We start from the raw sequence: 72089 nt of genomic DNA on the forward strand, positions 1-72089 counted from the left end.
CATAATCAGAGACAAAGTATACTTAGTTTTATTTTGGCTGCCTTTTTTGTTGTGTACTTTTGCACTGGCGTTTACAATTGCAAAAAAGTGTCTCTGTATTCATTCGTGTCACTCAATCTGTAATTTATTTAACTCCGTTTTTGACTGGTACGATGGCCACCTTGTCACTGTTCTGCCTGAGATGTTTAACTTGTCACATATTTTTTGTATCATTGAGCATTTAGCTTTTTTCCTTTTGTTTGTTTCATAAGCTTTATTGAGTACAGATGCTAAAAGAGTAAATAAAAAATACTAGAAGTTCCTTAACTCCATAAAATTGAGTAATTATTGTGAGCTGTGCATCTGTATGTGTGCATTACCTGCATAACTCAGGTAAATCTCTTTTGGATAATTTCTGTATTTACTTATTTACTTAAATTTATTTCATTTCTAGTCAAAATGGCCTTTAAGTACATGTGGTTCATTTTTTTAAAGATATATTTCTGAGGAGATCAAAAATAAGACTATGCACTTGCATAAGGAAGGGGCGAAATCAAAGGAAAAGAAGTGGGGGAAAACAGGAGATTCCATTGGAGATATTATTAAAACAGAAAATGGGACTCCTAACAACCATGCAAGACCTGGTAGACCACCAAACCTCTACCCCTTAGATAAACAGTACTTAAAGCTTTCGTCTTTGAGAAAGAGGAGAAAATCAATCTCCACTCTTACTTCAGATCTGAAAAAATCCACAGGTGTTTGTGTCCATCCTTCCACTGTGAGAAGACAATCTAATACTTGGACCCGATCCTAATTCTTATTTTGGTGGTTGAAATCTTCCCCTATGAAATGGGACCCTCAAATAAAGAAGAACATTGCTTCATTAACAGGCTACTAGTACTGCTCTGTAGATGACCCTGCCAGTCTGTGGTGACAGCAGAGGAGGGTGAAGTTCAGCTCAAAGTTCACTGCTGAAGTTTGGTTAACTTTAGGGCATCGCATGCCTTCAAAGGGGCGGAAGTGATGTTTATTATCGTCCACCCCTATTCTTTCATGATATGAAGCTGAAGTCAGTTCTGACACCTGAGGTGGCCGAATGTAACAGCTGTACCATTTAAGGTGGAACAGGAAATTTAGCTTGCTAGCTGGCTACTGAGACATTAGCATGCTACGATTTTTTTTTTATGCTTCTTATGAGGAAAAGGACCATAATACTTTGATAAACTAAGATAATACTATGGTTATTGTATTTTTAGCTCACGTTTATGCGTTTCTTTGGCCATCTTGCTGTTTTTTCTTTTTTCCTTATAGCATTCTGGAGTGAGCCTCTTTTTGAATGGTCATGCAGCCCTAACACTTCGCCCTACCCGCCTAACTCAACAAAAATCAGGACACCCTACCCCTAGGCGTGAACACACAAAACAGAGGGGTAAGGGCTAAGTATTAGGGGCAAGGGGTAAAACGAGATTGGGCCTTAGTCTGAAAGGATGTGGAGCTTACTGAGAAAAGGAAATGGCTAACAGTATGATGAAAAATGATCAACTTCTACTTCATGACTGATTTGACTAGAAGTTCTATAAATGAAGGGTGGTCTCTGACTGGCAAAGTACCGTATATCTTTTCAGAACACTTCATGGTAGGACTGTGCAATCATTTTTGAAATAGATGTCTCCTCATCAACCCCATAATTGTACTTTCCCATACCTCTGTCATGATAATGGAACTGCTTTTAGATTTTAAAAGCCAAAATACAGGCTCCACATCATCTGCTTCCACCAGAGTAGCGGTTCGGAATCCTTTTGGGAGATTATGGATAATTACAGATCAGAAAGCTGATACACAGACTCTTTCTGTCTATACTTTGAGTAATTATTAGCTGTGTTTGGCATAATGAATCTTTCATTCCCTGCAAATAACATAACATAATACAGCAAAATATGGCAAGCACGTCATCCTCTGCATTCTTTTATTTGCAAAAAAAAATCTCTAATAAGTGAAATGAATGGACTGAAAAAGGGACCAGAAGTCAAATGGGTGGAGAAGAGACTCATTGTATTATCCAAGGCTGTAATTTTGAGGTTTTAACAGGACGTCTGGCTGTTGCACCTGTTGGCAAAGACATTGGTTTGTCATGCTGTCACATTTTATTCAGTTTAGCTAGGTTTACAATGTTAGTGACCATGTACATGAAACATTCATCTCCGAGACCAGAATTACTATGTCCATCTGCGTCTGTCTGTGAACAGGACTTTTTTTTTATCTGTTCACATTAAAAACATCTGTTTTTAACATCTGTTTTTAGTTACTAAGTATGAGTAGCGCTGCAATGTTTTGGATGATATTTGTTACATTTTTGGCTGCGTTTCATACAGTTGGTTGAGGCACAGTGTTGCCTTCCTGTTGATACCAGGTCCTGAGAAACACAGTAGCAGTCAACAGTTTCAAGGTTCAGTATAACCAGTAAACAAATTTTCTTCTGGATTAACCATGCTGTTAGGCCTGTATTCACATTTCAAAAACACCATTAATATCCATAGACACAGCTTTGAGATAATGGTTATTTTCTCACTGATTAAGAACATTAGTGGTAATGTACAACTACCGGAGCCCTGATTTGCCTCTATTTGAGTGGCTAATGAAGGAATCAGGCAGAAGAGCGTCTCTCACTATGATTGAGGAAGTCCTCTGGAGGGCTCGAAACGCCCCCCACCCCCCAATCAGCAGGTTGTGCATTATAGTAAAATGAGCCTTGCTCCAGCATTCGGTTAAGCTTTAGCTAATAACCTTCCATTTGAATAGAATTGACAGGAGTACAAAGCAGAGAAAGTTCAAAACACTATTAGGGACTGGAAGTGCTTTAACATTGCTATAAAAGAACTGCAAGTGAAAAACAACACATGAAAATTGCGCAGGATATTTTTACCCACAGCTCTTATGAAAAAATCTCTCTCTGTTTCTTGATGGTGCTTATTTGTTTCATATAAAAAGTCTGCAGTGATTGTGTTCATGTATGTTTTACTTCATTTACATTTTTAAGTTCAGCTGTATTATGGTGCGTGTCGCCATACAGTAAATCCAATGCTCTCTCTGAATGTAAGGCTGTTGTTGTTTTGGAAGCAGGGCCCAAGTATCTCTAACAGTTCGCTCTCTTGTAGCTGTGGCTGTGTTTAGCTGCTCTACCCTTGCCCTGAATCTTTCCACCCAGACAGATGCCACACACGATCAGCTGAAGTTGGGCAGAGGCACATTTGCCTGCCAAAGGAAACCTTGAACAGTATTCATTTATGGTTGAAGCCGTAATAAATGACAGAGCTCATCTTTTTGGCTCCTTTTCAGTGTGTGTTTATCTCTTTGTGGGGACTAAATGTCTCTAGAACATGAACACTTTGATACTCTGGGGGGCATTTGGCTGGTACCAAGAAGGAAAATATGTTTTTTGATTGTTTGTGTCTTTGCATCCAAAACTGCAGCTGAAAGATTTGAGTTTAAGGGTAGAGTTGCACACATGGGTAGAGCAGCATCCCTCATAAGGCAAATAGCAATGAATACAATTCTATGTATTTATGTGAGTAGGTTATATTTATTTCAGATTCAGTGTATGTATTCATTTCTTTGTGGGTACCCTATAGATATCTATAGAATAACAGTAATCATTCTTGGTCCTGGAGTGCCACTTGCTTGCTGGTTGTAGTGTTCATGTCATACTTGTGAACGTCCAGTTACACCAAAGTTCTCGCTTACAAAGGTGAGATTAAATATATGGCAACAAATGTCACCTTTAAATGCTTAACTTTTAATATTAGTCCAGGGAAGTAATAAAATAAGACACATTCAATATATTTTGATGAACAGTTTTATTGTGTTTTAAAACTGTGTTTTAAACAGAACTGAGACACTACTTCTCCCCCAAGTACTCCAGTATCACAAAACATTGCTTCAAGCCTGAGTTATCACCACGCTAGTATCAGTCATCAGGTGTCAGTTGACAGGTGTCATTCATCACTTGTCAGGTCTTGGTTATCAAATAGCAATCATCAGTTGTAAGGTATCAATTGTGAGCCACCAGGTATGTAGCAGTGGTCAGTTGTCATATATCAGCTGTCAGTCATCAGGTAGTAGTTGTCAATTATCAGTCATCAGCTGTCAGGTATCAGTTGTCAGGTAGCAGTCGTCAATTGTCAGTAGCAGTTGTCAAATAGCAGCCGCCAGTCGTCTGGTATCAGTCATCAGTTGTGAGGTATCAGTTGTCAGGTAGCAGTCGTCAATTGTCAGTAGCAGTTGTCAAATAGCAGCCGCCAGTCATCTGGTATCAGTCATCAGTTGTGAGGTATCAGTTGTCAGTTCTTGGGTATCAGTTGTCAAAGTTGTCATCAGTGATGAGGTGTCAGTTGTCAAGTATCAGTCGTCAGTTTTTGGTCGCCAGCTGTCAGGTAGCAGTTGTCAGTTGTTAAGTATCAGTCATCAGATGTCAGTTCTCAGGTCGTTAGTCATCAGATGTCAGGTATAAGTCATCAGTTGTCAGTTTCATGAATTTATAAATATTAACTGAAAGGATCCAGAAAACTTATTGTGAAATGAAAAGAGGATGGGTCTGATTTATGAGACATTAATTGCTTGTGCGTAAATAAATATTTATCAAGCTCAAATTACATTCATCATTACATCTGTAATCATGTCAAGTTATTCCCAAAGAATATATTTCATTTATACACACACACACACACATATATATATATATATATATATATATATATGTATATATATATATATATATATATATATATATATATATATGTATATATATATGTGTGTGTGTATATCTATCTAGCTATCTATCTATCTATCTATCTATCTATCTATATATAGATAGATAGATATTGGTTATATTTAGTAATGAAACATCCTTTCTCAATAAACATCCTCAACAGTTCTGTGTAGAAACAGAAGCTTGGGAAAAGTGTCTAGCTAACACTTCAGTAGGAATAAGTGATGTAATTTGAGCTAGCTAGCTAACTTGATTAATAGTTTGTTAATAGTCATCAAACTTCAAATGGAAAATCCTCTCTCCTTTTTTCATTTCACTTTTTTTTTTATATAATTTATTTTACATTATTATTATCATTATCATTTATTATTCTTATTATTATTATTATTATTATTAGATACCTGAAACTGATGATTGATACCTGTTGAATGACAACTGATACCTGACACCTGACAACTGATGACTGTTAACTAAGGACTGATGCCTGTTACCCAAGGACTCATGACCGTTAACTAAGGACTGACTAATGTTAACTACGGACTGACACCTGACATCTGACGGCTGTTAACTAAGGACTGACAACTGTTAAGTAAGGAGTGACACCTGACAACCGACGACTGTTTACTAAGGACTGACTACTGTTAACTACAGACTGACACCTGACATCTGACGACTGTTAACTAAGGACTGACGCCTGACAACCGACGACTGTTAACTAAGGACTGATGCCTGACAATTGATGACTGTTAACTAAGGACTGACAACTGTTAAGTAAGGACTGACATCTGACGACTGTTAACTAAGGACTGACACCTGACATCTGACGACTGTTAACTAAAGACTGACGCCTGACAACTGATGACTGTTAACTAAGGACTAACAACTGTTAAGTAAGGACTGACACCTGACAACTGACAACTGTTAACTAAGGACTGACACCTGACAACTGACGACTGTTAACTAAGGACTGACACCTGACACCTGTTAACTAAGGACCGACACTTGAAAACTGATGACTGTTAACTAAGGACCGACACCTGACAACTGACGGCTGTTAACTAAGGACCGACACCTGAAAACTGACGACTGTTAACTAATGACTGACAACTGTTAACTAAGGACTGATACCTGACAACTGACAACTGTTAACTAACGACTGACACCTGATAACTAGTGACTGTTAACTAAGGACTGATACCTGACAACTGACGACTGTTAACTAAGGACCGACACCTGACAACTGACGACTGTTAACTAAGTACTGACACCTGACATCTAGCGACTGTTAGCTAAGGACTGACAACTGTTAATTAAGGACTGACACCTGACAACTGACAACTGTTAACTAAGGACTGACAACTGACAACTGTTAACTAAGGACTGACACCTGACAACTGACAACTGTTAACTAAGGACTGACACCAGACAACTGAAAACTGTTAACTAAGGACTGACACTTGACAACTGATGACTGTTAACTAAGAACTGACAGCTGTTAACTAAGGACTGACACCTGACAACTGACGACTGTTAACTAAGGACTGACACCTGACAACTGATAAGTGACGATGGATTGCAATTACTATCATTTGTTGAGTTACATAGCATTCTGTAGCACAGCATTGCGCTCCTTAGCCTCATTGACTTTTATGTTTTTGTCTGTGAGTGTTTTCTCACTACACTACCCAGAATGGATTAGGTAAATACATCATGCAGCCCTTGGGAATTTTTACAGTGCTCAGCAAAATGCTTGCCAGTGATCTAGATGCTAATTAACATGGTGCTTTCTAAGCTCCATTGATGCAGCACTAACATCTATTGGTTGTGAAACCATTTTTGGAATGAATACATTTGAAGATTTAGCTACTCAGATAGCAAGTCGATGGCGGACTGCTGTTGGTGCACTGATGGCAAAGCTGGTGGCCCACTGACTTTTTGCTCAGCAGCTCACTGATGGAGAAGCAGAGTATTAGACAAAATGCTACTTTTCATCTGTCATTTTACACTCACAGTCCAGTTTACTTATTTTACTGCATTCATTTCTTTTGTTATTTTGTACATTAGTTTAGTAAATAATGTTAATTTATCATAGACCCAGCAACATTTTCAACAAAATGCTTGTATATTACGCCTAAGTAATTCTTTACCTTTTTTCTTTTAGCTATTTGTAATATTTGACTTGGTTTATTTTCCAAAATGAAAGGCTATGTGCATTTTGTGAGTTCAGACCATGCCTTCAACATGTGGTGGTAGTATGAGGGCAAACTGAGGGAGGAGGAGAACTCTGAGAACTTGGGCTGGAGTCCTGGGAAGCTTCTGCCTGTATCTAGAAGGCTAGACTCCGTCATAGCTGCAGTAGGACTCTGATGTTGGACTGAGGACCAGGGAGGAGATGAGGTGGCGGTGGGGACAGCGAACACTTTGTCACGGGAATGGAAAGGGAGGATGTGAATTTATAGAACATTAGACTGGAAAGAGGTTTCAGCCATGCCCCTCCCCCAAACACCAACTGTAACAACTACATTTATAATCTCTATGAGGAGATTAAAAACCAGTTAGACCTGTGAGTGGGGTACTGACTTTATCAAGCCAGTGAACTGATATATGCTTGCTATCTGGGTATCTGAGTAAGTATGTATGTAAGTAAGTAGGTAAGTAAATAAATAAATAAATGGTGAATGGGTCATTCTACAGAAACGTCCACTTTTCTATCTATCCATAGGTGTGACTGGTGTTACCGATCCTCATTGGTGTTACACAAAAGAAAGGCAACACCAGAGACAGTAACACCAGTGACACTTCAAGGAAACATGCCTTTAACAAAATAACTGCTGTGCAGAGCATCAAATCCCATTGTCAGTCATCGAATATCCACTAAAATATGTAATTTAATCCATGTGTATTCTATTTTTGCCCAGTTACCTAAGAATAAAGTAGGTCACACCGGTGACGTCACCTAAAAGCTTCATATGAAATCATCAGCTAAATGAGAAAATTTCTGATTCCTGAAAAGACACCGTGGACTTGCCATGTGCTTTTTTCAGAAAATAGTTAAAAGGAAGTCAAGTGATGCCATCATTGTGATTTTATTTCAAAATAAGAGATTTTTTTTTTGGTTTTGTGGTGACATAACTTTCATTCTATATTTTATAATATACATGTGGCATTTGGCAATGTTTTCTTTGTAATTTAATTGATATAATTTATAGTCATGTATAGAATATTGCAGTTAAAATTGCAGAAACACTTCAAAATATGACACCCTTTTCACGACTGTGAGCACGAGCGCTTCTGTGGTGCTTGGAATTCTAGATAATTGATTTAAAAACCAGCACTGCTAAATTGAGGCTCAAGAAGGCGTAACTGTCAAAATAACTTAGTTTTATTTTCTAATTAAAAATAAATTGTAACCCCTAACATGTTGTTTTAAGTGTGATGTATATCATCTATATCTTCTATAATGACCCAAATAAATAAACAAGGAGCGAGCAAGCCCACCCTCGAGTCTCCACCCCAAAGCAGTTGTAGTCTATTAAATTAAAGACTTCCACCTTCAGGACACGTCATCAGAAAGGGCTGTTCCTAGACTTTAAACCCGAAAATCTCAGTTTAGGAGAACCTGCAGCATTGCTGAAAGAATCACTGGGGATGTTTCCACCGGATGTGGGGATGGTTATGTTTTTAATTTTGTCCGAAGTGTCTCTCTAATCCAGAAGCGCGTCCCACGCGCGCAGCTGCGCCTCAGCCTTTGGAAAGCCATCATTCCTGTGAATCATCGTGCTTATTCCAGTCCATCTTTCTTATGAATTACAAGCCTCAACCGACATACGTCAGGTCCATAGTGTTAGTCCGGCTTCCACTTGTCATCCCGCTGTGTCGCCTCTAATCCGCTTATGCACACAGCCTGTGGGCGGAGCTAAAGCGCCCTCGAGCCCAGCCCGCCTCCGACACTCCAGCGCTCGAGCGTGTTATTTAGCGTGCAGCAATGCGAAGAGTGGCCGAGGACAAGGCGAAAGACGCGCGCGATGTGACTCGTTTTGTCAGTGCAGCCGCGTGCTAGCTACCCGAGTGTGTGCGCGCGCAAAGGAAAAGCCCGATGTAGGGGCGGACATGCGCGGGCTCAGGTGTCCCGGCTTCACGGCGGCGCTGCTCCTGCTCGCGCTCACCCAGCTCGGCGCAGGTAAGTAGGTGAAAGCCCCCCTCCCCGCTCGCGCATGCTGCAGTTTGGTCAACTCTAAAGTCTGCCCCGCGAGCCCCCCTGACCGCCGTAAACGTGAGAGCTCGCGTTTCGTGGTTCGAACAGTCGCTCGCGGACTCTGGACCGTCTTTGCGCAACGGAACGAGCGCATTATGTAATGAGCTTTGATAGAGCGTCAGAAGTCAGAAGATCAGACGGGATGCGCTTTCCTCCCTCTGCTGTGCGCGAACTTTGCCAGGTTATAGGGTCCTGACAGAGCGCTGGATGTCCAAAAGTGTCCAGGCACACTTTCCAGGTCACTTTAAAGTCATTGCTGGACGAGTGTGCTAACCTTAGAAAAGCACTGCGAAAAGATTGGGAGCAGGGTCTAAGGTCAGCATTCCCAATGCCAAGTGTCTGCTAGAGGGGTATGAAGCCCCCCCCAACGTTGGGCTGTGGAGCAGTGAAACTACGTTCTCTGGAGTGATGGAACGTACCTTTGGGGTGAGTTGGAGTGATCCAGAGCTGATCATCCAACATCATCACCTGACTCTACTAATGTTCTTTTGGGAGAAGGCAGTCAAATCCTCGCAGCAACGTCCCAACATCTAGTTTAAATCCTTCCCAGAGGAGTAGAGGCTGTTACTGCAGTGAAAGGGGGACAAATTCTCTATTAATACGCTTGATTTCAGAAGAAATGCTGCATGAGCAGGTGTCTGCAAACTTTTGGATAGTATAATTATCATCATTAGCCAAGTTTTTATTGCCATCATGTAATCAGATATTTGTTTTGTCACATTTATAGTCAAATATGCTTCTATAATATTTTCTGTAATACTTTAAAAACCGCATGGGGGCAAAATTCTTGGCAAAGGATGCAATTTGCTTATTTTGTGTTAAACTACACAATCAGAACTACAAACAGCTTTTTATTAACAAATAGGAACTTTATTCTTATTTCATATCTCATTGTATTTGTATGAATGTCTGTACTTAATCATGACCTTGGGCTTGTTGGGATGAATCCTTTGTCATGCGTGGTGTGTGAAGTTTGCATTTTCCTCTTGATGCACTTGAAAATCCTGTTTGTCATTTGAGGGTCCAAACAGATTTCTCCAAACGTTTACCACCATAAGGGGCTGGCATTAATGGGTTAGGAAGAAGAAAGCGGTCCTGATTTAAAGCCCAAGTGTTGTTCCTACTGTACTGAGTAAATGTCTCAAGTATGTGGCTTTTGCTTTTGAGTTTTTTTCTGTTTTCCAGTTAGTTTTCTAATGAATGCGCACCACTGGATTGAACCCAGAGATTGATATTGAGTCCCTATCGCCACAGGGATGTGTGAAAAGTGTGTTGTGCACTTCCTTTCCAAGCATTAGATGTTCCAAAAACATTAGATCGTAAATATAGATCAGGAGAACCCTGCAGTGGCCACAGCTCTGGACACAGATTAAGACTAGTTAATTTTCCACAGAGAATCCTGATTAAGTCTAAAAAGTTACAATAAAGTGTTCATAAAATCATTGAGAGTAAAACTCAAAGACTTCATACTGCAGCTTTTAAAAGTCTCATTCTCCAAAACAAACTCCCAGTAGAACAGCTGGTCTTTTTAGGGTTGGGCGATATAGCAAAGACACAACATCATGATATTTCCACCATTCACAATAAATATCACAATATGTAGTTTTTCTGAGGTTTGATATGCTTGAACAGAGAAAAGAACCAGTAGTGTTATATATAAAAATACGATCAAACATTATCAATACATTTCTTTGCATTAAACCTTTCACATACTGTGCTGCAAGTGTAATTAAGTCAGAACTTAATTATGCTCTTTTGGTAATAAAACATCCAGTTGGTCATTGCACTTTAAGTAATGATGATATCCTCAGTTTGCTCAGGGCATATGGTGACTTACTGTGATGTAATTTATAACAGTAGCCCTAAATATTGCCATATTGCTCAATATTATCAGTTTTTCCCATCATGATGTTTAAAAGTAGATCTTTCAGCTTGATTGCACCCAGTCACCAAACACCAAAGCAGATCATTCATTACTTTTAATTGACATTTGTTCTGTTGTTGACTGGTGCGTGCATGTGGAGCCCTGTTTCTGCAGGACAACATGCTCCCAAAACCTCCTTTTTAAGGTTTTAAAGATGTCAATGGAGATACTGCTTTGTTGTTTTGAACATTCCTGGTTGTGGTTGTTTTTTTGGAGCCCATCCTGAAGTTAACATGAGTACCTTAATCTCAGTGAGGCTGGAAATGTAAACAGAAAAAATTCTGTGGCTTAACTGACTGATCATTGTGAAAGTTTTTGAAACACAATTAGTTAACTGGAACTGTGAGAAGCTTGAAGCCAGTTGGTAAATGTTTGTTGTCATGGACACTATAAGAAGCTTGCAGTTTTCCCCGAAGCTTCTGTTTCTCAAGCTGAACTCGGACCCACCAACAATTATTGCAAAATTTGTAGAAGTTTATTCAGGAGTTGCTACAGCTGACAGTCGCAAGGACATACCCAGGGGAACCCAGCATATGGATGTTTATCATGTTCCCTGCTTGTGAACTTTGACATTGTCCTGCAGTGGCCACGGCACGTTTTTTGGCAGTTTTTCTTTGGTAAAAAGTTCACCGCGCTGGACTTGCACACATGAAACATGAGTGAATAGGATTGTGTATTAAAAATTAAATGAATACATTTGTTTTGACTAACATATTGCTTAACTGACTTTGTGAGATGAGACCAACTGTGCTGCATCTGTGCAGTGTTTGTCTTATCTCATTTGCCCATTTTGAGTCCATCCGGAGAAGTAATTTATTTCAGAGGTGTGAAACGTTGGCATGGAGACATCAAAGACCCCAGTGCTTTATGGTCTCGCCTTGGCAGAAAAACCTGCTCAGTTGAAATGAATGATAGACTAAACTTTAGCCTTGCTGTGTTATGAGCTTCAGTGTGAAACGGAACAGAAAGTGTATGCTGATCCTCTGGTTTCTGGAAGAACTAGCAAACAGCTTATGATGTTGGTTTGGAGAAGCATACTTCACATAGCACTGCTAAATTTATGAGCTTAACTCTGCAAGTAAAAATTTCACAGGAAAAGCAATTTCAGCCAGGCAGTTGGACTGTATTTGATGTAAAATACCTCTTCATGGTGTAGGGAAAAGTGGCAGGGCACTCTGCCTTCTGCAGTACACAATGGAAAATCAATCTGGAAAATCACATCGGTAACAAACGTATGAGAAAATGAAATGCCAAGATTTGAAGGATTCCATTTTGTCTATTTCAGCATTTACTCCAGGTCATTAACAAATAAAGAAGCTCATGTGGACATGAGCTTACTTCCAATGTCATTGCATTGACTTAAGCTAAGAGGACAGCTAAGAGAACTTTAGAACTACCGTACAATGAGGCAAACTAGTGTACTGCTATTTCAGAATCGGTTCTTTGGCAATACAAACATTTTTAAGTAGAGGTCCTGCCAGGTACTGACACTTCATGGAATTCTACTGCTTTAAAGCATCACTGCAGTGCATAATGCCTGTAACAGCTGCTTCAGCTTCTACAGTAGATCATTTTTGCTATTTCTTAGATCTGTGCAGAATGAATGGAGTCACAAGCCACTTGAACATGGATCTCGTTAAGTGGCTGAGTTTTTTACATTGATGCAGCCAGGCAATATCAGTGACTGACAAGTGGAACCATCTATCGATACTTTGCCCATGTATACATCCTTTCATAGACCTATCATTTGGAGATCCTGAGTATGATTCCTGGTGGTGCTACAGCCACACAGCCATCAGTGACCAGAGGTCCAGAACTGCATAATTAGTCATTAGGATGGTTGTTCTTCTCCTTAAATCACTCTGTGTGGAAGTAGCCAACATGGTCGTCCGTCTATGTGATGTAACGAACGTGAATATGCTGGAGTGACCAGCTAAACCAGAACTAGATCAGCATAGACCAGCTTAAACCAGCATGACATGCTTGGACTGTTTTTTTCAGCAGGGAACACCAACCTTTAGGCTAACTACCCATGGTAAGCTTTAGCAAGTTTATTACTTTAACAGTAAGCAATTTATAGGCTGTGAACAAGTGATTTATTATACAGCTCTCGCTTTCCTGCCAACATAATTCTAAAGACGGTCACTTGGTGATGGCTAAGGGGTGAGATCAGACAATGGTATATTGTATGTGATCTCTTAAGCCTATCATGTAATCAAGCTAATTATAGAATGGTGGCAAATGTTTCCAGTCTACCTCATTATAGTGTACAGTGCAGCTTGCTAGCATTTTAAACTCAACATTCAGCATCCTATCAAACACTGCACTGGTCCAATTTGCATGTTTTGACAAAAAACAGAATAATGTTTGGTTGATGGAAATTTTTGGCAACGTTCTGTACAGCTTATCCCACCCTGCGACAGTTGTGAAGAATCAGTAAGATGTTTTGAGTGGAACATGGATTGGTCAGTTGAACCTAAGTGAGCCTGCGGATATTGAGACTAGCACTAGCAATCGGATTTCTGTCCCACTGTATTTGGCTGGACAGACTGGTGTCCATTACCTTGTTGATGCTTTTCTCCAGCCATTCAAACATTGAGCAAGCCACTTTCCCACCCTCCTGCCTTAGTCTAACATGGCTGATCCTGCCCTTTGACCCTTTATCTTACAGACTGAGTTGAACTATGTAAAACTAGAGATACACAAAATATTCCAGTGATTTTGGGAGGAGAAAAACGGTGTGAATGATTAAAAAAAAACCCACATTATTCTTCTGGGACATGACACCTTCTCAGAAAGGGGAGCTAGGCCAGTATGGCGACGGCCTTTGAAAGCAGGACAGGTATACTGAGAGCAGCTTGAGATTAGCATGGTGTTAGCTTAAGCAGCATTACACAGCTTTCCCCTGCAGTCTAAGAGCATGGACACAGTTGCATAACCTGAAAAAAGCTCCACTCAAGGAGCTATTGGCCACTGGATAGCTAGAGAAAATAGAAGTTAAAAGGATTATTGCTGTCTTTGTGTCTATTTCTGACTGTTAGTAGTGGTGCAACATAAGGACAATGAAAGGCCATTTTTAAGAAAATATGGCTTGTCTGCAGCAGTGTGCTGTGGGTGTTGTTCATTTTAGTTGTTCATTTTAGTTCATTTAATATAGATTTTGGTCTAAGTCATCATAATGCCTGGATTGAAAATTCAAGAAGATCAGGTTCCCAAACAGTTAGAGAGAAAGTTTGTTTTGGCTCTGAAAACTGATTGGAAAACTCAAATTACAGCTGATATTCTGAAAGCAAAACTAGCATTAAATCAGAGGTAATGAGAGCTCTGTCAGTGATGCACAAACATCGTATGATGATTTTAGTTCAATAATCCTTTTGGAAAATCAGGTCAAGTGCTGTAGTATTAGTCAGAACTCTCTGCTGCAATGGTAATCAAAGGACACACTGTGTACCCAGGTGTTCGTCTTTAGTGGAGAATAATGGATAAAGATTTCTGGAGGGAACATTCAATGAAAGGTTTCCACTTGTCCATTTTTTTCCCAAAATGTTGGAAGTTGTCTAAATAAGACTGTGAAAGGTTGAATAAAAGCTGGAATTCATCCATTTGTATAGCATAAATAGAATAGCATGCATTTAGTAAGCCTGCCTATGTGACCCACAGCAACTGTGCGAATATTCATAGCTTTAAAATCTTAAATGTATTAAAATGGTGTTTAACAAAGAAAACATTTCACATTCTAGTAATAAATGGATGCTACACATTCATATTATTGCATGAGTATATGGTTTTAGTAGTGGTGGCAAAGATATTAATGTGTTCATTATTCATTCCACTGATGTTTTGTTTTTCATTGCCGTTAAAACCATCCACTAGGACTGTAGACCTCTAATTCAAATACTGCTTTTGAATGGTAAGTTTTTGGTAATTTAATATGAATGGTGTGTTATTTCCAACTACTGCCTCTGTGATGTTTTTATTGTTAAAGTTCGTCGGGACTGAAATATCGTGTACAAGCAAAACCCAATGACAATATCAGGAATATCAGTATTGTTAGCACTGGAGGACACCTTCAGCTGGCTACACTAGGCAGTGCTTGCAGGAGTCCTGTGGATAAATCAATATGTAACAATGTTTAACAAAATCGATCAAAATGGAAAACTTCAGTTCCCCTTTAAAGAGAACAGGGTTTCGTGAGGCTGAGAGGGCTACACTCACGGCAGAGTTGAAACATGCAGACACTGTTGCTCTTACTGGACGCTGGTGATGACAAATGAAAGTTGTTTATACCCTGTTGTCCTATTCACCCTGCGTTCATGTGATTTTCATATTCAGATTCATGTGAATGCTGTGTTCGGCGATGATGAAAATGATATTGAATTGCTAAAAGTAATAAATACGTTGTGACCTATACTCTGAAGCTTATTTTGTCCACACGTGCAGCTATAACAAAATACAATGCTTTTAAAGGTAAAAAGTGACTGCAGTTAACGTGAAATAATGTGATTAATCTTTATGATGTATTTTAATTGTTTGACAGCCCTAGATTTTAGTGATTAGTTCTTAACATTCAAAAATGTAACATAGGTATTGACTCTGATTACACATAGCAATGACCGATTACTTTTTAACGCTGTTTAGAAAGGCCTAGCTATTTCTGAATATCTGAATGGTTGAATATCTCCTCCCTTATATGCGTCCATATATTTTCTTTCAGCCCTTAAGTGTGTGTGTCAGCTGTGTGCGAATCACACCTGTGAGACGGAGGCTGAGGGAGCGTGCTGGAATTCAGTGATGCTGATCAATGGGAAAGAGGAGGCTGTGAAGTCTTGCCTCTCTGCCAGTGAGCTGAAGGGCCAAGTGTTCTGCTACAGCTCAAGAAACGTCTCCAAACGCAACTGCTGCTTCACCGACTTCTGCAACAATGAGACCCTTCACCTTCACCCAGGTACCATACCGCTTGATCTTGTGTCAGAAATAAATGTATTATTTTTGTGTCACTTAAAGTGAGTTTGGCGAAAAATCACATTTACACAATTTCACTTTACTGCAGAAGTAGCCTGTAAGCTAAGATAGGTTTGGTGTCCAAAATATTGCACTGGAGCTATGAGGTTAAAGTAGTTAGCAAACAATGGCAGCAGTTAGAAGCATGCTGTGTTTTGCAGCATGCTATGTTAGAATTTGGTGGGTCTTTTATTGCTTAATGTGGGCAAAATCCACCTTCTAGGGCAGGAAAGGGCCACGACTGACATGTGAGCTGACCAGTTATAAACCATTGTTTTGATATGATGTGTAATGGCAGATAATTGTCAAAACATTAACAAAAATAGATCTACATGAACCAAAGTAGTATGAGTTTACACGCTTAAACAAAAGACCTGCATGAAACAAACAAAAAACCTCACATTCCTATATCTGAATTGATGTCAGTATTACATGTAGCAAGTGCTCAGCTTGGTAAAATGCTTGCTTGACAGGATGTGGTGTCCTCTTTCCTATTTCACTGTAAACAATAGAAGCAGCAGTACCATTTAAAGGGGGATTTTCCTCTGTGTTTGTGTGTGTGTGTTCACAAATGTGGTCTCAGACTGTTACCCTGCTAGACTACAGAGGCATTGATCCTTCTCAGTTGCGCTGTGACATAATATCCTGGCGGGGTTACGAGCAGGCAGGCAGTGCAATCTCCCACCCAAGGGTTATTAATACCTTACCATGGCCTAGCGGGGGAGTGCACAGCCTCTGGACCAAGTGCATGCCTAGCTGGTACATCATACTGGGGAGGACAGGCTGGAGCTAAAGCACTAGATCCAATGCTTTTAAAACTCTCATATACCAATAATTAATGATAGAGTGATTATAGCTGAATCCCACAGAGCCTTATAGGGAGATTGTGTTGGAGCAGATAATCAAACATAGCCTCTAAAGCATTTAATCAGACCCTAGTCAAACATACTGGTATTATTATTTGTGGTCTTGGACTTCTACTCTGGTTAATGTGTTCAAAGCTTAGTGGTTAGTTTATCACTGTTCATAGACTGGACAGTATATTAAGATGACATATGGATTTTTTGGGGTGTACTGCTTTTGTTGGTTGTGATTTGTGGACAAGTGTACAAATAATTTGTTTGACAGGCAGATAAAGACTTGTTTAGCTTAATTTAACTTCTTGTTCTTGGGCTGTTGCTGTCAGTTATTATATGAGTTGAATAACAGTACTGTGTAAAAGTCAGAGACCACATTTCAGTCGTTTAATTTCCAGTCAAAACCACCATCAAGTATACAAGTTGTGCATTTTCAGGAGATATTTTTGTGGAGATAAAATGGAAGATAATTCAGTTGCAGAAGGAAGGACAAATGACAATAAGAGAAAAAAAAGGTTTTCAAATCTGCAGATTTTTACCAGGGGCTCTTAACAACTGTGCATGACCTGGTAGACCACTACATGGTCAAGCCAACACTGTGAGTCTAAAAGGATGTGTAGCTATCAAGAAGCCCCTATTGAGAAAAGCTTATTAGGCTAAAAAACAGAGAATCTAGTGTTCTCAGAACAATAAAGTCCAGACCTCAGCATCATGAATGTGGTTAAGATTACTTGGATCATGCAAAGCAGAAAATGCAACCAATTACTAAGACTGAACTTTGGAGGTGTGGAAAAATATTCCTGCAGATTTCTTTGAAAAGCTGAAAACAAGTCTCCTGAGAAGAATGGAAGCTGTATTACAGGGAAAGGATGAATACATTAAATTCTGAAAAAAATTCATGTTAAACTGAATTGTTAAGGCTTTAGTGTAATTATCTATTTAAAATGTTATCTGTTTTTTCCCAAATTCAGAAAAAAAAATCAACTTATACTGGACCAGAAATTCTATAAATGAAGCGTGAGCTTTGACATTTGCACAGCACTGTGTCTGCTGATTATTTTGATTATTAATTATGTAATTAGATTTTTAAAAAATATAAAAACAGTAAAATAAATGTAACTAAACATTATCAAATCATATGTAGTTTTCCAAAGATTGCATAATACCTTATTGCCAAAAAAAAAAGGTTTAAAATTACTTAATCAAAAGAATATAAAACATTTTCTTCATTTTAATTAATGATTAAAATGAAGAAATGAATTTGTTCAGCTTGAATTCATGTTATGTCAAAGTGTCGGAGTCCCCGTAGTGCAGAACAGGAGCCACCACTGGAACGTTGGCTGTATTTAGTGCCATTTGATTTTCACCTCAAATCTAATGTAGACAAAATGTCATGGCCTGACTTTCCAGGCTTATGGGGTTGAGGCTCCAGAGATAATCATTTTGATTTATTACAGTTTGGATTAGATGTATGCTGCTAATCCTGAGGACTAACTGAACACTGTACACTTTTCTCTGGTGGGTTCTGGCATTATGATATTGCAGATGGTGAGATGATGACATTGTTCTGTGACCCCTGTGAACTTGTTTTACTTTAGCTTTATAACACAACACACAAACTCATGAACATCATGTACAGTGACTGTGCACTGAGAACAAATATACATGATGACAACATCGCTTAGTTGTGGCAGTTATGAATCACCTCATCTTTCATATTGTAATATTTTATTGTGAGACTGCTGGAGTATGCTGACTTGGCATATACAGTACCAGTCAAAGTTTGGACACAATCATAAAACTTTTCTGAGTTTTAGAATAATAGTGGAGACAAAACTGTCTTCTGTTTTTGATTCTTCCAAGATGGCCTTGCTGTAAATTCTTTGGCTTGTGAAAACTAGTTGGTGTATGAGCACTACGTTTTGTTTTTTTTTGCTTTAGAATTAAATTCTTCCATAAACAATACCCTCAATATTTCATCGTGATTTTTACAGATTTTCAACTCCTTTACCATCATCAGTGTTGCATATCAAAACACAGGATACATGTAGGTTCACTTGTTGTATTTGCATTATAGACATTGTGACCCCTGGTTCCTATCACTCCCAGTGTAAAGAAATCCCAGTGGGTACAATTGTCTATAATGCAGCATTTTACATTACAACACTCTGGATGACTTTGTTTACCACCCTGTGACTGTACAGAACATTAGAAATAAATCAGTGTAATTCAGTGCCAACTACAAGCCTTTAGCTCAGTTTCTTTAAGATGCTTTCAGCCAATTCTCTCCAAACATTTGACTGGTACTGTATTATTGTCTCCATCAAAAGTTCTTTATAGTCTAGAATGTGGCAGGATTTGTGTACAGTTTGTCTCCACAACTGCCTTTTTGAGTGCTGACCCAGGTTCTAAGGAAAGAAGTGGAGAAAGCTTAAATTTCCTCTATATATCTCCTTCAGGATGTGTTTGAGGATCCTTCAGTGTGTCCTTTGTGGAAGAGAATTACATCTTCAAGTAATAGCATGACTAATGCATATGAAAATCACCCAGCTTCCTTTTAAAGAACAAAAAAACTATGGTCCTGATAGCAACAATGAGATGCAATATGTAGAGCATTCCACCAAATTAGTTTAAAATGTGGTCCCACATTAAAACAAATATTTATTTATTTATCTATTTGTTATATAATGAAGTATTCAGATATTTACAAGGATTACATTGTGATCTGTTTAAACCCAAGACATTAATTGGGATAGTAATAATATAAATACACTACATTGCCAAAATCACACATCCAAATCATTTAATTCAGGTGTTCCAATCACTTCCATGGCCAAGCCATGCAACAAGTCCAGTCATGAAATTTCCTCACTACTAAATATTCCAAAGTCAACTGTCAGTATTACAACAAAGTGGAAGGGATTGGGAATGACGGCAACTCGGCCATGAAGTGGTAGGCCACGTAAAATGACAGAGCGGGGTCAGAGGATGCTGAGGTTCATAGTGCGCAGAGGTCGCTAACTTTCTGCAGAGTCAATCACTACAGACCTCCAAACTTTATGTGTAGAGAGCTTCATGGAAGCTTTGGAAGCATGGAAGTTTCTAAGGCTGAGCAGCTGCATCACCAAGCACAATGCCAAGCACCGAATGCAATGGTGTAAATCGCCACCACTGGACTCTAGAGCAGTGGAGACATGTTCTCTGGAGTGAGGAATCAAGTTTCTCCATCGGCCAATCCAATGGATGAGTCTAAGTTTGGTGCTTACAAGGAAAACGGTACTTGTCTGACTGTATTGTGCTAAGTGTAAAGTTTGGTGGAGGGGGGATTAGTATGGTGTGGGGTTATTTTTCAGGAGTTGGGCTAGGCTCCTAAATACCAGTGAAAGGAACTTTTAATGCTTCAGCAGATTGAGAGATTTTGGACAATTTCATGCTCCCAACTTTGTGGGAACAGTTTGGGAAAGGCCCATTCCTGTTCCAATATGACTGCACACCAGTGCACAAAGCAACGTCCATAAAGACATGGATGAGCAAGTTTGGTGTGGAAGAACGTGACTGGCCTGCACAGAGTCCTGACCTCAACCTGATAGAACACCTTTGGGATGAATTACAGTGGAGATGGCAAGCCAGGCCTTCTCATCCAACATCACTGTCTGACTTCAAAAATTTGCTTTTGGAAGAATGTTCAAAAACCTTTGTGGAAAGCCTTCCCAGAAGAGTTGAAGCTTTTATAGCTTCAAAGGTTGAGCCAGCATCATATTAAACCCTAAAGATTAAGAATGGGGTCTCACTCAATTTCATGTGCTTGTAAGGGCAGCAAATACTTTTGGCAATATAGTGTATATACAAAATCATATTACTTTTATGGGAGATGTCTGTCTCAAACCTTAAATTTCCACTTGTGAAAATAATAAATTTTTTGTCAATATTTTAAAAAGAAGCCGAAAGATTTTTAGATTTAAGAGCAGGAAGCAAGACTGCATCCCTGTCCCTCATGGCCACATGGTGACCACTTAGATCCCATTGTTTTAAAATACATGTGTCCTAAACCTGAACATCATTGTGTAACTTTAAGAATTATCACTACTGAAACACAGATTTTCTGCAATTAAGCAAACCTTTTTGAGTGTAAATACAAATCTCATAATTTTATGTGTACAGTTGTTCAAAGCTGTGCTTACTAGTCCTAGTCATGTGCTGGCTAGTGTGTTATTTTTATTTTTATTTTTTTGGATTTTCTCCCCAATTTAGTCGTCTCCAATTAAACCTGCTAGTTAGGACTCCACCAATCATACGATACTACCAGCGCTAGGAGGGTAACACAGGCTTCCTCTGAGACCTGTGAAGCCAGCTGCCTCATCTTTTGGAACTGCCGCTCACACAGCATCACTGGACGGCTGAGCACACTTGGAAGAAAGCACCAACCGTCAGATCTGTTATGCCAGCTAACAGACGCCTGCACTGACTAGTGTCACGTTGAATGATGGGGGGAGAAGAGCAGGCCATCCTACCCACCCAAAGAGAGTAAGGCCAAATGTGCTCTCTTGGACTCTTGGCCATGGATCGCTGTGGCATCACCATGGATTGAACTAGGAAAACTCGGGAGCTAGTCTGGATAGTGTTTTTGGGTTATGCTCAAAAGTAGCTGAAATTGTCACTGATAAAGTTTCAGAGGCATAATTATTATATTGGTAATGACAAAATGTAATATTCAGTCATAATCATAATTTAATGAAATACGCATATTTAAGGTATAGGGTCAAAAGGATTTTAGTCTGAAGTCAAAAATCTTTGGTTTTCAACTAAAGTAGCTGGACTTTGTGGGTTGGATTACTTTTTGTGTCTCTTCTGAAGAGCGCTCCTGTTTGATGGTAAGCCAGGTTAAATTTAGATCACTTGTTGGTGAGCAGGATGTGCCAGTAGTTGCGTTGGTACCTCGTTACCTCCTTTGACCTTGCTAAACCTCTTTGTTGTTTTCTAAACTTTAATGAAGGTGACCAGGAGAGGGGGTGAGTAAAAGTTAGAGGGACTTTCTCTATCTTATATCTGCCTCTTACCACCCCCACACCCAAGTGTCAGCTGTCAGCTAGTATAATAAGCAACACAACTTGACATCCTGAGCTTGATCCTCCATGATGGAAAGTATGATATCATGTAGAGACTCTTCTTATAGATTGGTATTGTGAAAACTGTTTTCAGCAGTTGTTGCTGGAGTATTTCACTGGGCCAGAGGCCTAGAGCATGGGGACTGGGGTAAGACAGCATTGGTGGAGTCAAATGCCAGTCTTCCATATAACATGTGTACAGATGCACACATTTGAGCAAATTAAACATGCTTTTATCAACACCATGAAACATTTCTGATTTTGGAAAGTAGTTTTTTAGACATACTCACTTCAGGCTTCATTAAGACCTTAAAGAATAAGTTTGGCAAAGAATCAGTTTTACACCAATGTCCCTTTACTCCAAATCAGCCAAGACAAGTTTAGTGTCTGAACTTTTTCTTTGCTTTTGCGCTGGAGATACGAGGCTTAGGTAGCTAAAACACTTCATCAATTAGCCTTGTCTAAATTGCATGCCAAAACCATCCCACACTTGCCTCAAACCATGTTGAGCTTCCCCAATAGACTTGCTGATGCAGTTTCTTACACTGTATGACATACTAGTATCTAAAAAGGGCAAAAATATGTTTCAGGGCTAAAAACAACTTCTCCTTGTTAGCCACATTAGCTTTGGACCTCCAGTGCAAAACCAAAAGAAGCCAACAACAAACCAAATGTGTTTTGGCTGTTCAGACACATTTGGGGTAAGGGGAAAACTGTCTGTTTGAATTTTGTCTGAACTGTTCCTATGATCAAGTAATGTTTTCTCGCACGGCACTGTAGTTATGGGACAATGGATCTAATGCTTTTTTTCCAGAAGGTGAGAATATTTCAGTGCATGATGGTAGTTTTTGTACATAGACAGTTTTCTCAATAGAGTATTTCCTACTCTTATGAGTTTGCATCCTTTAGTAACGTTTAAGTGAGGTGCAAGACCCCCAAAAGAAAATGATCTATAATATCCTGTTCTGCTTTGATAGATTTTTGTCTGTGGGTGTCCAGCGCCCGTGACTGAAGAACTTCACTTTCTATTTGGTGGCACCTTTCTGCGTCAGAGCTGTAATGTCTGTTACCATGGTTACCGTTGCCAGGGCTTGTTTACTGAAGCAGAAAAGGGGGGAGAAACGTGTGAGCACAAAAGAAAACATTAAGATTAAGCTTCTTTATTAAATACTGCTGATGCAGATTAAAGGGGAGCACTGAGCTGCGTTACTCACGAAATGGCCAGGCTTCTAAAATATGGCACAGCTGGACCAAAAGCTTCATATTGGACTTTACAGTGGATCCACCTAAACAGCTACAGGATGGAGCTGCTGTTTAAACGAACTTCAGAAGGCCAGTCAGCAGCTGCTGTAAGCCCTGATGGGTGGTGAAGTAAGTTTTTAAGTGACTAATTCTCGAAAGGCAGTCCCAGGGATTACCAACATTGTTAATAAGAAACCTGCTTAGACCCGCATGAAATCTAGGCTGGTCTAAGCTGGTTAATGCAGATCTGGTGCATGCTCATGCTGGTTGGCCAGTTTACCATCATCCAAAGCACAACATATTCTGGTTTTGGTGATGTTTTTGAAGCAGGGAAGCCACACTGAAACTTCAGCAAAATGACAAAAGTTGATTTAGTTATAATGGTTGGGGTCTATTAACTGAACCACAACTGTAATCATTAAATTGTGAGTAACAGAACAGTATTAAATAAATTAAATAAAGCTTTGATTGAAAGCCTGAAGTTAGACATGGTATATGTGGTATATATCACTGCTGTCTGAACCTTGTTTCCATTTACATTGTGTATAAATTTCATGATGAATGAAGTAAAAGAAATGGCCTAGAATTACTTGGAAAAACATCAGGTTCCATTGATTTACATTAAAAGTAAAGTGTTTTTCTTCTGTAAAGTTACCATTTTGGAGATACAAGGTTTTGTTCTGACAGCAGTATGATACATCTGGGCAGTGTATTTTTATCAGTTATTGTCATTGTACTTTGCAGAAAAGAACAACATGCCGCAAAGCCCTCTAATAAGTCAAAAACAAAAGATTTTATTTTGCATTGTGACCATTCGCAATGACCATTAAATGTTCCACATGAGTTCCTGTGGCCTTTCAGTGCTTTCACATGATCCAGCAAATGTGCATATCTTTGATCAAAATAATGTCTAAATTGCTGGCCAATTTTTAACCATGCTATGTTAAAGGTTCACCAGTGTGTTCTCAACTGCAAGGCATATTGCAGTTGACCATTTGCAAAATTCTAAAATAGTCCCTTCTCCTTAGTTATTGTTGTACATCTGTGATTAAGGATGGCTTAACACAGTGAAACTTCCATGTGACTTTAGTTTTTTTGGTAGTTACCTAAACCATGACAAGAAATAAACCACGTTTCTTAAAGCTGACGTTTCTGTAACCAGCCTGCTAATGCCTGTTAAAATGGCTGCTTATGTTTATTCTTCTTTGGTAGCCTACTGTTATCATGTTATACAAATCTATTATTTTCTCCTATCTTGACACCTGCTAATTTCACACAGAGCTGAGATTCCTTGGGATCCAAAGAGTGAAAATGATTACAGTAGATGTGCTTCTCGATGAGCTTTTAGGATTGGATTGCAACAAGTAGAACCGTAATAACTACTTAAACATCCATTTTCAAAGGGCTTGACATAAACAAAATAGATGTAAAATGTCAACAACTAGTTTAAAACACTATATAGAAAGATAAACAATGACAAGTGCTTAAAAATTGATACAAAGACAATAATCATCCAAATGAGCAAATGTAAATGTAATGTCACAGATTTAAGTTTACTTTGATTGTTTTGATTGATTTGCATTGCTTCATGTAACTGTAAAGTTGCACGGAAAGTATGTTGCATGCAACTTACAATATGCATGAACGTTTCAATATGTAAAGCCAACCTACAGGGTGTATACAGTTTTTAAACAGTGGAATAAAATGAAATCATGTAGACGTTCAGCATTAAAGGGCCTAACACATCTTCACCATTTCTTAGTCTAATTCCGGCTAATTAACAGTTGTTTTTCCTTTGACCGATGGAGGAAGGAACATTTAGGGACGATTGTAACTGGCTGAGTGGTAGGTCAATCATATTCTTGCAAAGGTCATTTGCATATGTGATAGTAACATAAGTGCAGTATAACATTGTGTTCTATATCTGTGTCACAGTTCTAAATGGTTGCAACACTGAGCAGCAAACTTAAGAACATTATATTTAGTTCACAGACTCAGGTCATGCGCAGTAGGCCTTTATTAATCCTATAATCTGAGCATCTGCTTATCGCTATACAACAAAAGAAACTGGTACAATAACAAAATAACAGTGCAGATTGACCAGAATTGCATTTTCAGCTTCTGTCTGTCAGATAAAATATCCCCCCATTCTGTTATTTCAGTTTGACAGTCTCCTCACACACAGATGTGTTTTCAGGCACAAACACTGTGTTGCTGTAGTACTTCAGTAATGCTGTGTCTGCTTATCTTGGGACTGTTTTTGAGAAGTGCTTGTGTTGCCATGCTACTGTGTCCAGGCTGAACCCTCTGCCAGACTGAATTCTGGGAGAAAGGAGAGGGAAATGTGTTTTGAAATACTTGCCTCTGTCTTTCGTTGGTGACCCTGTGCAGATGCAGCAAGAGTGGGGCCCGCGGGGAGAGGGACACACCAGGGTCCGGTTTAGACCAGCTTAGCCTTTTTGCTCCGAAAACACTGCAGTGCTGAAATGCAGATTTTTACGACTCTGTTTATTAGGGATGTTAAAGTGCATTAGTCTGAATGTGGTAATTTCGTTCTATCGATTTTAGAAACAGTGAAAACATAGCAATAGCGTGCTTACGGTTCACTGAGAAGGGAAGATGTGATGTAGAAGACATCATGCAGACTGGTGCTGATCAGCATCCAACGTTGCACTTGTTAGCTTCAGTGTTAGCTCATTACTTCATTTGAAGAGGTACTGGTTTCCTGTGGCTATTTTTAAATAATGAAGGGTGTTTTTAGATGTTTTTTTCTTTCTACATTTAAATATCAAAATTAGACTATACAAGTATCAAAAGTCAGAATACACACCCCTAGTACCACCTTTCATGATTTCAGCAGTGCTGTCTGGGCAGTTTTGTAATGAAATTGAGAAATGCCAACCGCTGATTAGTTTCATTCATCATTGACACAGCTGTATGGGTCTCATTGACTCATAAATGACTGGCTTGTATTTGAATCACACTACCTTCCCTGTGGGATGGCCGACTGCCTTGCTATTTCTGTGTTTGTCCAGGTGAAATCAGGGCGGCTCTGTTTCCCTGTCTAATCCAGAGCCCTAGAATTACAAACCTAGACTAAACTGTGTCTAGCAGTATGGTAGTTGAAATGAAGTGTGAACCAATTAGATGTGTAGAAGCTAATAGCAGCTGAATTACACATCTTGCTTACACCTCAGTGCTTTAAAATGACTTTTTAACTTTTTTTTTTTTTTTTAAGTTTTTACTCTCAAGACTTATTATCCACTATTATGAATTGCTCAGTAACTGCAGTGAGACTGGTATGTAATGTAGTTGTGCGAGTGAGGAACTGAAGTATGGATCTGCATACAGGCTTATGGAGGTTAAGAAACTATGTAAAATATGGTTCAATACTAATAGATTGAAGCATGTTTCGAAACGTACATCTTAAGGCAACTGTTCAATTCCAACTCTTGGCAGTATTAACTAGATGTTTTTTTTTAAGTCTGTTTACTAAGCAACAGGAAGCTCTTAATTTTAGAGACTGTTTTGCTGCTGAAAGCCTTTTGGATGAAAGCGCATTCAGACAAGAGCAGCTGTTATGATGTGAGGAAATTGCAGTCTGGCAGGTACACTATGGGCCACTTTCCCAGACATGGATTAAGCTTAGTCTTGGACTAAAAGGTAGAAATTTTTTCCAGTCAGACATGGGCTTAATTTCAGCATAGGAAGCTGGAACTTTCTCCAAAAGTTTGCATACACCTATTTATCAAGTATCCAGTGTTACGCCTGAAACAAAGGGAGTTGATAGAGAGGTTGACCACCCCCCCCCCCCCCCCTTCCCCCCTTTGCTGCAGTAACATCCTCTACTCTTTTAGGAAGGCTTTACACCAGATGTTGGAACATTGCTGTGAGGATTTGTTTGCATTTATCGATAAGAGTATTAGTGAGGTCAGGTACTGATGTTAGATTTTTAGTTCTGGATCACAAATGCCACTCCAACTCCTCCCAAAGGTGTTGGGTTGTTCAGTCTGACCAGGAATGGTGTGCTTGGATATAGTTTTCTGATTGGATGTACTGTTTTTCATACATTAACGGTTAAATGATTATCAACAACACCCTATAAACCATCTAGGAATTGGTTAAGCTGTGCAATCACTCTGCACTTTATTTAGAAAATGCACTTTTCTAAATTAACGAAGAGTTCCTCAATACCTTTGTACATAAACTGTAGTAATGAAGATTTTCAACAGAGAGATGATTAAAAATCTTTTTTTAATGTATATTTGCATCTTCAGTTTACTCTTATATCTGTGTTTTGTCGCTGCACCTTTTCTCGGTTCAGCCTTTTGCTTGTTATGCCTTCCGTGAAACGGTTAAATGGTGCACATTCACATCCATAGTAAAAGCCTAGAGGAGAGCCATGTAGAGACTGTGCATCTGTGAGTGATGGATGATGTTATTCATTTGAACCTGTCTTTGAAAGTGAACACTTGAATGACATTTACATCTGTCATTATTTTTTTATTGACTTGGAGTCATAGCCATTAAAATAAGCAATAAAGTCACTTTGGAAAGCACCATGTACTGCAAAAGTCAAGTGTTACATTTGCAGCGTGATGTTTATGATGCTTTGCTTTATGACAGTTTATATATTACTCATAATAACAATCGTGATTGTGATTATTAAACCTATATAATGATTTGGGGTGCATAATGGAACAGGCCATAACCGTTTATTATTTTGATCTTAGCTGTGTTGTAGTTTTGTGACACAAATAATGTGGTGCAAGTAAGTGCAGTCACACTGTATTTAAATGCGGCTACATCTATACCAAAATGTTGGAATTTAATAATGCATGACTCATTCTGCTGAATAGCCTGTTGCCTCTTACTTTATTTAGCGCTCCTTTTGATTTCATGCTATTTAAATGGGCAACAGATTTGTCATTTAATAATTTAAAAAGCCAGTTTGACCCATTAAAGAGCTAAATGTTATTTATTATGACTTTAGCTAATAAAAAGCACTAGTGCTAGTATGTTTCATGTGTTCATTTAGCCCACACAATGTGAGCATGGGTTATATTGATCAAGGTTAAAAGGCAAAACCCTTTGGCTGTTAAAAAAAAGCAAAAATCATAAAAGGCCATAAAAATTCATAACTGGTGCAGATCACAATGACCTTGAAATGCAACCCAACGTGTAAGCATGATATAGCAGTTATAATACAAATAAAAATGCATTTTTATGTAATATCTATAAAGTCTATAAAATTAAAGTAGAGCACTCACCAAGATAAATAGAAATGTGGAGTCATAAACCTAACAAACCTATTCAATAATATTTAGGTCTTCATGTCCCTAGTTGATTTTTTACTAGATGTTTTTTTAGCACAGCCTGCAATAGTCGTGCACTGAAGGAAGCGATGAATAAAAAACTTCCTTTGTATTTCAGGCTCAGCGCTTTGCACCATCTGCCCTGTTTGGCTCTACTTTTAGAGCTCATAGCTTTTTTTTATCTGTCACATACTAAAGCTATTTCACAATTGTCCATCTGTATCTCTCTGACTTAAGCTCTGCTGACGGCTAAACTCCAGCATAACCCAAGCAGGATGAAGTCATTTGTGACTCCGTGCGTTTAATCCTAACTATTCAACCCTAATTAACACCTCCATATCTAATCACAGTCCACTGGCAGGAAGCTGCAGACAGACTCATGCTTTCAGGACGCCAACACTAGAGGGCGGAGTGGCATTTCAATTATTATCTTCTTATTCTTCACATTTAGTTGAATGGTTGGGCTAACAGCATTCTTCAGTATTTGCCTTTTTGCAAATACATTGAAAAAATTTATGAGGTCTCGTTTATGACGTTTGAAGCATAGTGTTGCCTTCAGACCAAATCTTTGTATCTTTAAAATGGTAACTTTCAATGGAAGTTAATGTAGAAAGATTTCATCTCAAGCAATATTGAACAATTTCAGCTGGTACACTCATCATGAAATTTTCACACAGTGTGAAATGCAGCTGGTATTTTCAAATTATGTCAATAATGAAGGATGACAGAAGTTGTGATGCAAGGTTTTGCTCTGACAAGCAATAATATTTCACTGATCTGTTGAAGTGTTATAGTCCTCCTACACCACTTCTCTCAGCTGAGGCTTACTGGAAACTCTTAGAATCACTCACAGCTCACTTGGCAGGAGAGTGTTTTCTTATTTAGAAGAAACTTCTAGAGAATATTAGCGATGCTAGCTCAATAGATGTTTTTAAATCCTAATTAAACAGTAGCGTGTTCCTAGTGTCTTGGGGCTATTGTTTGTAATTGTGCTGTTGTGTGTTATTTGTTTAGACCATTGTATGTTCTTTTCAATCTTGTACTTCCTAGTGTGTAAAACATGTTGAGATTTTGTACATAAAATGAAATGTGCTATAGAAATAAACATTATTATTATGCATTCAGGTGATTACTGTGCAGGTTAACTTCAAACTACCTTGTAAATGACCAGAAACACAATGTAAATTCAATGTGACATTGCAACCGCTCTTAGTTTTAGTGCATTGACCATATGTCTATTTTGCATATTGTGTGTACTCACAGTGTGCTAAATGCTTTAATCAAGATCACAAAGGGAGAAAAATTATAAGGTCATTTTCATTGGTCCACACAGTGTATTTTAATAAAGCTATGCTTCTAAAAACAAAAACATTTCTTTTTCAGTATTCTGTTATCAGTTGATTGAGTCCTAATTGTACATTTTGTGTGTTTTTGTGTGTGTCTTTGTATGTGTGGTACAGGAGTATCCTCTGATGGCTCAGGTTGGGGCCGGCTGGAGTTGGCAGCTGTGATCCTGGTGCCATCATGCCTGCTGTGTGTGGGTGTGGTTCTAGGTCTTTGTGCTCTTCAGAATCAGCGGTGTGTGCACAGTAAAACCCGGAAACAGGACCCAGAGGAACCGCTGGATGACCAGAGCCTCGTCTCACCTGAGAAATGCCTGAGAGAACTGATCTATGACATGAGCACGTCAGGCTCAGGATCAGGTGAGGAGAGAGGGAGAGAGGGAGAAAGGGAGAGAGAGAGAGAAAGGGGGAGAGAGAGAGAGAGAGAGAGAGAGAGAGAGAGAGAGAGAGAGAGATACTGTACACTTTATTGCCAAAAGTATTCACTCACCCATCCAAATCATTGAATTTAGGTGTTCCAATCACTTCCATGGTCACAGGTGTATAAAAGCAAGCACACCTAGCCCTGCAGACTGCTTCCACAAACATTAGTGAAAGAATGGGTCACTCTCAGGAGCTCAGTGAATTCCAGAGTGGTGCCGTGATTAGATGCCACCTGTTCAACAAGTCCAGTCGTGAAATTTTTTCGCTACTAAATATTCCACAGTCAGCTGTCAGTGGTATTATAACAAAGTGGAAGCAATTGGGAACGACAGCAACTTGGTCACGAAGTGGTCGGCCATGCAAAATGACAGAGCGGGGTCAGCAGATGCTGAGGCGCATGGTGCGCAGAGGTCACCAACTTTCTGCAGAGTCAGTCACTACAGACCTCCAAACTTCATGTGGCCTTCAGAGTAGCTCAAGAACAGCGTAGAGAGCTTCATTGAATGGCTGAGCTTCCAAGCCTTATATTACCAAGCACAATGCAAAGCATCAACCACAGTGGTGTAAAGCGCCGCCACTGGACTCTAGAGCAGTGGAGATGTGTTCTCTGGTGTGACAAATCATGCTTCTCCACCTGGCAATCCGATGGACGAGTCTGGGTTTGGCGGTTGCCAGGACAATGTTAATTGTATGACTGCAATGGGCCAAGTGTAAAGTTTGGTGGAGGCAGGATTATGGTGTGGGGTTGTTTTCAGGAGTTGGGCTTGGCCCCTTAGTTCCAGTGAAAGGAATTCTTAATGCTTCAGCAGGCCAAGAGATTTTGGACAATTTCATGCTCCCAACTTTGTGGGAACAGTTTGGGGACAGCCCCTTCCTGTTCCAATATGATTGCGCACCAGTGCACGAAGCAGCTCCATAAAAACATGGATGAGCAAGTTTGATGTGGAAGACCTTGACTGGCGTGCACATAGTCCTGACCTCAAACTGACAGAACACCTTTGGAATGAATTAGAGCAGAGACTGCGGGCCAGGCCTTCTCTCGTCCAACAACAATGTCTGACCTCACAAATGCGCTTCTGGAAGAATGGTCAAAAAATTCCTGTAAACACACTCCTAACCCTTGTGGAAAGCCTTCCCACAAGAGTTGAAGCTGTTATAGCTGCAAAAGAGCCGACATCATATTAAACCCTATGGATTAAGAATGGGATGTCACTCAATGTGTGTGAAGGCAGACTTTTGGAATTATAGTGTATCTTTACCCCTAAAGTCATACATATTAACTCATCAAAGGTCCATCACAACCAAATTTAATTTAAAAGGAGTTTGAAGTAATTAAACATTGTAAAAGTTTAAAAGTACTATTCACTGCTCAGTCCTTACAGTTCATAAGTGAAAATGATGTTGAAAAAGTGGCTTATTTTGAAATCATTGCCTGTGTGAACTCCTTTACATCTACCCTTCTATACCTACCTGTTCAGATTAGCTCCTCCCATGCACACTGAACCTCTAGGGAGTGCTTCAGCTTTGAATGCATTCTAAAGGGGACACATTACAGGGCAGCCAATCAGATAAAGAAATGTTGGAAAATGGTCATTTTAAAAGTGAAGGGTGAATGGTGTGTTATGTGACTGTATCAAGAGCCTGAGCCCACACAGGCCATTTCAGTCTACTAGACAGTGTATCATTTCAAATTCATGCATATGACTGGGATAGACTTGGTTTAACTGTAATTTACAGTGCTCTGACACTATTCATTCAAGTTTATTTATCATACATAATTTTTGTACCATGTGCATGTCTGTTTAGACTGGATTTGTCTGATTGTGTATATCAGGACTGCCGCTGCTGGTTCAGAGGACGATAGCACGAACCATTGTGCTACAGGAGAGCATTGGGAAGGGTCGTTTTGGAGAGGTGTGGAGAGGGAAGTGGCGGGGTGAGGACGTGGCTGTGAAGATTTTCTCCTCTCGAGACGAGCGCTCATGGTTCCGCGAGGCCGAAATCTACCAGACCATCATGCTGCGGCATGAGAACATCCTGGGATTCATTGCAGCTGATAATAAAGGTACTCACGCTCATATTATAAACCAAGATGGTGTTTTATCTTCAGATGTACCAGTTCACCCTTTACTGCTGTCATACAAGTAAGGAGGTGGTGACTGCATATTGGCAGGACAGTTAAATCCTTTCAAGTGATACGATTTTCCTCACAGGTTTTGGTTAGAGGGATGTAAAAAACCCCAACATTGGGCTGTGGAGCAGTGCAAACGTTATCTGGAGTGATGAAACTCCATCCAGTATCTTTGTGATGAGTTGGGGTCCAGAGCTGATCCAACATCAGTACCTGACCTCACTATTGCTCTTGATGCTGAATGCAATCAAATCCTCACAGCAATGTCCCAACATCTAGCATAAAGATTTCCCAGAAAAGTAGAGGCTGTTACTGCAGTAAAAGGGTGACAAACACCTTATTAATACCCTGTATTTCAGAAGAAACACTGGATGAGAAGATGCCATGAAAGCTTTTGTGTTCTCTTGGTCACTTGTGGACTCCTGTGGACAAGTTAGGCTGCATGTTATCTAACTTATTTAAGTGATTTTTTTTAATGAGAGAGATAACATGTTAGAATGCACACAGGCTGCACTTTCTCAGAAGGGTTAGATAACCTGAGTAGAAAGTATAAACTATAGCAAAATTATTCACAAATGCCTGATATTGAGCTAATATAATTTGTAATGCTTTTGCTTTTTGAGGAAAAACATTTTAATTGTTTGTGGTAATTTAATCTCTCTCTCTCTCTCTCTCTCTCTCTCTCTCTCTCTCTCTCTGTCTCTCTAGATAATGGTTCGTGGACTCAGCTGTGGCTGGTGTCAGAGTATCATGAGTATGGCTCTCTGTTTGACTACCTGAACAGGTATACAGTGTCTGTGGATGGTATGATTGTTCTGGCGCTGTCAATTGCCAGCGGCCTGGCTCATCTACACATGGAGATCATCGGCACTCAAGGTAAGACAGTACTGCATGTCACTGCTAAGTGTTAGGGGTGGAAGTGTGCTTCTGAATGTAGTGATTCAACTTCATTGATTTTGAAATGTTAGAATTAAGCAATACAATATGGGAGGGAGTCATGTTTTTATATACCGGCACTATCCAAAAAAATAAAAATTCTTCATTTTTTTAAACACAGAAGCTGCTCTCTACATTGTGTGAAAATTTCACAGTGAATGGACCAATAGAAATGCTTCAAAAGTGCTTGGAATAAAATCTCTTTACATGAACTTGCATTACAACTAAAAAAGGTTTAGCTTTCTCCTGAAAAGTTTACCATATTGAAGATACTTCTTTGTTTTATTGGACAGCAGTGATGTACAAAGGCAGTGTAAAGTTTGTTGTTACTTAACATCTGGAATCATACAGTTATTGTAAAAAAAACAAAAACATGCTGTTACCACAAGTAACGGCACGGATAAAACACTTCGAAACTAACTGCTGTATAATCTATCATTATAATGTTCAATAAACTAGGCACTCATTTTTGTATATGATTTATAAAACCATAAAAGTGTCAGATTATGTCCTCATATAAAAAATAAAAATAATTGATTATGTCTATATTCCAGTGTGGTGTAAATATTTCCTCTGATCACATTTGTGCATTCACTGTATCACATTCTGTCTACCAAAATCCATCCATTTTCTAAGCCGCTTCTCCGTCAGGGTCGCGGGGGGGGGGGGTGCTGGAGTCTATCCCAACAGTCTTTGGGCGGAAGGCAGGATACACCCTGGACAGGTCGCCAGTCCATCGCAGGGCAGACAGACAGACAGACAGACACAGACAGTCACTCACACCTAGGGGCAATTTAGCACGTCCAATTGGCCTGACTGCATGTCTTTGGACTGTGGGAGGAAACCGGAGAACCCGGAGGAAACCCACGCAGACACGGGGAGAACATGCAAACTCCACACAGAGAGGACCCTGGCCCGGCCGGGGAATCAAACCCAGGCCCTCCCCGCTGTGAGGCGACAGCGCTACCCACCACACCACCGTGCCGCCCGTCTACCAAAATAGTCAACACAAATCAAATTGGGAGCTGAAGTTGAGTTGTTATGATGCTTTTTCTAAGGAATTGGGATTGAATCCAATCATAAGGTCAGAGATTTACTCCCCTCTTAAGTGTTCCACTCTCCTGTCAGCTACCTGCGGTAAATCCACTTTGAAAATTTGTCTTCCTCTCAGAATAACACTCCTCTCTATCAGGCAGCGGCTCACTAGGGCTGCACTTATTCTAAAAGCCATGCTATTATGCTGGAAAAAGAAGGCTGTATGTAGTCATTTTTACATCCACTGCAGTTATGAAATCTGTATAAAGATAGTGTTTTTATTCAATTTTTGGAAGAAAGTACATTTAATAATAGGCTTCAGTGCAGCTGTAAAAGCTGCTCAAAATGTGATTGACACTGTCTGGCTATGCAGGACTAGTCATTTGCATCTCTATTTCTGTTTTACTGTATATAGGATCATTGCTCACCGTGTGATTGTAGCTGTCAGCACTTTTGCTGCCACAAGCAAAATTTGATGAATAAGGCTGGGCCGGTATAGAACTACTGAAGTATCTTAGATGGGACAGGCTGCTACTGAAGAAGACTAGCCATATTGGTAATGTGGTGCACTGGCAGTGTGGCATGGTGCAGTGGTCTGGAGCTGTTCTTTTGATGCCACCCACAGTAGACTGAGTCATGCTGCATGTAGGTGAACTCATTAAACTCCACAATACTGTTTACAGCACTGTACGTGAATGAACCTGTCAGTCAGTCTTGGATTTCAAAACATTGTCAGATAAATTCTGATCTTAAGTAGTCTAATCTAGGCTAAGCTTAAATGCTCTTCAGTAAAGGATGGCAAAAGTTTAAATTGGAAAAAATTGAGATACTTGTTTTTTTTGGTCAGTGACAATGTGTTGGCTGGTTTGGCTATTTCTTTTTCTCTTGTCTTTGTATTTAGATCCAGACACATCTGTTATTGACATTTAGTCTAAGTCATCCAGATGGAACTATGTCATACAGACAGATCACTCATTGTACACTTACAGTGGACAGATGTTTTTGCCTGATTGATCAGTGCTGTGCAGCTGCTGCACGTAACTTGCATAAAATTGAAGCCGACTCAACTTTTCTCCCTGCGCAGCGAGTCGTATTTGAACCACATGCAATTTTTGTGCTACCCTCCACAGAAAATGTATGGGGACAAATTTTCAGTTGACCATTTCACGTGCATTGGACACATACCATAAGCCAGAGGTCAGCAACCCAAATGTTAAGAAGAGCCATTTTGTCCTTTCAACAAAAAACTGTTCACCTTGGGAGTCACATTTTTTGTCCATTTTACCATCTTGGCTTTGAATATGTCTCAGTACATGCTAATGTACTAGTCCATCCATCCATCCATTATCTAAGCCGCTTCTCCGTCAGGGTCGCGGGGGGGTGCTGGAGCCTATCCCAGCAGTCTTCGGGTGGAAGGCAGGATACACCCTGGACAGGTCGCCAGTCCATCGCAGGGCTAATGTACTAGTACAGCCTCAAAATTAAAATCTAAACGAAAACACAGACTTACTTTGCTCTGCTTTAAGCTTTAGCTCAGCAATACCTGCTTTTCTTGCATCTCCAGCAGGAAACTTTTCTGGTAAAGTGGAACAGTTTCATCAGCACTGAAACTGTCTCTCAGCATTCAACTTTTTTCAAGGCTGAAGTCAGCTTCTCATTCGACAGATTCTTGTTCTAATAATCCAGTTCCACCTGAAATGGTGCAGAAGTTACATTCTGGAAATGGTGAACAAGAAACTGACTACAGATTCACGACTTTTTAGTGTCATTACGGATCAAACACCACAGTAAACCAACTGGAGTGTTTGTAAATGCAAACGAGTACATTTGTCTCAAATTATTGATGTTCGTCTTAAAACTTCGTAGGCGAGCATCTTGTCTGCAATACTGTGGTGACCAGCAGTCTGCGTGCTAACCCTCAGGGCCAAAGCTGGGTGATTTAGCAGATATAGGCTACATTAACTTCAGTGTTTAAGACCATTTATTGTTAAATCTGTGTTAGATCAGAGGTTTATTTTACTGCAAAGGAGTGTTATTTTATTTTTACCTAACAATCTAATAATGCTGTGGAGCCACAACAGTGCAGGAAAAGAGTCACATGTTGCCGAGCCCTGCCATAAGCCTTATTACTCATTAACTACACAGACTTTAGCGCAAACTGGCTGAATTATTCTGAAGTTACAGAAGTGAGGAGTAAAAGTTTGGACCTGTAGGTTGGTTTTGGCCACTTAAGGGTGAACCCCTAAATTCTAAGAAAACTTTAAGGAATAACAATTTTCAATTTTTCTCATTCTCATCGCTACACAGCTTATTAATTAGTTTCAGAGTATTTACTAAATAATTCGTAGTATACTGAAAAGTGATGCATTACGTTTACTTGATTCTATGGATCATTTACATGTGATAAAAATAAATTACGTCAACACAGTTTTGTCTTCCAGTTTACTTACTTTTGGAAATGCTTTTTTGATATTTGGTATATTTTGTTATATTTATTCATATGGAAATTATGTAAATACACAACACACTTTTTTCAATGTGGTAAATAATATTGCATTCTTCATTTCTATAACTCAATAACTTATTTGCAAAAATAGCTAAGAATCTCTGCTTTCTGTGTTTTCTGTGTAGTTACTGAATTATAAAAGTTAAGAAGTTGATGCACATGAAGTTTGAACTCTGAAATCAGTGTGACCTGGTGGCCTTTGTGAAAAGACTGCATTTGCGAAACTGTGTTTAGTCCGCTCTCAGGTCAGAAGTCTGCTCTGCATTTGGCTAGCTGAGGTAAATCCTCTTTAAGAACCTGTGTCAAAATAGATTTAGCTGCACTGCCTGATTACTTACCCTGCCTCCTAGTGGAGGTGTCAGGTCTCTTTAATTTGATGCTGTTGTTGTTCGCCTATAAAGCTTTTTTTAGTAGCTCCTTCTCAGAATCTGTTAACATTGATTTCTTATAAATAAATGCAAAATAGTTTATAGTGTTGACAGTTGTCTCTATAAGATTTTCTAACTTTGAACTAGTTGCCAGGTTACAGAAGTCTTCCCAGCAACATGTAGTTCTGAAATTAGTTGTGATAAGCTTAACAGATTGAGACATTCCACTGTAGTTCTTCATGCAAAGCAGCACGGGTTGAAGACTTCACATTAAGGTTTTTTATACGAACTATTTATATGTAAATAAGTCAGTGATTATCCTTTATGGGTATATTAGGTTACTGTTCATTAGGCATTAGTTATTATGTAGTAACTGATTAAGTATTTAGTCATTAGTAATTGAGTACACTGTTAACTCATTGTTTAGTTTGTCATTAGATCCTAGTTTATTAACTCATTAACTGTGAAGGCTTGTAAGATTGTGTGCAGTATACCATCATCCAATCGTCCGTCCCAGCCATTGCTGATTAATGATACTATCGTATTAGGCATGCAAAAAAAAAAAAATAAATAAATAAATAAATGAACAAAATAAAATGTCTCATTTGAAAGCCACCACAAATACTACCTGAGTGATTGACATTAACCTACGGACTGAGGAGCCTTTCAGTTGAGATTTGTGGCACCTTTCTCTTCATGGTAACCCATTTCAGCACAGCAAGTAATGCAGAACAAAAACCTGCATAGACAATGCAGATTTGGCTAAATAATGTGTCCTATCTGTGTTTGCTATAGTATTATATAGCAACTATTAATTGCTTCTTGTTCAAATGGCTAATGTGTTTTGTGTTAAGTTATGCTACCAGTACTGTAGCCTACTATTGTTATTAACCTGAGCTATATCAAATTTTCTTTTAGATTTATTGGAACCCAATCTTAGCCAGTTAGGCAGTCAAGCTTCACAGAAGCACTCATGTTTTGGAAGGCTACAGCACAGTTTTATCTGTTTAACCATTACAACCACAATGAAAGAAAGTGCTGCTTCATTCTGATTTACAGTTCTCTGAAGCCAAAAAACAAATCAGGAGCAATATACAACATGAATTACACATTAAAAGAAAACCCAGATCACGAGACATATGTGCTTCCCTTTTGTGCATCCACAGATGGCGCTTCCTCGGGCGTTTAAATTGTTTGACTAAATTAGCCACTGCAATAGATGCAACCTATATGAAGTTCCCAGTGCTGTTGTCAGTCGGTTCAAGCACATCATTGTGTGCTAACTGCTTATTAGTGTTAGTGTTGTTAAGTATTTGTTCATTGATTTGCCATATTCAGCTGTCTCATTATACTCATAGTTCAAAGCTGTGTTTACATTTTGACCAACAGTTACTCTTTACTTCCCAATACATATGTGTGTGTGTGTGTGTGTGTGTGTGTATATATATATATATATATATATATATATATATATATATATATATATATATATATATATATATATATATATGATGTGTTCTTTTACTGTACTGTGTACTGTGATGATCTTAACTAATAAATATACCAATATACCATAAATCATGGTTAAGACACGACTAGTTACTGAAATCCTCCTTAATCTCTATTGCTTTTTATGCCCGTCTCAATTGGAAAATATGCATATATAATCAATTGTTTATTTTAAATGAATGATGACATATTTTGATCTTTACTTTGCGGCCCGGTCATGTGTTATGGTGCTACCAGATCAGTGGAGAAAAAGAAGTTTTAATACTATTGAACCAAGCTTCTTGGAGGCAATCTATTCTGAGAATGTGGTGAGGGCCCTTATCACTCTTGTAAATCTGCTGCCAGAAGAGATACAGTGCATGCATGTTCACGTTGGCCTCAGTGAAACTTATCCATATTAGAGAAACAAATGTTCAGCTTTGTTAGTCCATGTTCTTTATATATCAAAAAAACAAAACAACAGCTCTACGAACTTGTGCTGTTACTGGAGAACAGATTAGCAGAAATAGTCACTTTATCGTGTTGGCCTTAACAGCTTAACTTAAGCACTATAACCTTCATATATAATAGCATCACTTTCTGCAGATATTCATTATTATTATGGGTCGTGAAGTTGTTTCTGACTTGTGGCGATCATATGGATAGTGTTCCTCCAGTCTTTTGTTTGGGTCTTTGTGAATAGCTGAACTGTCCTATTATTTTTAGAGTAATGTATGTGTGTGTTTCAGGGAAGCCAGCGATTGCTCACAGAGATATAAAGTCCAAGAACATCCTGGTGAAGAAGAACGGCACAGCGGTGATCGCTGACCTGGGGCTGGCCGTCAAACACGACTCCACCACCAACACCATCGACATCCCAGTCAACCACAGAGTGGGCACCAAGAGGTCTGAGCCTTTCCTTTTCAGCAATGAAAGCTGATAAAAGATTCCACTGCTTTCAATATAGACTCCACCTGACACATCACAACAATAATAATTTTTCTGTACTTAGAAAACAACATAAAACCAGCTAACCTGAAACTACAGCTGTTACATTTACACAGGTTTCAGGATGAATCTGAGAGAATGACTTATGCAGGCTATTCCTTTGAAGCTTTATTCAACACTTGAGCCCCACAGTAAAAAGTAATTCCAGGCTACTGTTGCTTTTCCTAAGGTTTTGTGGTTTTCATGCTCACTGATTTGAAACCTGTGAGGCTTCTCTGTGTATGTACAGCTGAATAGCAGTCAGGTAGCAGTGTTGCCTGGTTGTCTATGACTATGTTACTATCTTGATAACATATTACCACAAATTCTTTCCTCTGGAATATTTATTCCATATCTAAAAGAATGAATTATAAACACAGTTAATTATTGGCAGCACTGCTTAATACATTTGATTGTGAAATTAGCACATCTTAAGATATTTTCTGTGATAACACAGCAAATTATATTTACAAATACATCCTGGAGACATTCTGTGCATATACAGTGCAAAATATGGCAGATAAAATTATTTAATACTGTTTTTAATTACATACATTTACATTTTACATTTATATTTACTTATATTTAAATTTTTTATTTAAAAATATTTATATGGCTGATACAATTAAGTCATTCTTTTAAAATGTAAATTTATTGTAAATCAACAGCAACTGAGTATAATTTGAGTTTTACACTTATTATGTACACATACAGTGAATGGTTATACAGTGACAATTATTTGGAAGATCTTAATTTACAAATGCCTTTGAGTGAAGAAACTACATAAATATAACCTTTGCAAAAACTAACAGTATTAAGCAGCTGCAAAGTGGCTTCTATTATAAGTGAATATTCTCGTTTCTACTTACGGGGAAATGTCAAAATAACTGTAACTGACCTCACACTACAGACAGAGTTGAAACGTTTTCCTTTTTGAGGTAAAGTTTGAAAATTATATTTAATTATTTTAATATCTACAAAATCTAGCTAAAATCATGGAGCACATTATGTTTTGATGGAAACTAAGCAGGTAATAGCTTAATGTGGATCATTATCTTTGGACAGACATATGGATTTGATTGATATTTCAAACTGATATTTGAGGTTGTATTTATTGCTTTCCAGAAAGGTAGAACATTGTTCTGTAATGCTAATCCAGGTAGATATATTACCAATTTCTACATTTTCTGAATGTTTTGTATTGCCATGGCATCAGCATTGACAGATATGTACGTGAAAAGTATTGAATGTAGGCCTCAGGCCACATTTTTCATGACACTGCATCCCTAACTCAACATATGCCAGATATTACTGCTAGAATAGCCTCACAATTTATATTGTAAACATGCATAAGTAGCATAATTTGTATAGTTCACTGGCCATTGTGGAACCGAGTGGAAAGGCCTATTGCACAGTGAGCCGTAACACTGGCTATCAGCTCACCATTACTGAGTCATTCCTACCTGCTATTTACAGCAGACCATATGCCCAGCCTCTGAATACAGGGATCAGTGTCCATTAGCTTTATTGAGTGTGTGTGTGTGTACATGTGTTTGTACATATGTGTGCTGATGTCCTTAGGCGTGTGCTGCCCTTTCTCTGAACTCCGCACACCTGGTTTCCCTGCAACAGACAGATGGATCATTGCTTACTTTTTGGCATGAGAGCACATCTTAAACAGGGCTAAATGTACATGACTCAGAGGTGTGTATTTATGTGCCTATGTGTGTGTATGTGCGTGTGTGCAGGTATATGGCTCCTGAGATTCTGGATGACACCATTAACATGAACAGCTTTGAGTCGTTTAAGCGGGCGGATATCTACTCTCTGGGGCTGGTGTTCTGGGAGTTGGCCCGGAGGTGCTCTGTTAGAGGTAACAGTTTAATGAAAGGCCTGTGGAACTGCACTGTTGCTCCAAATGGATCAGACTGCTAGTGAACAACATACTGAATCAGAGTGGATTGAATTAGGAAGGAAGTAGTTTTGTCCAATGTTCGCAAATAACTACATGGGCAAAAATAAGTGTTGCTACTTCCAGTCCTTACTGCTCTTTGAAACAATTGGCCTATACAGTTGACCTACCATGGTCTGACAACAAATGCATTTTTAGAGCTACTGTTGCTAGACAGGCTGGACAATTCAGACAAAACCCCAATCGGTGTAATTAGAAGTAGCACAAACCTTGTTTTGTGTCAAAAATGTCATTTAGGAATAATGTTTTTCATTAGCAAAGATCAGGTGTACATTTTTTTGGACCAAGCAGATTTTTTTATTGGTTTCATCCTTCTGTACTAGCTAAGTCTATGTTTGTTTCTCTCTGCCACAGTCCTTGAGTAGCTTTATTGATTTTGCTTGAGACAGTGTATTTCTGCACTTTTATTCTTTTTCTTTGGTGAAACTATGCTATGATTTTGTGCCTATACAAACACAGCAAATATGAATAGAGTATAATAGCAGAATATATGGTTAGCCATGTAACTCTGAAGATTAAAATATATTAAACACTAATTGAAATATTATTGAACACTGTTTAACTACGTCATCACCAAAAGCACAATGGTGCAGTGCTACTCGGGGACTGTCAGTTACTCATTTGGACCTGCCATGCCAAATGTCACTAAATATGGGGTCCTGTGCATGACATCCAATTAATTGTCAACCCTTTAAATGGCCATGGCCTATTGGTGGGCCCAAAATTTTGTTCCACATTTCTAAAACCTAGAGTAGCTCAGCCAGTTTGCATTGGAGTTTTTGTGGTTACTGAATAATAAGCCTAATATGTAAGAAGCCTAGGATTTCAAGGGGTTAACATGTTTTGAATACAGACAGCCAGGAGGGGTATGAACACTTTCATTACCTATAGACTACAGTGTTAACTCGGCTAAGTAGCAATGCTTATCCTGGTTCACCTCTAATTTCCTAAAACTTAACAGTGATAAAACTGAAATTTTGCTTTGTGGTTCCAAATCCACATTATTGAAAGTGGATATTTTCTCTATCCAAATTGAGAGTACATTAGTCTCCCCCTCACCTCAGGTTAAGAGCTTGGGTGTCATCTTAGATAACTGTTTATCTTTCCGCTCTCACATTAGGAATGTAACCCGGTCTGTGTATTTCCATCTGCATAACATCAATCGTCTACACCCTTCCCTCACCCCCCATACTGCATCTATTCTAGTTCATAGTCTTGTTACATCCCGCATTGACTACTGTAATTCTCTTCTCTTTGGCCTTCCTCATAAATCCCTCCATAAGCTTCAGCTGCCCGTATTATCACTAAAACTCCTTCATTCCATCACATTACACCTGTCCTTCAACAGCTCCACTGGCTCCCTGTTAAATATAGGATCGAATACAAAATTCTCCTCCACACATTTAAGGCCATACATAATCTTGCCCCTCCTTATCTGTCAAATCTTCTCCAAATCGCAACTTCTACCCGCTCACTCAGATCCTCCTCTTCCATTCATCTCTCTGTACCTTCTACGCGTCTGACTACCATGGGGTGCAGAGCTTTCAGCTGCTCTGCTCCCAAACTCTGGAACTCCCTCCCACCTGACATCCATAACATTGACTCTTTTCCTCTTTTCAAATCCAGTCTTAAAACTCACCTGTTCAAAATAGCCTACTCTCTCTGTTGATGTTCTTTTTATATATATATAACCCTACATTTTGTACAATGTCCTTGAGTGTCAATAAAGGCGCTTTTAAATTAAATATATTATTATTATTATTAGACAGCTGAAGCCAGTGAACCAATCCGTACAAAAACCCTTTTATACAAAATAAATATCGGTTAAAAGTAGAAAGACACACTAAATGTGGAGTTGTGTGGTACAGTCGACTAAGCCATGCTCTTACATCTTGTAGATGCATTCAGGTTCAATAAGAAATTGTGACAAAGTCTTTTTTTTTCATCAAAATATGTTTGTCTGAGTGCATGTAGAATGCAAGAAACACATTTCTGGGTGGAGCATGGATAGGCCACAAGACTGAATGGGATTTTTCTTCTACCGAAGCTTGCCAACCTTGCAACAGTAACTACAAAAAACACATTAGTGGGCGGATAATGGATAGATCAGTTGCCATAAATCAGTGATTCCCAACCTTGGTCCTACAGTACTCCTGAGCAGGAAATATGGATAAGCTAGTAATTCAAGTCAAAAACCCTTTTTTGCATCAAAGTTTTTTAGCAGTAGAAAAAAATTATATCATGACATTAAAAGTTACACATTGCAGTTAAAGTAGATGTTATACCCTTTGGTGTTGTGCCATGATATGTGAGCCTCATTTCCATCCCCTGCCAGGGATTCATGAGGATTTCCAGCTGCCTTATTATGACCTGGTGCCTTCAGACCCATCGGTGGAGGAAATGAGGAGAGTGGTGTGTGATCTGAAACTGAGACCGAGCATCCCCAACCAATGGCAGAGCTGCGAGGTGAGAGACTCTCTGTGTCAACAGGGAACAGTTTAAACATAACACAAAACTAGAAATATGGTTTAAATATACCACTGTAATGCCCTGATGGAAGGGCTGTGGCCAGAGCTCACACATATACAATGCTCAGTGTGTACTTGTTAAGGACATTCATCAGGAAATTAGTACCATTTGTTAGTACCTTTAGTACCAAATTAGTAAACAGAAAATAGTACCATTTGAATGCCTGCAAGATGTATATGGATTTACAGTTGCACTGACATGATACAGAAATGCAATTGATGTAATTGAAAACCTGTTAGTGTACGTGACTGGGTGAGTTACAACACTTTTGAGTGACTAGTATTTAGTATGTGTCTGAAAAGGTGATGCACTGAGCTTTCACTCACAGTTCACAGGCTTAATGTATACCAGGCTCAGCTTTACCAAATAATATTTTATTATTGTATTTTTCTATTTCAAACCTTTCACTTTTTGATTTTTTTTGTGGCAATTCACCAATGAAAATTGCCAACCTAAACAATATCTGGGTCCTGGAACCTAGAGTTTACAGCGTATTAATGTAAACCATTACCATAGTGTATGTTTAAGGCCCAGCACAGGATTCTCCTGTCTTACTCTAAATCTTAATCCAGGCTGAGGGTGCTGGAGCCTATCCCCGCTGTCATCGGGCGGTAGGCAGGATACACCCTGGACAGGTTAAGTCATAAACATCTTAACATAGTTAATAAGCAGTTATACCACATTAATGAAGTGGGCAACAACGAGTTGTTACATCTGATGAATATGAACATCTGATTAAGTTGAAACATATAAAGCTGACAAAGTAAGATCTGAGCTTGCAGTATGGATGAATATTGGTTCACTATTTGACAAGCAAAAGGTATTGCTTGTTATATTTATGTGTTATAACTGCTTATTAATGGTTTCTAAGATGATTAAATTAAAAGCCATTAATAAACTCATTTTAAACTATTTATAAAGCCTTTATAAGGTAGTCTTATTGTAAAGTGATGTCAAATGGGGGCAGTCGTGGGCTGGAGGTTAGGGATCTGGCCCTGTGAGCGGAAGTTTGCCGGTTCGATCCCCAGGGCCGACAGTCCATTACTGAGGTGTCCTTGAGCAAGACACCTAACCCCCAATTGCTCTGTGGATAGGGCTGCCCACCTCTCCGGGCAAGTGTGTGCTCACTGCCCCCTAGTGTGTGAGTTCACTAGTGTGTATATGGTGTTTCACTTCACGGATGGGTTAAATGCGGAGGTGGAATTTCCCCGGTTGTATCAAAAGTATCAAAAAAAAAAAAAAAAGTAAGTTGTGGTCATGGTCTCTCTGCTCAATTACTAATAGTTTGACCAAAAAATGCTTAGAATTTCTTGGGAGGTTTGTAGTGAATGTTTTTCTTTTTGCTTTTTGCTTGTACCAGGCTGCACAATAAACATATTCAGGACAAACAAAACCCCAAACTATGCACCATGTTAGATTTAGGATGTTTAAACAGTCGTGTCTGTGTGTACACAGGCACTGCGGGTGATGGGTAAGATCATGAGGGAGTGCTGGTATGCCAACTCTGCTGCTCGCCTTACTGCGCTGCGTGTCAAGAAAACCATCTCTCAGGTCACTGTCGTCAAGGACGGTAAAGAGTAACTGAGCTGCACACACTATGTGCTCAAAGGCGCTGGTTTGATGACCTCTGAGTGACCCCTCCATCACTGATTAGGGGGACCACATTCTAAAGACATTTTGGAAAGCTCTGTCTGTGATGCCAAAGAACCCTAGTGTCTAGCAGTGAGGACTTCCACAGTGAAGTGATTAACTGCAGTGGGATATTGAGCTGATCTTAGCAGGTTTGGTCTCTGACTCTTTTCACCGATTGTGTAAAGGTGCAGGGCGTACGACTCCGCACTTGTGAACGAGCACTTTTTCAGTCATTGTCTGGCTGTTTTCCTAAACACTACCTCTTCCCCACTCCAGTTTAGCTCTCCTCAACATTTCCTCTTCTCTCTCCACTCCTCTTCACTTGTCATCACCTCGTATCTCATTATCCTGCTCTCCTCTGTTTTCTCCTCTTCTCACTACTCCTCCAGCTGCTTTTCGTGTTGGCCCAGACTCTGCAGTACATTGCCAACAAAGCTTATAAAGGTTTTTTATAATATTCATAGAAGATTTTGCATTATTAGCTAGTTTCCCATACAGATTAAGTCTAGTCTTGCACTAAATCATAATGCCAATGGTGACTCACCATTGAAAATCCTTATTAGTTCATACTTAGGCCTAATCTGGGTCTGGGAAACTGGCCCTAAGAGATTGGAGCATAATAAAGTGCACCATTACTACAGTATATTTCAATAACCTGACAACAAACAGGCCAAGTGCATTAGCCAACTAAACTCTGCCCCAGTGTTATGAAAAGGAGACAGCTGGTGTTTTATTGCTGCACTTGTGTATAGCCATGCTACATGCTAATGTATCTATTGAACATTTAGCCATTTCAGTGCAAAAAATAATTTCTTGGCAGGTGAAAACATATATAGTCAGTATATGTAATATTTCTCATTATGAGATTGTTGTAAGCATGTTATAACATTCTACTTATTTTAGATTTTGTATATGTTAAGAGTCATTTTTTGCAGGTAAAATGTCTAAAAATGAGTTGAATTGTCTTATAATAGTCACATGACAGTCGCAAATTGATGAAATATTAGATATAACCGTTGTAAATAAGGTAATTTCATTTGCCAAGATATTTTTGCAGTCAAGGTAGATATTTTGCATGTGAATGTACTGTTTAGCTCATGCCAATGATTGTAGCGTTGTAGTGAATTTTCAGTGGTGTTGTCTCTGACCACAACAGGCCTGGGTGTTGTTTGGTGGGTGGTGGGTGGGGGGTTGGCTTTTAAAAAGTGCTTTCAAAAGTAGAGCTGCCCTGATTTCATAAAAACATCCTGTTTTTTTCCTCAATCTCTCAGTATTGCTTAACTATAAAAACACTGCTCCCTGCACCTTTCAGAAGGATGGACTGCTACCTCAAGTGTTTCTTTAAGTGCCAAATGCTTTGAGTTGCACATATGCTTGTGCCATACATGTTGATATTATGCATATATACTGTATTCTGTATGTGTATGTGAATTATTTTTGTTACTGAACAAGACACTCATGAGTTTTCCTGATTGATTAGGAATCAGTCAGCCAATCAAATAATGCATTAATTGGCCAATCAACCAACCAACTAATTGAAATGCCATTTATTACTAGTGTACTTTTCCTATTTTTGTAAAGCCCTTTTAAGCGTACATAAAGGACCAAGATATCAGAATGTGTTTTATATATTCTTTGATATTGAAACATTTGTATTGCTTCTCAGTTTGATTTAAAACAGCTTTCTCCTGATTTGAACAAGGAAATTGGATCTTTTAAGCAATGCTTTGAGCTTAGCACATGTTTTGCTTTCCTTAGCAAAAATTAAGTAGAGATGTGTTATTTTCTAGATGTGTTCATTTCAGAACCCTTTATCACTTTCAGTTGCACTGCACAGAGATTTCCTAGCGCGAGTGTGACTTCCTGTAAGGCAATGTTATTTTTGAATGTGAAAAAAAGAAGAAAAGTAGCTGCTTTTGCTTTAAGAGAGAAGACAGATGCACTGGACATACCCGGCAAGATATATATTCCTTTGTATCAAGTGCAATATCAAATACAAAAGCACAACTGCCATTTGACGTCTGAAGCCTTTTCAATGAGACTCTGAAGCTTAAGAATGCCAATGTGGGGAAAAAAATGAGAAACATGAAAATGTTCTATGTGAATGCTCTTTATCTGTGTTTTCTTTGTAATGTCCTTGCATTGCACTACAGAGCAGCCAGAAGCTGCCAAAGAAGCTTCAAAACTACTAATCTAAGTATGTAGCAGGAGAAAAAGAAAAAAATATATATATAATATGAGCGTAGAGTCCAAGTCCTGGACCAAAATAGGCCTTTCAGTGGAGAATCTCCATTTAAATTCCTAATTTCTATAACTCACAAGCTGTGCAGTCATAAAATACATCAGCCAAGAGAGAGAGAGAGAGAGAGAGAATCTGTCTTGATATCACTTGCAAATTTTTAAAACTTCACATTGCAACTTAGAGATCATACCTGAGCATCCAGCACTCGTTGTCATGTTGATGGTTGGCCAACAAGACTTGGGTAATCTGTTCTGTCTTAGGTAATTAAAGGAATTGTTCAGTTCTTGCTTCTTTAGGTTTGCACTAGAGCAGAGTTGAATGTAACTAACAGTCAATGGGACCTTATACCTCATTATATTAGTGTTGTGCAAACAGCATGCCCAAATCAGCACTCGCATGCCTTAAACCACAGTGGGATGTTAAGTAACAGCACATAGACTTGCATATGTGGTTTCTGACACCTGTATGACAAATCAGTATCTATAAAAATGGACAAAAACACAGTAAAAGTAGGCATTTTCAAGCCTTTTGTCTGTGTAAATTAGATTTTTTTGCTGAACAGTTTCTTTAAAGACCCAGAGAAGGACTGCTGTGTGTTCACTGAACTTGTCTTTTTTGCCTTCATGCTTCTGAGTTTGTTGTTCTCCCAGCTTACATACTCTTTATTCATCCGAAGCCGTTTATGAGCTCAACTTGGTTTGTAAGAGGAGGGAACACACTAAACGTCATAGGTCAAGGCTGAGAGCAGGTGCTAATGTAGACTGTGATAGGCTGTGATAGACTGAAGGTCTGGGGGATTGGCCATTACTGTAGGTAATATATGAGTAAGATGCAGCATACTGCAAATCTGTGGTCTCGCTCTGGTTACTTTGAGTTTCAGCTGTCAGTTTAACCCTTAGAAGTGTACAGAGTTATGACTGTGTGTTTTTTTTGTGTTTAATTACATATGTACGCAATTAATTACACTTTTAACAACTGCCTACCAAAAATCTTTCCTCTTTGCGTAGAACAGGACTGCAGGCACAATAATAGCTTTTCATCAAATTCCTGTCTTAATAGCAGTTGAGAATTCTAATTCTTCCTTTTTTCCACTAGCAAAAACAATGACTTCTGAGAGTTAAAGTAAACAGGTAGTGTTACACTAACAAATCGTGCCAAATCATTTCATTGTTAGATAACACTTTTTAGCAGTGTTCAAAACTACATGACCCCTGCATAAGCCCTTAATGACAAATAACATAAACCTACATAAACATTTCTTAAAAGCTTATTCCAAAAGATATTAAGTATGTATACAAAGTACTATAAAGTGTATATATATGATATCAAGTTAGCTTAACCTCTATTTCAGGGTTATTTTCATTCATTTGACATTAGGTCATGACATTTTCTGGGGTGTAATGACATATTTGTAGCTCAAAGTAATTCACATTGACATAATGCTAAAAATACGACAGCTTACCGTATCAGGCTGGATAAAACAAGTCTGCATTTTCTGCAGCCCTTGGGGAAAGTGAGTTTGCTATTTGTAAGATTTAAGCCGTCACATTATTAGCATTTTATCACAAAGCTACAAAGTTCATTGTTATGATATGCTATGTCATTTCACCCAAAACAAGTGCAACCTTATGTCATATCAATGTCGCTTGACAAAGGAGATGACGACTTCATCAAAGTTGACAAAATCAGCCTTTGTGACAGACAACACCTTTATAAATGTTTAGGTAGGTGTCATGTACCTATATGAGCACTGCCCTACAGTAAAGTGTTATAGATTATTAGCTTTCTGGACACTGATTACTGAGTACGGTGGCTTGGTGAGTTCTGTAAGTCAAAACTTTGGAGATTGTTTTGCTCTAGGCCTATTTTGTTCAGGCCTAGTAGTCATTCACTGGTCTTCTACACTGCAGTGGTGTTCACTTTCAGATCAGAGAGACACTTAAGCAGGCATGTGCATCACTTTGCTAGACGTAGTGTTCTATAAGCATGGTTAACAGAGCATGGGCATGCTGTTTGCAAATGGCATCGTCTACTAGATGTCTGACATCCGCATGCAAATTCAATCCGAGGCAGAAAGACGTCATAGTTCTACTTTTTTGCCTGTTGGGTATATATATATATATTTTTTTTTTCTTGTGTCTCAGCCCTGAGATAAAAGTGTGTAAATGACATGTTTTGCTGTTCTGTTACATGTTCAGGATCTCGGACAGGCATCTGCCTGTAAGGCTGCTTGAAAATGGCAATGCTTGTGTGCACGTGTAACTGTTTTACTCCTCTGAAATCGTCACTCATTCCAAAGAAAAGTCCGTACCGTTGGCCGTCGAGGCACAGGGTTTTTGCTCATGTCGTGTGAGAAAGTTTTCGTTCCTCTCTGAGAATGTACTGTGACTCTCTTGCTTTATATGAGAGGACTTTGAGGGTGGAATTCATACTCCTTTATATGTTTTGACTTCAAATCATGAGTGTCTTTTAGATCATGAGTGTCACATAGTATTGTGTTGTACTGTACTGTCTGTACTGGACTATTTATTGTATTCATATATAAACTGTGAGACAATAAACTATTTTTCATGATACGGCTGCTTTTATAGGTTGTCACATATTTGATTTGTGCCTTATCATGCTTTGCAAACTCACAAAATCAACTTCATGCATCTTATCTTTTGCACGTCCTTGCTCTTGTGTGACCTGAAGGGATCTGGAGTGATTAACTCTAAACCATCTCCACTGATGACTCAAACCTGGAGCTCTAACTGCACACAAACTGCACGTCTGGCAGTTTCAGACGCTTTGACCGTTAAGAAACCAAGTCCTCTCTCACCTCTATTTCAGCAAGTCAGACGTGTGTGTGTGTGTGTGTGTGTGTGTGTGTGTGTGTGTGTGTGTGTGTGTGTGTGTGTGTGTGTTTTCTTCCCCTGTGGCCTTGTTGCTGAGTCTTGTATTGGAAAAGACGTTAAGCAGTCAGGTCATATGTGGTTTCATAACGGCATTTCCCTGAACTCTACAAAGAAGTTATCAATGGTAACAAATGCACAAACAGCAAATGAACAATTTCAAAATGACTCTTCTCACCACTTCATTCATCTCAGCACTATGAGAGACAGAAGCAGCCTTTGTAACAGTGGAACAGTGGAAGTGGCCTGTAGCCTGTTTGATTAAGAGGTTAGCATGGTAGAGTATCATGGGTAAATCTACAGCTTTCACTGAAACTCAAACTGGGACAAACTGCCCACAAAACACAATGACTGGCCTCCAATGTATTCCAGACTTTACTGTATCAATTAATTGCAGTATGAAGTCATTATTGGGGATCTTGGATGATGGTAACTGCCTGTGGATGATGGCAACTGCAGATACTAAACTACATTTTCCAAGTAGGATATTTATGTACATCTCCTGCTAAATTGTCATGTTCATTAATTAGCCTGTAAATACAGCTAAATGCTCCTAGTAGGTTGTTTGATTTCTATTAATCATTTCACTGAAAGCAGGGGTCACTTCAGCTAACACAGTGGGCTCATTAAGCAGTAACTGTTTACTGTCAGATTCCTTAATTAATGCAAATGTTCTTATGACTTTAACAGTAAGGTTAGACCGGTCACAGATATTACATAATCTCAATTATTTTCCACTGTCATTAGTTTTCACAATCATATGTTTCCACTGTAACTAAATTAAGAATACATTAAGAATTTTTAATTATTGAGTCACATCATGAGTCTTACAGAAAAACAACAAAGGTTTTAACTTCTGACTGGTCCTAAAACACCTATAGAGGGCAGAGGTGAGTAATGTTTATTTATTTGAGTTCACGCTGTTCCTGTAGTCATTTGGAGCTACTATTAACAGCTATTAAACAGGATTTGACCACTTTGAGATTGCACTTAAGTAGTTGCGTGCAATTAATAAAAAACAGTTAAATTCTTAATTGCACTTATTTATATGCCAATTAATTTGTCAGCTAAAATCTCATGATTGCGACAGTAGTTCTTCATTTATTAGTGAAGAACAGGGCACAGCCTAATAAACCCAATGCTGGCTTTTTTTATCTAGTTAAACAGATTCAAGTAAAACATTCCTTTAGTCACTATCACAGTCATGGGCTGTAGGTTAGGGAACTGGCCCTGTGACCAGTAGCTGACAGTACATGACTGAGGTGTCCTTGAGCAAGGCACCTAACCCCCAACTGCTCCCCGGGTGCTGCGGATAGGGCTGCCCACCTCTCAGGGCAAGTGTGCTCACTGCCCCCAAGTGTGTGTGTGTGCTCACTAGTGTGTATGTGGTGTTTCACTTCACAGATGGGTTAAATGCGGAGGTGAAATTTCCCTGTTGTGGGACTAATAAGGGTCACTTAATCTTAACATATTCCCAAACCAATTTGAGCTGCATTTTTTTCATCGTAAGTGTTCTTAATCCCTGAGCTGTGTGTATAATTCTGCCTATGGCGGCGTAAACAGCTCACAATCAGGCCAGGCCAAATGTTAGTTTTACACTTAAGCCTCCCAATGTACACTATGGCTTATGAAAATTCCCCTCTTATAAATTCAAAACAGTTCATTTTGGGAAATTGTTAACCACATATCTAATATCTAATTTAATGACTATGAAAGATGCTGTATAGATGCTGTTTAAATGTCTTTCTGAAATGTGCTGTCCTGTTTTGTCGACAACACTAAATGAACCAGTGTCTGTCACAGCCTGTTGAATATATTAATGCATGTATTTGTATCAATTTAGGTTGAAAAGCTCATTTGTTTTAAAAAGAATATAAATACCCTGAATGAATTAGACCAACTTTCTTCCAACAACTAGCATCTCTATTATGACTACCCTGACCTGTGGGGTGAATTGTAACACAGATAGGTAGGTTCTGGAAGCTAATGTGAAGGTTTTATTTGTGGCAGAGGAGTGTAGCCTCCTTATATAAACTAATTACTGATCGTGTTTAAATATTTTAATATCATTAAACAAGAAAAAATGTTAAGATGTAAAGCAGTATTCCGTACTGCTCACTGCAAGCTACTTTATTGATTAAAGAGTAATTCGTTTCGAATTTTGAACCACTGTGGTGATAGCTCTTTATTTAACATTAGGTACTGACTAATTTACTAACTGGTCTGTACTAGCTGTCAATCATAATTGGCCCTCTCAGCATCTGCTTAGTTAAAGTATTTCTACTTGATCCATTCAAGGCCAGCGTATGAGAGACTGTCCATGGTGTAAAGTTGTTCAATCAAGTGCTAGTTATGATGCAAAGGCTGTCGCTATGGCACCAAAATAACAGTCCTGTCCTTGTTTGTCTGTGTAGCACAGCAATTAATGCTTGGCACTGTATTTGGAACAGTGATTACAAAATCCTCAATCCTTAAAAATATGTTGAGAAATGCACGGGGACGTTAGCCAGCTCTCCTTTAGCCCACAAGCTCTCAGGCTTAAAACTGCAGCCCAGACAGTGTGTGTGTGTGTATGTGTGTGTGTTTTTGTACACTGTCCAGATCACTGGAGCATAGTGGACATGTTAGTGGGGCACCAAACATGGCTGCCCCCTGGCTCCAAAGCAGGGACTTGCAGTCTCCTCCAAACTGCTAAGTGACTCACTTTTGTTTTTTCACCTTTCTGTGCAGTTTTTACACTCTTCCATTCTTCTATTTGATAACAATGATAAGTGGATCTAGACTTTTTTCTTAAATCGATAAATCGCTTCTCTTCTCAACACTAACTCTCCTTTTCAGTGCACATTTTAGGAGTAGGGGGCCAGTGATGCCCTAGCATTAAGCATGGCCACCCCAATTATGGAAAGTGAGGCAGTCAACTGTCATCAGTCAGCCATCATCTATCCACCCATCCATCCATTTTCTAAGCCGCTTCTCCGTCAGGGTCGCGGGGGGTGCTGGAGCCTATCCCAGCAGTCATTGGGTGGAAGGCAGGATACACCCTGGACAGGTCGCCAGTCCATCTCAGGCCATCATCTATAAAGCATCAATTACACTTTATGCTACAAATCTGCTGTGGGTTACCAATCAGTTCTAAGAGTATGATAACACTGCATTTAGTTATATAGGTGGGTCTCTGCATCAATGCTGCTCTGTGAGCTACATACAGTATGAGATGGTGAGTTGATTTGTCAGCTATAATCGTTTATCATGCTAACTAATCACTTTTCACAGTTGAATGCCTACATGTGTTTCAGGTTACTGTATACACTGCTGTGCCCCTGATTTTTAGTCTGTGCATTAAAACAGCCATGTGACGCTGTCTGAACTTTGGCATTGTTAATAGGCACAAAAATCAATGTAATTATTTTTATTAATACAACACTTTTTTTTAGTTACTGAACAGCAACATGCTTTTTACCCAGTTTCCCATTCTGTTTCTTTTTTTGCAGCAGCAGTTGTTCCATGATCTGGTCAAGGTGTATGAGTGGCGTTGATTATCACCAGTGGTTGACTGGTTTCTAAATATTATCACATATTCATATCTAACTTATCAAGACATTTAAAGGACAAATCCCAGGCTTATGATGGCTTATTACAGGCTTACATTTCAGTAACTACAGGGACTTTAGTGCGAACTGCCTGAGCTATTCTTAGGTTATAGAAGTGCATTATAAAACTTTGGTCCTGCCGGCAGCCCCTGGCCTTTTAAGAGGGTAAGGTGTGGACAACTTTTCCAATTTTCTGTGTGAATAATAAACAAACACATGATAGAAATGTTTTATGGATATTAAAATGATATAATTAGTAGTATCTAGAGAGGTGAATGAGTTACGTCAGAATATAACTGATAACCTCTCTAGTAATTACTTTTTATATCATTTGAATTATATCCTATATAGTAATTATATCATTGTAATATTTATTGATATTAATATTTGTGAAGCCTCTGCTGAGCAGTGCAAGCTGGATAACAAGTAGACTGGCATGCTAAATAACAACCCCAATAATATGTGCCAACCATGTTGGAGCAGGTTGGCACAGGTACACAGCATAATAGTAATAAAAAAGTAAATGTTCAGCAAATACTTTATGCCATTTAATAGGTCTATTTGTTTGCTTCTTGATTTTCCCTTTTACTGCATGTTTGTCAAAGTGAATGCTTTTAGATCTTTAAACAACTTGTATTATATTAGATAAAGAGAACCTCATCCAATGGAGAATCACCCATGTGAAAAAAGAAACTGCCACCTTAAATTTAATAACCAGTGTCACCTGTAGCAGCAATAACTGCTGTAATGTGATATCATTCATCATATCAAATGTCTTTCACATTGTTGTCAAAAAAAAATCTCTGAATTTATGGTTTCATCAATAAGAACAGGTTTTCCATTTTCCGAGGCTGCAAAACATCCCACACCTTCCTGCCATCACCACTATGTTTGAAAGTTCGTACAATGTACCTATTGTGATCTGCATAAACAGAACTGTGTTGCCAGCAAAGTAAAGCTTCAGGCCGATCTGTCCATAGAACATTATACCAAGGAGCTTAAGGACTGTCCAGGTGCTTTCTTTGCAAACATGAGATGAGCATTCATGTTACTTTTGGTTAGCAGCATTTTCTGCCTTCAATGGAAGCCACATTTGCCCAGTCCCTTTCTTACCATGGAGTCATGAACACTGATGTTAGCCGAGGCTAAAGAGGTCTGCAGTTGCTTGTATGTTCTCCTGGAGTCTTTGATGACTTTCTGGATGACTTGCTTCTGTGGTCTTAGCAGGCCAGCCTCTCCGAGGAACATTCAGGAACGTTCCTAGGGTTCTTATTTTGTAGATACTGGCTGTCACTGTGGTTGTTGTCCACTAGACGTTTAGTAACCCTTTCCAGACTGATATATTTCAACAGCTTATTTTTTTGGATTTTCTTTCGATCACAGCCTAATGTGCTTGAATAAACGTGCTGGTGAGTACAGCATCTAGAACTGTAAACTTGAATATGAGTGAGGTTCTCTTTCAACAGGGCTGGATTCTAGCTTGACTGGGTTCAATCAGCTGAATCATATTATCAATCACATTTGGTCAGTTGATTGCTTAAGTAATGAAGGGGCAGTTACTTTTTCACACAGGTTTATTTGTGATAGCTAATAACTGAAATAATCGTTTAAAAAGTGTTTTGTGCTTGATAAGGATCTCTTTTTCACAGCACTGAAATTGAGCTACTTTAAGCGGGGGATGAGCTGTATGACAGAGTCTCCTCTACTCTTCTCCTGCACATTTTGATGCTTTTTCTTTCACCTTCTTCAAAACTAATCTGCTGTTGAAGAGGCCCTTTTTAAGGTGAAGGATGTGCTGCAGCAGGGAGACACTAAATTGTGTGAATGTCCTCCAACGCCGGGGCCAAGAAGCACTCTTTCAGAAGAGCGGAGTAAAAAAATGAATCTGAGTTCACTTTCATCCTCCTACTGCTGAAAGCCTGCGTGCCCCCAGCCTACAGAGCAGAAGTGGTCTTTAAGACTGAAGCGGAAGTGAAAGAAGTGGAGACCAGAGGAAACAGGTGAGAGTGGAGAGGAGACCACCACAGCATCATGTTTGTGTCGGAGTGCTGGCTGAGCTGAGGTCCTTTAAAGAGAGAAACTAAGCAGTAAAAGAGACAGGAACAAATGCACACAGTTCACCACAGCAGATGAGAAAAGAAGAGTTTAAAGGAAGAAAGGAGGAACAGCAAAAGTGTGAGAGAAACGTGTGCACATGCGTCCCTGGGGGTCACATGACCCGTATATCCGCTTTGACACATTTTACTCTGCCGACCGCAGGCTTGCAGGTTGGATTTGGCAGGCTGCTGTGAGCAGTGGCGGTGTGAGTCCTGACTGACTGCTCCGACCATGAGCTTCAACATGAACCGTAAAGCGGCTCTGCAGCAGCAGAAGAGCCTGGACACCTACATCCTGGAAAACTCTCCCAGGAAGGGGCTACCCTGGAGACGGCGGTCCTTAAACAATGGAAAACAGCCCAAGAATGGACAGAACACCGGTGGGACGCTGCCACGGGGACGCAATCAGGTGAGATATAGAGGTTAAGCCTGGCTGTCTTGCAGGCTGATCATGAATGATAATAGTGATGTGGTTTTTCGTGGTATAGTTTTGTTCTTGGTTTGCATGTTTGTGTTGAATGTGTTTGAAGTTCTCTTGCTTCAGCACACAAAGAGCCACTGTTTAAAAAAGCTGGAGTTATGGGGAGTTTAATCTGCAATTTACTCAAAGAATCTATAAACATACACAAAGAAGTTAATCCATAGGTTATGTAACGAAGCTCTAAATCACCTCTTCAAACTTTCACAATATGCATTTATTTTCAGGTAATGAATACATTAGTATATAAAGTGATCAATGTTTTTACTTTTAATGTTTCCCAAAAGTTTTCTTCATTTTTTTTGTGATATTTTGAAATGTTAATATGTTAATATATACTTTTTCTGGGCATTTCTGGCAAAATTATGAATTGATGCTGATGATCTGCTAAAGACCACTGCCTTGGAGCTAATGGTACACAAAATGTTATGTACAGTCATATTCAAAAGTTTCAGAGCCAAAAGTTACACATCTTCTACAGACAACACACCTCTGCACATTTTAATGCACAATTACTGTTTATTTGCTGAAATTCCCTTCAATATATTTAACTCAGCTAATAAACATAAATTGTGCATTTTAATTTACAGAAAAATGCCATATTTGCTCCCTATTTGTTACCAGTAGAGGAAATGTTACCTTATTTCCACTTACAACATCAAAAAAAACATGTCATTTGAAAGGGATGGTCAAACTTCTGCATAAGACTGTGTGTTTTATACTGAATTGCATACCTCACTTGATCACTGTGGTGCTAAATGCAGTCTTTTTTGCAGCTGAACCGAATGTTCTCAAACTCCCTGGTGGACTATACGGATCCTCAGAGGTAAATGTGGGGCATATCATTCTTATACCTCATAATGAACTGTCTGCAAGACAGTTTATCCAATATTTCAGCACATTTTTGTGAAGTATATGTATACCAGCTTTTATAAAGGTATGAAGGCTAATGAATGAGCTTCTCTTATCCTCAGGACAATGGTGGAGCTAGAAAAGCAAGACAATGAAGCATTTGGATTTGAAGTTCAGGTATGTTAGCTTCTTCATTTCAGTTTCAGCCAAGCATTCTTGGTGTGTGTGTGTGTGGTGGGGGGGGGTTGCAGTTTCAGTTCAGTTTTTCATCCTCTTTTTTCTTGCTTTTTAGAGTGTTATATATTTTATATATCTCTACTAATTTTAATATTTATTCATTTCTGTCCCTTTTCTCTACAACACATAGACGTATGGCCTCCAACTGAGGAACACTGACGAGGTGGAGATGTGTACGTTTGTGTGCAGTGTGCAGGAGGGCAGTGCAGCAGAAACAGCAGGCCTAACCGCTGGTGAGAACCAGAGACAAAAAAGAGAGCACTGATGCCGCTTCCTTTTCTCTACGTGGCCACACCTATGTGTTCTGACCCCTTCAGTGATGCTCTTGCCTACACAACCACCGTGTCTAGTGCTACCACTGCCGCTAATTTTAACGCCTCTGCACTCACCACTGGCTTGCTGTCTTTTTCCGATGCCTGACATTTCCACTGTAAACGCGGTCAGTGTTCAACACTCACCACTCCCCTCGTTCTCGTTCACGCTTTATGTCTTTCATTTTAACTTTTTTTTTAAAAAGGGTGAGAACAGTGCTGAGAAAAGTGATGCACTGAACTTGCATTCAAAAGTGTGCATAATTTTATGAGTGTGCGTGAATAATATATGAACACAATTTAATCATTAACAAAACATTAATGATAATTTCTTCTATAAAATAATAAATAAATATAAATTCTAAATAAATACTAATGATTTCTTGTATAACTATGTTTTATCACCTGTCTGTAAAGCACTTTGAGCAGAAAAGTGCTATATATATAAAAAAGGATTATTATTTTATATTATTATTATTATTATTATTATTAAAAGTACCTTTTCATTTACTTAATTTCCAGACAAAATGGCCATTAAGTACATGTTCTTAATTTGTCAGCAACAGGAAAACTATAACTAAATCAAATACAAAATGTGTTCACCCTCCAAAGTTCAGTCTTTCGAAGTTGGTTTGGCATTTTCTGCTACTCATAATCCAAGTGATCCCAAACACATACAGTGATGTTGAGGTCTGGACTCTGGGGTGGTCAGTCCATTGTTCTGAAAACACCAGCAGCTTCTTTGTTTGACCTGCAGATTTCCTTTTCGCAGTGAGTCGTTTCAGATCTTCTGCTCTCTCTCTCTAATGCTGAAAACTTCAAATACTGGTAATCTGATGGGGATGGTTTTAGTGGTCTGCGAGATCTTGCATGGGTGTTAGCAGCCCCTCGTTCTCTATATCTTTTTTTCTCTGTATCTTTTTCCCCATGCCTTTCTGTGGTTCAGAATTAGGTCAGAGATGCATCTCTTTTTACCATTTCCCTCTCTCTCTCTCTCTCTCTCTCTAAGGTGACATCATATTGACGGTAAATGGTGTTAGCATTAAAGGATTCAACCATCAGCGCATTATCGAACTGATCCGAGAGTCCGTCAACTTGTTAAAGTGAGTAAAATTCAAAGAAACAGCTAAATAAATGGGAAATTAAAGTGAGTCAGAAAAATCCAGTGTTGTGACCTTAACTTGTAAATCAGCAGTTAATTACTGGACTTGAGGCAGCTACGAATTGAGCAAACACATTTAGGCATAAAATGTTTGCTTGAGAGCCATTAAAACGCTTTCTGCAAGATGGCCTACTGACCTGAAGGATGGACTCTGACCCATGACGCTGTGGTGTGTTTGTATGTGTGTCTAGGTTGGAGACAGTCAGTGGGAGCGTGGTTAAGAGAATTGAACTGGAGAAGAAGATGCGCTTGCTCAAGGTATGTACATCTTAGTGTTTGAGAAATCAACAGTGATCAACAGTGGCCAATTACACTATTGTGTACAGTAGAACTGTTAGTTTAGTTCTACAGTAGTTACTCCTAGCATGAAGGCCCCAGAGAAATCTTTGAGGGCTTTTAAAATTAGGTTAATGTTGAACTATATGCATGTATAAAGTAGATTTCAGTAACTGCTGAATATCTCCAAGGAATCATCATAAATATCTTTAGTATTATATCCTTAGTATTTTACACTATATTTCTAGAGACTTAATAATAAACCAAGGATTCAAGTGGTTAACTAGTTAAAATGTAGCCTTTAAAACATTTTCTTGCCCATTCTTGCCATAACTTACTAAATATACTAATAATGACTAATTAGTCTGAAATAATCACTTAGTTTCTTGAAAATTAATCACTCATTATTTTGCCAATAGATTTTTTTATTTGAGATTTCTCAAAAAACTGAAAAAAGTAGCCATAAGTTATAAGTCATGTCAATATATAAAAAAAGGAATCATTATTTATAATACTCAAATCAAAAATAAAAAAAAGTAATTATTTCAATGCTTTGCAATATTAAAATCAACTTTTTCAGAACATAAGTCATTGTTCATTACATTAAAATCAATATTTTCAGAACATACATTGATACTTCATCAGTATTTTGAATCAATCAGACATGGTTTTGTGATACTACTGCCTGAAACAGAAGAGAAAAGAAAAATGCAGGGATTTTTTTCTCCTCTAGATGGTGGGAATGGGCTTCTATAGTAGAAAGGACTCATGTTCAACAGTAAAATCATGTTTAGAGCGAATATGAGAAATCAGTTGAATCTCTTTCCGCAAATCTCGATACTGCACTCCAGTGCTCTGAATTCCCGCTGATGCAGGCCTTACAAGATCTCCCAGAATGACTACTGATGTGTTTCCTCATGTGTGCATGTGTGCTTCTTCTCAATACAGCAAACACTGCATGAGAAATGGGTGGAGCTGAAGGCCCTCACTCAGCAGGAAAAGCGTCTTATTCGAGGTGAGAAAAAAAAAACAGACAGCTGAAAAACCACACGAACATCCTCTCACTCCACCAAACTGCTGCCATTCACCTAATGAAACAGGCTGATGATGGTAGTGTGTGAAATAAGAGAAATCATAAATCTCTCTGGGGGAGTTCCAACCTTAGCCCTCATGCTTAAATGCTGATCGGCAGACCGGGCTTGGGTGCAATGTTGACATCCTGTTGAAGAGCTGGGTTTTACAGAGCATACAGTAATATAGATTCATCAGTATCAACACTGCTGCTTCTATCTCTCACATCAGTTCTCAGTAATGACTGAAAGCTTTCAGTGAATGGCACAAAACCAACTGGCATCTCCAACCAGACTGATGTAGAACACCACAAGCTACAGATTTTACCACTAAACTCTCCTCTGCCTCTCTGTTTCACCTGAGTCAGTGCATGAATGGCTTGATAATTAGCTAGTGAACTGAATCAAGACTGTTAAAGTAAAGCGATCAATAGAACAACCATCTTCTTAAAACACGACAGCACAAACATTAACATGAGTAAAGCTTATGCAAAGTAAGTACCACTTTATTAACCCTGTAATAGTTAATAATATGTCTTTGGGAAACTGACCTGTCTGTGGTGCTGCGGTAATCTGTGGCTGGTAGTGGCACCAACCAAGAGCTCAACCTGGTTGCAGATTGACTGATTTGTGTCTTTGAGTTCTGCTCTTTCTCAAAACTATTTTTAGAGATAATAAAACAAACAGGAAGGTAAAACTGCTGGTACTCTCAATTAGAGCAGAGGTTATTTACATATATCAGTCTTAAATGTACTTTAACAAAACCAGCCTGTTTAATTCTAAGAGCTAAAGAGAGGTTGGAAAATGGTCATGCAAAGATACATCATGGTGTTTTTGGTGCATTAAAGCACACAAATGTTAAAAGTGGACTTAACAAGTAATGCAAAATATATGTAGTAGTAGTAGAAGTGTCATTATTATATAAAGAAGACATTAACTGTGATTTTCATTCTTGCTTGGATTTTATATAGCACATATTTAACAATGCTTCGTTTCTGTGCAGGTAACCTGACTGTTAGCTCTCAGCACCCTTCGGTGGAGTCGCTCATGTCTCTCTCGTCCCCTATGAGCCGACGCGGGTTGCGCTTTTCCAGTGACAGCAGCTGCCTGAGTGCTCTGACAGATGACAGTGAGGACTACCTGTCCCCTGTGTTTGATGACCTCAGTCCATTCAGCCCCGTTGAGCCAAGCTGCGGCTTCTTCAGGGAATTACAGCCAGACGTAGCGCCATCCCGTTCGGCTCTGACCCGAACCCACAGCATCAGCGGTGGCAGCAGCTGCCGATCCCCTACATATGACAACAGCCGGCCCCTCTCGATTCCCAACTCTGTGTTTGGCACTTTGCCCCGCAGAGGGAGGAGGGCAAGCATGCGCAAACACATTCTGAAGTTTATACCTGGACTGAACCACTCGGTGGAGGAGGAGGAGACCACCTGAGTCATCATGGGCCCATAGACTGTAGAAATGTGAAATCCTTTGAAATGAATGAAAAACTTTTTAGGCATGTGGGGAGCAGAGAATGAATGTGACATCTGTTCTTTCAACATTTTGTAAAGTGGACTTTTGATGTTCCAAAGTACATTCAAATTTTGGAACTCATTGAGCTCTGGAAGTGACCCCTCTGAGGCTTGAGTTTGAAGGACACAAGCCACACAAGAGCATTACGAACTTCTTTATGCAGATACACTCAAAGAACTGTCAATGGACATGTACAGATGTAGGTAGCACAGGGAGTAGAACAATGTATATGAGTGAATGTGTCTAATTTCATTTGTGTATTTCTGAAGTGCAAGTAGCATTACCCTACCCTGATTTTCACTCAACTGGTAGCTCTACCAGAAAACTGCATTAAAATCCCATTGCAAATGGCCAGTTTCTTTAGGATATCAGTATGTGATCTGCAACTCATAAAGGAGATTGCATGAGAATGAGATGAGGGTGCAGTTGCCCAGGTGACCTAGATGTGCATGCCATTACATGTAGCAGCAAATAAAGCATGGTATGGTAAACTATGAGGAATCACTCTTCAGCTGTGCTTTTGCAGCATCAGAGTATGTTGGATTAACTAGTAATATTGAGAGACGCTGTGAATAAAGGTCATTTTTAAGGAGACTGTTCTGGAAATAAGCCCAGTTTTCTCTGAGTGCTCGGGTAAGGTGGAACTGTGCTGGGCTACATGAGTTAACAAATACCACAGCCCTAAACCACAGATATATCTGAGAAGTGTTCAAAACAGGATGCGGTCTTGACGAAGGTGCTACCCTACTGACTATTTTGGCTTGTTGTAGGTAACGTCTTTTCACAGACTGACATAGTGTCTCATTTGCCATCGATGTATAATATACACAAAAATGATGAGCACAAGATACATTGAAAGAACTCTCTGAGCGCATGCTGTTAGAATAATGGAAATAATGGAATAATGGAAAAGTGGTTTATTCAAATATATCTACAGCGATTTTTTTTGCTGCTTCTGCCTTACATAAGGAAGTTACCTGCACCCAGATGAGTGTGTGAATAAAAAAGATACATGCAAAATCATTCATACTGACCTCTGATTGTTTTTACATAGTTTAAGACACCTTGCTTGTATTAAGAGATGCTAATTAAAAAAAAAATAATAGTCACCACAGTGGACACCAGAGGGCAATACCATACTCTGTTTGTAAGCACAACACAGCAGTTTAATAATGATCTGATCATCAGTGTGATGGTTTTTAGCAAATTATCCATTAGAAATCTTTTTTTTTGCACATACTGTTATTTTTTCCAGTTGTGCAATACTGACTGTACTGATTTCAAGTCACTCAGCACATGCAACCAATGTAAAACCAGCAGTTTGTAGATCTAACTCCTATTCACACGGTAAAGGGGCTAAACCTATCACCACACATAGCAAAGTTCACATTCCCCACTCACTCATTTGCATCAATAGCACGATTGCTGTGGCTTTCTTCAAGGAAAGCCTGCTGCTTCTGTCTGAGTAACCACAGTAAAATGAGAAAAAGCATAAAAGAGCAAAGAGTTTTGGAGAAAAAGCTGTGTTGCAGACAAAGTCTATCCATCTGCAGATCAGATAACACAAGCTACAAAGGACGTAACCTGTGCATCAGTAACCATAAACTCACTTGCAGTTACACTTCGCTCACCTGTTGCTAAGCACCAGGTGCACATTTTTGTGGTTTCTTCACTTTAACCTCATATTTGCCTAATGACTTCTCTTAGGTCTGTTAGCCTAGCAAATACAACAATGTGCATCGCACAAGGATTCCAGGAGTTTAACTGAGAAGCCCTGAGTGAATATATAACAAATCTTAGTCTGTAGTTATAATAGAATTTTTGAAGAGATGGTTCTGGAAATGAAGCAGTGAAGTGAAAGGACTGACTGTGCACCTCACCTCACCTCACAGCTTTACCAGATAACAGTTTCACTTTGCAGGTGCTATTCAACGGGCCCTTTTTAATACATCCAGCTTCTACTGGTGTAGTGGAATCACATTATAATGAGCTACACTCATACATTTTGCAAGAAACTGCATATATATATATATATATATATATATATATATATATATATATATATATATATATCATCAACTCCAGCACACCAAGCGACCTAGAAGGACAAGTGGTTTAGAAGATGTGTGTGTGTGTATGTGTGATATATATACATACACTAACACTTAATTTGGAGTGGTCCTTTGGAGATGTTTATATATATATATATATATAATGAACCTAGTCACTCTGAATAATTTGCCATCCAGTTAAGCAGTTAACATTCTACCATGCTCTGTGGCATGTATACAAATTGCTGAACAGTCCAGATTACTTGGATCAAGATGGAAACAGGAAAAAATGTAAGTGACTCTGACAGAGGGTCCTTACTGGGGCACACATGTTTCAAGATTGCTCATGTAGCTAGTGCTTCAATAGGCACACTGATTAAAATGACTGTATATATATATATATATATATATATATATATATATATATATATATATATATGGGAAAGACATCAGTCTGACCACAACTACAAAAAGAGATGTATTATAACAGCAAGGCTGCAGTGTGTAAACTTCTCATTACAAAGCTGAAAGTACATTCATTCAGAGGTGCAAAAAAACATTAACACAGGCTTACAGAGAAATGGAAAAAGTGATTAGGACAGATAGAGACATTCATCACTATATTCTCCACAAGTGGGAGAGTGCATGTGCAGCGTACAGGCCTGAATGCTTGATCTCTACAGCAAAGGGACAGATGGCTGTGTTATGTAATTTGCTGGCATGGTTTGGGCCCAGTTGTCCCTTTAGTTAGCTATTCTGACTTGATCCATCCTACAGTGAAGCATTTCTACCAAGTTGGAAGTAGTGGTTTCAGGGATGACAGTTCCTCAATCCACACAGTATGTGGGCTCACAAAATGGCTTGATGACTATGCGGTGATGCAAATAATTTGATATGGCCTTTGTGGTCATCAGATCTTAACTCAGTTAAACACCTCAACTATGAGACTTTTTAGACAGTGCTTTTCACCACCATCATCAATACACCAATTGAGGGATGTCGTAGATTGGGTCCTATTCCATTCCAGTAGTGCACTGAAGGTGTTCTGTTGACTTGCGGTGGCCCAACAACTCACTAGCATACTATGCTAGTTTTTCCTTTAATTAATAATAACTTCATATCTATCCTTAAACATATTTGGAAAAAAGTTGGATTCCATGATTCCATTGACTTACATTAAATGTAAAGTATGTTTTGGAGATACAAGGTTTTGTTCAGACAGCAGTGATATATATATATATATATATATATATATATATATATATATATACATATAAAATACTTACTTAAACTCACAGGCTTACGTATATAGAAGCATGTTTTACCTATGTGTCTTATAACTTTGGAACGCTCTAGCTACAATTACATGCAACAGAATAAATGCCCAGGGTACAAACTGACATGGAAACATGAATGAGAATGTTAATCTTAATACCTCTTGGTGATGGCGGTCACTCGACGAGGATTAAAACACAAGGACAAATGGTTTGTTTGTAGTGGAGCCTTGGACAAAAGGCTATTCATTTGGGGCAGTACAAATCCTCTGTTCTCCTTTGGCTCAGGACGCTTATAGAATTCCATCGCACCCCGGCACAGAAGCCCTGCTTGCCACAGCCTGTGTGCCCAGTCATTAGAATGCAAAATGGGATGTTTCCCTAAGTGTGGAAGAGAGCAAAGGTGGAGCAGAACAGTGGTTGGACATGATAAATGGCAGTTTAACTAATCTGCAGATGAGCAGACCTGAGCAATAACAACAGACTAAAAGGGTAATTATAAGAATTGAACTGACTGGGAAGGAATATCTAAGCTAAGTCAAGATGGCAGAAATTGCAACAGCACTTGAGACTGAAAGCAGCACAGTGCTGGCACCAGCGGTGGACATAAGCGAAGGAGTAACTGTGGAGGCCCTGCAGACCCTGGAAGAACCACTGGGTCAAGCTGCTCTGGTCATGACTGAAGGAGATGACTCTGTGTTTTACAGCGAAGATGAAGAAATTCCACAGGAAGTGTCCAGTAAGCCTGTAGGGTCTCCATCTTCCCCCCAAATTCAGAATTCAGGAGCAGAAGAGTTAGTGCAGTCTCTGAGTCACAGCACTGTGCTAAGAGAAGCAGACTCTATGCATCACAGTGGTGCCATGCTGGGGGAGGAGGAGAGGTTAATGGAGAATAAGGCGAATCATGTTTCATATTTAGCACTTGTTCAGGAAATGGAGGATGAGACTGAAACAGCATCTAAAAACAGCCCTGTCCACAATGAAGAGCCCTCAAAACTACAGTGCGCAGTGTCTGCTAGAGCTGAGACTGCGCCAGTGCCTATTCAGGACAACAAGCAGATAGAAAAGAGCCTACAGGCACACAAGATGACTGAGAATCCATCAGACCTGCAATCGGGCCAGGCGTCAGAAACACAGGAGAGAGGTAAGCAGCGAGGCACTGAGGCAGGGTGGATTTTGAGTTCTGATAAAGGACACATAAAGGAACTAATCAGCTAATTCTGCGTTCAAACAAAGCAATTTTGCCAACAGGACCATTTTGTTAATTAAAATGGATGGAATTCCACATATTTTCCAAAATTACTGTATAATCAAATCGTAAAGGTGTAAATGAAATCATTCAGTGTGGTTTGATGTGAAATGCTCCGCTCTAAATCAGAATTGTCCACAGTGTTACTGATGGGAACCAGACTTCTGAAGGCATCTTAATGCCTCTGAAAGCTTCCTTACAGAAAGTTATTACATGAAATGGTTATCAATACACTGTCTAGCTGATACTCTAACACTCAAAGGCCCCTTTGCTTGATTACAGGGTTCTTTACATCATGGAAGGGTTCTTAAGAATGTGCTGTAGATGGTTCTTATCAAACTGTTTTGAAAAGGGTTCTATATAGCACCAAAAGGTTCTTCTGCTGTTAGGATGTCAAGCAACCCTTTTCAAAAAGGCTCTATATAGAACTGTCTACAGCACATCACCCATCAATCTGAAGAATGCTTTATCGATGCAAAGAACCCTTTAATCATGTAAAGGCTTTTTTGAGTGTTCATGGTTCTATATAGAACCATTTTTTTTTACTAGAAATGGTCCTTTAACATCAAGGTACTGTATGTGTAGATATGCACTGGATAAAATCTAATACTAAAATATAACACTTAGGATTTTCTTATGTGAATAATTTTGTTCACCATCAAACTGTAGTAAGAATTTCTATTGATTTACTAAAAACTCAGCAGTCGTGACCAAAAAGATTAGGCTTAACACGATAAATGAAGGGATTAAAGCTTTTTAGTTATTTAGTTCAATTGATTTTCAACATTTGTAAACATTTGTAAGATCTGTGCTCAGGGCAAATCTCTCACAAAACAAGTCCGATATGGACACTAATGGGTTAATCTCGTGTATAAATCAAGGTTGACTATATTTTCAGTAGCTCAAACCTAAACACTATCTTTTAGCTTCTACAGTGGTATTGCCTTTTGCCTGAAGTGGCTATGCATTGGTTTAAGGACAAGATTACTACTACTACTACTACTACTACTAATAATAATAATAATAATAATATAAAACTATTTAGCACTGTAACTAGAGCAAATGCGCACTGCAGTAAATGTAACATCATCTTATTCATCATTACAACTTTTGTCATTCTTGGCTTTCCTGAAATACAGAGCATACAGATGACTGAGATTCATTAAGCCCAGGCGCTAGCTGCTCTTGGTACTGCTCCAACATCACAAGCTGCATTGCTAGCATAGTGAACATTTTCCCATTTCCACTATGTGATAACAGCAGATACAAATCAGATCATATAAAACAAGTATAGACGTTATTCAGTTATTGCTAAAGCAAATTTGTTATTGTGTGTAGGACTCAACCCAAATCCTTGTGTTCAGTCAGATAATCAGTATCATGCATACACTGATAAACATGAGACTCGATTTATGCACATAAAATGATAAAATCAGCCTTTATCTCTCAGCTTCGGTAGATCTTGAAGGTTCACAAATATCAGCAATAGGTTACTGTTACAAAATTAAAATGACAGCCACTTATACGAAATTGTTGTCTCATGCTAACTTCAAACATCTGGGCAGGTAAGAGCTTTTCTTTGGTAAGTTATATTTGTGTTGCATTATTATATACAGTGTGCACCATCTATACACCATTTGCAGCTAATTTATTTATGGATTAAATAGGGGGGATAAGCCTACTACATAGAATTCCACCACAGATGCTTACACAGTCTGCACTATTTCTCTAACAGGTAGAAAATGACCTAGCAGTGTATTTGAAATCAGCCCCCTCTCTCCATATGTAGTGAATTAGTATGTGTGGAACGAAAAACAGTGAACTGATAAAGTGATCAGGGGGACACTGAAGTTATCAGTGTTGAGGATACTAAGCATGTCCAGAAAAACTGTGATGGCCACATATAAACTAACTGTGCACTTGACTTATAACATAGCAGGAAGCCAAATACTAACTGCTGCCTACACAGATGTTATCAAAGATATAGCAAACAGTCTAATAGCTAACGCTGATAACATCTACATTTCAACATTTACAAATCTCACAATTTTGAGTTTACTTGAAACTGAAAGTTCTAGTGATGCATGTCAGAATGATTGCTGGTGTGGCTGCCATCCTGAATTCAATTCTTTGTTGAACCTGTTTTAAATAGTGTATCGCAGAAATCACTTCCACACCCAAATATTGTGGTATATCACTGGTGATGGAACAAGACATTGTATCTCCAAAAAGTAACTTTAAAGGAGACGGAAAAACACTCTTAAAGAGGAATTCTGATGAAGTTTAAACATTTCTGCATAATCGTTACAATGTTAAAAAAGTTGTCCAAATTTGTATAAAAGGACCCAGATGTCTGGAAAACATAAAACCCTTAAAGTGACTTTTACAGAAAGTTATTGTGAGACCTTTGCTACATTCATCTTCTTAAACCCCTCAATCCAGCTAGCATCAAGGTAGCAACAGGGAAAGGAAAGAATCCCAGATGACCCTGTCCCCCCACAATTTCCTCCAGCTTTGTCTTGGGGGTCAGGGGGCATCCTGATCAGATGCCCAAACCACCTCAACTGGCTCCTCACAATGTGGAGGAGTAGCAGCTCTATTATGAGCTCCTCCCCAAATCAAGTAGAGTGTAGCTTGCCACCCTGCAAAGAAAGCTCATTTCCACTGTGTTCCACAACCTCATTCTTTCGGGCATTACCCAAAGCTCATGACCGTAGATGAGGGTGGGAATGTAGATCAACCAGTAAATGGAGAGATTTGCCTTATGGCTCAGCTCCCTCTTCACCACTACAGTCCGGTACAGTGATCACATTACCACTGCCACCTGTCCCAGCCTGTGGCCGATCTCACAATCCCTCTTTCCATCACTCATGAACAAGACCCTGAGATACCTAAACTCCTCCACCTGGGCCATGCCCCCCCCCTTACTTGGAGTGGGCATGCCATCCTTTTCCAAGTAAGGACCATGGACTCAGACCTCTGCAAAAAGCAGAGATATCACCTTCCGGCCTCCACTCATAATGCCCTCCTGACACCTTGTCCATGAACATCATGGACAGGAGTGGAGACAAGGCACAATCTTGATCCAACACTCACACTGAACCAGCTAGACTTAATGCTGAGTATACAGACACAGCTCTCAGTCCAGGCATACAGAAACTGAAGGGCCTGGAGTCGTGGTCCTGGCACCCCATACTCCTGGAGGACCTCTCACAGAATATATTGGGGAACACGATTGTAAGCCTTCTCCAAGTCCATGATACACATGTATACCGAGTTGGCAAACTCCCATGCCCCTTCAAGCAGTCCACGCAAGTGTGAAAAGCTGGCACACTGTTCCACGGCCAGGACAGAATCTGCATTGTTCCTCCTCAATCTAAGGTTCAACTATTAGTTGGAGTCTCCTTTCCAGCATCTTGACATGAACTTGGACTGGGCTGCCAGTCCAAGGGTACTGTTCCCAAGGTCCATGTGACATTGCAAAGGCATGTCAGCCACGCAGAGCCATAAACACTTCTGCGTGAATCTCATGCACCCCCAGTGAGTTGTCATCAAGGAGCTTGCCAACTACCTCAGTGACCTCCACCAGGGAAATGGAGTCTGACACCTCAGAAGATTCCTGGGATGGAGACATGATATGGAGACATTCACCTCTGCTGAATACAGCTTGAGCAAAGCCACTCTAACTGCTGGACGGTTATCCAGAACCTCCTTGAAGCCAAACGAAAGTCTTTCTCTATGACCTTTCCAGAAACAAGGGTATGTTTAATAGGGTGTATCATCATGACACTAGAATTTAACAATGTGAGTGTGCACTGTGGACATGTGACAATGCATTAAGGAGAACAAACATAATATTATAATCCTTTTACATGCAGTTGCACTGTTTGAACACAAGTGTTTGCAAAAAAGTCAGCACCAAGCAACAAACCACTGCAGCACACCTCTTGAATCCAAGCTCTAATATAATCAGTATGTTGTGACACAGCATGATTATATTTTTCTTCATTCAAATTTTATTTAAAGTACGGTGACAATACCAAATTGTGAACCCAGTACTATAAAATGAATACAGCTAATGATGATTAAATATCTGTAAGTCTGAAAAAATTAATTTTCTTTTTGTGGACTGTTTTGCCTAATAATGCCTTGCATGTATATCTTTTCCATTATTAGCTTTAAAAAATATGTTTTAGGCCAAAAAAATATTTTTTTGTAGTAACCTTCTGTGATGTAGCTTTCACTGGGATTAAGCACTCACAATACCTAGTTCCCATCACCACCACTGTGAATAATTATGATCTGTATGTTTCTCTAGAATGGAGCATTTCAATTCAAATCATTCTGCATAACTCTTTCCATTTTAACCATTCAATTACACAGAAATCGGTTTGATTGTGCAATTCAATGTGGGATACAGTACGACAGTTAGTGCCCTAACTGACAGTAAGTGCCCTACATTTTAAAGTGCCTTGTATAATGTTGCTAAGAGGCTAACATTTCCATGAGATTCCAAGGGTAATTTCTACATTAACCCGTCTGAAACAGAGAAACACAGTCAATGTACAACACAGACAACAAGGGGTCAGTTAGATCCTATGATATGTGACCATAAACGAAATGAGGCCTTGATTCAGGACAGTAAAAAATCTTTTTTCCAGACACAGCAAGAGCAGATGGAAGCCCTGCCACAGCTGAAGGGCATGAAGACATGGAGGAGCTGGCCGTAGACAACGAATCATCTGACCACTCGCGCCAAGCAAAGTATGGAACGGTCTCACACAGGCGGATTCGCCGAGGTCTTGCGCGACAGAGGATTGAGGAGTTTGAGGCCATGATGCAACTCTGAAAATGTGCTGAAGGGCCTTAAGGAAATGTAGGTTCAAGGACCAGACTGTGACTGAATATGCTTGAGCTGCAATAGCTTTTCGAACAAAAGAGACTTTTGTTATTTTCCTGACTGACTTGTTAAGACAGTAAATGTTTTTGTTGCATT

The 72089-nt window shown here is 39.1% G+C and overlaps 4 protein-coding genes across 11 annotated transcripts in view; all 4 read left to right on the forward strand.

Annotated features, from left to right (window-relative positions):
* LOC108423895 (activin receptor type-1) overlaps nt 1-311 on the forward strand; it is a 59716-nt gene extending 59405 nt beyond the window's left edge. For all 8 annotated transcript variants that reach the window (XM_017691519.2, XM_017691523.2, XM_017691520.2 and 5 more), the window contains one exon: nt 1-311. This exon is cut by the window's left edge and continues 642 nt beyond it. The gene's annotated coding sequence lies outside the window, so the exon portion shown is untranslated.
* Nucleotides 312-8685: 8374 nt separating this feature from the next.
* LOC108423896 (activin receptor type-1C) lies at nt 8686-50611 on the forward strand. Its single transcript, XM_017691524.2, has 9 exons — nt 8686-8924; nt 15638-15868; nt 29904-30146; nt 32044-32274; nt 33049-33216; nt 39423-39579; nt 41409-41533; nt 43968-44098; nt 45617-50611. Exons 1-9 carry the CDS (start codon nt 8855-8857, stop codon nt 45740-45742), a joined length of 1482 nt encoding a protein of 493 aa, XP_017547013.1. The 5' UTR covers nt 8686-8854; the 3' UTR covers nt 45743-50611.
* Nucleotides 50612-56584: 5973 nt separating this feature from the next.
* LOC108423897 (cytohesin 1 interacting protein) lies at nt 56585-63542 on the forward strand. The gene is made up of 8 exons (XM_017691525.2): nt 56585-57024; nt 57870-57919; nt 58068-58122; nt 58313-58415; nt 59503-59596; nt 59847-59913; nt 60880-60946; nt 62005-63542. The coding sequence occupies exons 1-8, from the start codon at nt 56848-56850 to the stop codon at nt 62436-62438; spliced, it is 1047 nt and encodes a 348-aa protein (XP_017547014.1). The 5' UTR covers nt 56585-56847; the 3' UTR covers nt 62439-63542.
* Nucleotides 63543-66132: 2590 nt separating this feature from the next.
* The window catches only part of LOC108423856, a 6675-nt gene continuing 718 nt past the window's right edge, over nt 66133-72089 (forward strand). Inside the window, exons 1-2 of the mRNA XM_017691457.2 lie at nt 66133-66988; nt 71755-72089. The exon at nt 71755-72089 is cut by the window's right edge and continues 718 nt beyond it. Of these exons, the coding sequence (XP_017546946.1) occupies nt 66388-66988; nt 71755-71942 (789 nt within the window). The 5' untranslated portion in view covers nt 66133-66387 and the 3' untranslated portion in view covers nt 71943-72089. The remainder of the gene's footprint in view (nt 66989-71754) is intronic.

This window comes from Pygocentrus nattereri, chromosome 6 (genome assembly GCF_015220715.1).
Source record: "Pygocentrus nattereri isolate fPygNat1 chromosome 6, fPygNat1.pri, whole genome shotgun sequence".
Classification (NCBI taxonomy): domain Eukaryota; kingdom Metazoa; phylum Chordata; class Actinopteri; order Characiformes; family Serrasalmidae; genus Pygocentrus; species Pygocentrus nattereri.

Bases quoted from the DNA above. Each gene is read 5' to 3' on its own strand.
- LOC108423896 (XM_017691524.2), top strand. From the start codon at position 8,855: ATGCGCGGGCTCAGGTGTCCCGGCTTCACGGCGGCGCTGCTCCTGCTC. The intron at 33,217-39,422 runs GTAAGACAGTAC...TGTGTGTTTCAG, and splicing joins GGAGATCATCGGCACTCAAG to GGAAGCCAGCGATTGCTCAC. The intron at 41,534-43,967 runs GTAACAGTTTAA...ATCCCCTGCCAG, and splicing joins CCGGAGGTGCTCTGTTAGAG to GGATTCATGAGGATTTCCAG.
- LOC108423897 (XM_017691525.2), top strand. From the start codon at position 56,848: ATGAGCTTCAACATGAACCGTAAAGCGGCTCTGCAGCAGCAGAAGAGC. The intron at 58,123-58,312 runs GTATGTTAGCTT...TACAACACATAG, and splicing joins CATTTGGATTTGAAGTTCAG to ACGTATGGCCTCCAACTGAG. The intron at 59,914-60,879 runs GTATGTACATCT...TTCTCAATACAG, and splicing joins AGAAGATGCGCTTGCTCAAG to CAAACACTGCATGAGAAATG.